The sequence below is a fragment of the Dendrobates tinctorius genome, unplaced genomic scaffold (genome assembly GCF_039654945.1).
Source record: "Dendrobates tinctorius isolate UK_male_01 unplaced genomic scaffold, ASM3965494v1 ptg000020l, whole genome shotgun sequence".
NCBI classification, from domain to species: Eukaryota; Metazoa; Chordata; class Amphibia; order Anura; family Dendrobatidae; genus Dendrobates; species Dendrobates tinctorius.
This window is the reverse complement of record NW_027361688.1, coordinates 57,004,360-57,076,448: the sequence shown is the minus strand read 5'-3', so window position 1 is coordinate 57,076,448 and position 72,089 is coordinate 57,004,360. Positions and strand designations below refer to the sequence as shown.

Genomic DNA, 72,089 nt, shown 5'->3' with positions numbered 1-72,089 from the left:
GGAAGCAGAACTGAGCTTACTACAGAGATATGGAAGCAGAACCGAGCTTACTAGAGAGATATGGGAGCAGAACCAAGCTTACTAGAGTGATATGGGAACATAACCAACCTTACTAAGGATCTGTGGGAGCAGAAACAAGCTTACTACAGAGCTATGGGAGCAGAGCCGAGCTTACTACAGAGCTATGGGAGCAGAACCGACTTACTGCAGAGATATGGGAGCAGAACCGAGCTTACTACAGACATATGGAAGCAGACCTGAGCTTATTACCGAGATATGGGAGCAGAACCAAGCTTACTAGAGAGATTTGGGGGAAGAACCAAGCTTACTACAGAGCAGAACCGAGCTTGCTACAGTGATATCAGACCAGAACCCAGCTTACTACAGAGATATCAGTCCAGAACTGAGCTTATGGAGTGCCCACCAGGGCCGTGGGGAACTCAGTACCAGGCAGTTCTTAAAGGGGAAGTGTCACAATAGCGGTGACCCGGTCCGTGGCCCTGGGCATCCAATGAAAATGTTCAATAAAGTTTATAGTGGATGATTTAAAAGGAAATTAGTTCATGATGCTACCTGTGGTATTCGGCAAATAAGGTGTTAGCCGACCCTGCTTCAGAGTCCGCTGGGGCTGATGGTGATGCAGCAGAGTTGTTACAGCTCTCCACAGGTAGAGCTAGGCCCCAGGGTAATTGTATGTGTAAGTGATGAGATGATGGTGGTTGTAGTGCAGGGCAGATGGTATAGCAAACAAATCTGAGGACACATCAGGGTTGTATTTCATTTACCTTTACTGAATTTATAGAGGTGCCGATGGGAGCACTGGTTACAGGTGTCAATGAAGGTCCAGGCAGCCCGAAGCAACTTAGGATCCACTCAGCCAGGTGGCTTGGAGGCCTCCTTACTGCACTGCTCTATTTGAGGTCCTTGCTGCCTAAAGCTCTGCTCAGTCCTCTGTTCCTCTCACTGTCTTTTAGAAAACGTTACCCGCATGACAGGCAGCTTGCGCTTTTCACAGGAGTCGCTCCTCGTGGCATCTCCGGGCTCTATCCTGCTGCTGTGCCTTCAGGTGTGTGATAGGGGCCAGAAGACCTGCAATCTGTCCTCCGGATTTAGCTGATGAGACTGTAGTGCTCTGCAGCCACAGACTCTGGTGTCCAGTTCTAGCACTGAGCTCGGGGATGAGCGTGGTCACAACTCCTCTTCCCAAGCTTCCCTATACTTTTATCTTCCTCTCTGACTCAGAATGCACTCTAGTCTGGGGACAAGCTTCTCACTCGTCCAGTTCCCAGCACTGACTGATTGAAACTCTAACTAACTTCCTCCTCCTGACCAGAGAGAGCAGCTCCCCTCAAGTCAGGTTCAGAGTTCCCCCTGCTGGCCTAGAGCAGGATCTGTGCTGCATGCTGTGTATACCTGGCCAGGGGATCCCTCCTTGCTTCAGGCCTGACATTATCCCCTGTGAGGAAGGCAATGCCCTTGTGGCAACCGGACTCCTGTGGTGCCACACTTACAACAGAGATAAGGGAGCAGAGCCAAGCTTACTACAGAGATAAGGGAGCAGAACGGAGCTTACTAGGTCTACTACATAGATACGGGAACAGAACCAAGCATACAGCATATACAGTCATATCTAAAAGTTTGGGCACCCCTATTAATGTTAACCTTTTTTCTTTATAACAATTTTGGTTTTTGCAACAGGTATTTCAGTTTCATATATCTAATAACTGATGGACTCAGTTATATTTCTGGATTCAAATGAGGTTTATTGTACTAACAGAAAATGTGCAATCTGCATTTAAACAAAATTTGACCGGTGCAAAAGTATGGGCACCCTTATCATTTTCTTGATTTGAACACTCCTAACTACTTTTTACTGACTTCCTGAAGCACTAAATTGGTTTTGCAACCTCATTGAGCTTTGAACTTCATAGCCAGGTGTATCAAATCATGAGAAAAGGTATTTAAAGTGGCCACTTGCAAGTAGTTCTCCTATTTGATTCTCCTATGAAGAGTGGCATCATTGGCTCCTCAAAACAACTCTCAAATGATCTGAAAACAAAGATTATTCAACATAGCTTTTCAGGGGAAGGATACAAAAAGTTGTCTCAGAGATTTAACCAGTCAGTTTCCACTGTGAGGAACATAGTAAGGAAATGGAAGAACATAGGTACAGTTCTTGTTAAGCCCAGAAGTGGCAGGCCAAGAAAAATATCAGAAAGGCAGAGAAGAAGAATGGTGAGAACAGTCAAGGACAATCCACAGACCACCTCCAAAGACCTGCAGCATCATCTTGCTGCAGATGGTGTCACTGTGCATCGGTCAACAATACAGCGCACTTTGCACAAGGAGAAGCTGTATGGGAGAGTGATGCGAAAGAAGCCGTTTCTGCAAGCACGCCACAAACAGAGTCGCCTGAGGTATGCAAAAGCACATTTGGACAAGCCAGTTACATTTTGGAAGAAGGTCCTGTGAACTGATGAAACAAAGATTGAGTTGTTTGGTCATACAAAAAGGCGTTATGCATGCGCTGTATTGTTGACTGATGCACAGTGACACCATCTGCAGCAAGATGATGCTGCAGGTCTTTGGAGGTGGTCTGTGGATTGTCCTTGACTGTTCTCACCATTCTTCTTCTCTGCCTTTCTGATATTTTTCTTGGCCTGCCACTTCTGGGCTTAACAAGAACTGTACCTGTGTTCTTCCATTTCCTTACTATGTTCCTCACAGTGGAAACTGACTGGTTAAATCTCTGAGACAACTTTTTGTATCCTTCCCCTGAAAAGCTATGTTGAATAATCTTTGTTTTCAGATCATTTGAGAGTTGTTTTGAGGAGCCCATGATGCCACTCTTCATAGGAGAATCAAATAGGAGAACTACTTGCAAGTGGCCACTTTAAATACCTTTTCTCATGATTTGATACACCTGGCTATGAAGTTCAAAGCTCAATGAGGTTACAAAACCAATTTAGTGCTTCAGGAAGTCAGTAAAAAGTAGTTCAAATCAAGAAAATGATAAGGGTGCCCATACTTTTGCACCGGTCAAATTTTGTTTAAATGCAGATTGCACATTTTCTGTTAATACAATAAACCTCATTTGAATCCAGAAATATAACTGAGTCCATCAGTTATTAGATATATGAAACTGAAATACCTGTTGCAAAAACCAAAATAGTTATAAAGAAAAAAGGTTAACATTAATAGGGGTGCCCAAACTTTTACATATGACTGTATATGGTGCCTGAATCTAGATTACTACATCGATAGAGTACGAGAACCAAGCTTACTAGAGAGATAATGGGAGCAGAACCAAGCTTACTAGAGAGCTATGGTGGAAGAACTGAGCTTACTACAGAGATAAGGGAACAGAATCAAGCTTGCTACAGAGATATCAGACCAGAACCAACTAGGTCTGGTATATAGATACGGGAACAGAACCAAGTTTACAGCATAGATATGGTTTCAGAATCTAGATTACTACATTGATAGAGTCCCTGTTCCCACCATATGTATAGTATGATGGCCCCAGTTCCTCCATATATATAGTAGGATGGCCCCAGTTCCCCATATATATAGTAGGATAGCCCCAGTTCCTCCGTATAGCTAGTAGGATGGCCCCAGTTCTCCCCATATATATAGTATCATAGCCCCAGTTCTCCCCATATATAAATTATGATCGCCCCAGTTCCCCCTATATACAGTTGCTTCTCACAAAATTAGAATATCATCAAAAGGTTAATTAATTTCAGTGAAACACATATTATATAGAGTCATTACAAACATAGTAATCTATTTCAAGTGTTTGTTTCTGTTAATGTTGATGATTATGGCTTACAGCCAATTAAAACCCAAAAGTCATTATCTCAGTAAATTAGAATACTTTATAACACCAGCTTGAAAAATTATCTTAAAATCCAAAATGTTGGCCTACTAAAATGTATGTTCACTAAATGCACTCAATACTTGGTCAGGGCTCCTTTTGCATCTGCATTGTTGGGTCTGGTGTCTCTCATCTTTCACTTGACAATACCCTTTAGATTCTCTATGGGTTCAAGGTCAGGCGAGTTTGCTGGCCATTCAAGCACAGTGATACTGTAGTTTTTAAACCAGGTATTGGTACTTTTGGCAGTGTAGACAGGTGCCAAGTTATGCTGGAGAATGAAATTTCCATCTCCAAAACCTTGTCGGCACAGGGAAGCATGAAGTGGACCTACACCAGCTGGCGGCATGGCTCCCCAAAACATCACTGATTGTGGAAACTTCACACTGGACCTCAAGCAGCTTGGATTGTGTGCCTCTCCACTCTTCCTCCAGACTCTGGGACCCTGATTTTCAAATGAAATGCAAAATTTACTTTCATGTGAAATCAACACCTTGGACCATTGAGCAACAGTCCAGTTCTTTTTCTCCTTGGCCCAGGGAAGGCGCTTCTCGTCTTGTCTATTGTTCATGAGTGGCTTGACACAAGGAATGAGACACTTGTAGCCCATATCCTGGATACGTCTGTGTGTCCACAGCAGTCCACTCCTTGTGAATCTCCCCAAACTTTTAAATGGCCTTTTCTTAACAATCCTTTCAAGGCTGTGGTTATCTCAGTTGCTTGTGCACCGTTTTCTACCACACTTTTTCCTTCCATTCAACTTTCCATTAATATGCTTGGATACAGCACCCTGTGAAAAGCCACCTTCTTTAGCAATGACCTTTTGTGGCTTAGTATGTTGGTCACAGTTCCCCCCCATATATATAGTAGGATGGCCCCAGTTACTGTATATATAGTAAGATGGCCCCAATTCCCCCATATATATAGTATGATGGCCCCAGTTCCCCCCATGTATAGTATGATGCCCCAGTTCCCCTAAATATAGTAAGATGGCCCCAATTCCCCCATATATAAAGTAAGATGGCCCCAGTTCCCCATATATATAGTATGATGGCCCCAGTTCCCCCCACACATATATAATGATGGCCCCAGTTCATCCCATACATATAGTATGATGGCCACAGTATACCCCATATATATAATATGATAGGCCCAGTTCTCCGATATATATACTGTATATATATATATATATAGTATGATAGCCCCAGTTCTCCCATATATATGGTATGGTTGACCCAGTTCCCCTATATATACATACATAGTTGTGGCCAAAAGTATTGACACCCCTGCAATTCTGTCAGATAATACTCAGTTTCTTCCTGAAAATGATTGCAAACACAAATTCTTTGATATTATTATCTTCATTTAATTTGTCTTAAATGAATAAACACAAAAATAATTGTTCTAAAGCCACTCCCACTCCCTGCCGACTTTGCTTCCCCATTGACTTGCATTGGGTTTCGTGTTTCAGTTGGACCTCCGACTTTTCACTAAAATCGGCCGATTTCGTTCAACCCGACTTTTGCGAAAGTCGGGATTCATGAAACCCGACTTGACCCTAAAAAAGGCAAAGTCGCTCATCTCCATATTAAAAATTTTTTTTACAATTCTTTCCTTCTTTTGAGTACCCTAGAGTCTGCGGTTAGGCTGGTGATTCTATTATGAATGGGTCACTGAGGAGGATGGCAGGAACAGGCTAAACCACCAGAAGACCAGAGAGGTTGGTAACTAAGCGGATTGCAGACCCCTGATCCTATCCACATAACTAGCAGTAGCCATGGAGCGTTCCTACGATGCCCTAGATGCTTCGTCACAGCCGGAGAACTATCTAAGCCTAAAGACAGAAAGGTGAAATCTAAACTGCCCTGGAGCAGATCCCCAAATGAATACACAGCCCCCAAACATATATTGTCGGTGAGACAAGATGAGACACAAACACAGGCAGAGAACAGACTGAGCAAACGGGGGGGGCCAAGCTGTCTAGACAGGACAGGACAGAAAAGATACTGTCTGCAATCACGCACAAAACCCTAAAAAAGTCCAACACTTCTGATATACAAAAAACCTGAGGTCACATGACCTCACCCCCGCTAGATCAGCACTCTGGTATGAACTGGAAGCAAAGCAAAAAGATACTAACATGACAGGGGACTGAACAAGCTGCAACATATGAAGCAGGGCCCAGCGCTGCCTTCAGCAGGGAGCACGCTGAATCCTAGCAACAAAGCAGAAAGCAAAAAAAAGGCAAAACCAGATTAGATGCAAAGGATTAGCAAAAGAATCACTTAGCTGAACAATGCAGATCAGGCAGGGGACAAAAGAACTCCAAATGCACAGGGAGGAAATAACCAGCAACCTCAAAGAGCAGCCAGCTCAATTATATGCACCCAGCTAGTAATCCCAGGTTTCCAATTATCGTCGTCAGGTGGGGATCTTCCATCCACCTTGCCAGCTCCACTACTCTCAGTAACCACCAGAGGGAGCAGAGGGAGCTTCGGCTTAGAACTCCGATCAAGAGAATACACAACATCTTCTGCTATAAACTGCTAATGTATGACCATTTTATGTATATTTTATAAAAGATATTAACAGTCATATCTATACATGTAATATTAAATTCAATGCGCCATTATTTAGGAATGGAAGAATACTTATAAAAAGCTGGCATACAAATATGTAAAGGAATGTTGCTCTTCTACCAATTTAAAGTACTTACAACATTTGGGTGGCATTGTGAACGTGCCTACATGCACAATGTTTGTCTCAAAGACAAGAAAATTTAATGTCTGTACATTGTGCACAGGGGATTTAAGGTAACTTCAAATCATACTAGGTTCCAGTAACACACAGATAGACATAAATGTGCAAATAGATGGTGCAAGAGTGACAACAATAGATTGAAGCACGCATTACACTTTAACTTTAAATCAGAAAAATCTTATTTTTGCAGTATTAACAGTATGTTTTTCAGCTTAGTAAAAATCTTGCTAACACCCATGCTCTAGTTTCTTTTTCTCTTCCAGATTCATCAGAAACCGACACCTGTCATAATCTGAAGCCTGGTGATTTGGTAGTTGTGAAAAGGCATGTCAGAAAGCATGGACAAGAACCCTTGTATGACGGTCCCTATCAAGTCCTCCTCATCACCCAACAAGCCAATAGCAAATATAGGGGGCAAAATGTTTTGGTTTTCCGCATTTTCTGTATTATTATTGGTAGAAATTAAAGTTAAAGTTAGAAGATATTCAAAGGCTCAGAGATCAATATGATAAAGACAATGATCATAATAAGGACAGTTGGTGGTCTGACACCTTCTCCTTTCTCAATCCAGCCAATTGATTTAAGGGAATTGGGGGCTGGATAACTGGGATTTTTCAAAGCTTGATGTATATTGCTGCCTGTATCCTTGTTGTATATGTGATACTAAAACTTGTTCTTTGGTGTATTTCTGTATTTATTAGGAAATTCTGCACTAGGATAGCTAGCGATGATACCAAAGGCATTGTTGCCCCTGCTCTTCTCTATACCAATCTCAAAAGGCTACTTGATGAAGATGTTGAAGCAAAGCGCATGGCTACCTTCAAAAGATCTCCACCACCATCATCAAAAATTGTTATTTGTAAATTGTAGCATACGGGGAGATGGGTGCGCTGCAACAGCCATGACTGATAACATGGCATCAGCCATGTGAAGACCAGTACCCCTTGAGCTTATGGCTTGGGATAGCACCTCTGATGCTGCATATTAGTTAACAAAATTTATCTAGGGGGGATTGTGAAGTACAGTATTCAGTTGTACGGGACATCTTGTTCTCCAGACCTCCATTTTAGTGCTTGCGACGCCATTTTGTTGCTTACGAGTTAAATTTTGTAGTTAGGTGAAAGTTCGCGGTTGTTATGAAACCAGACTGTCCCAGTCCGAACAAGATATGATATATGAGACCCTGATGAATGTGCTATTGTTCTATTCTCTACGTCACGTAGCTAGGGACATATTCCGATTTTCTTGCAATACTATTGGCTTATAAAGTAAATGTGTCACGACGATGCTATTGGTAGCTGAGTACTTTGCATATTTAAGCAAAATACTATAAAAAGGTGACATAATAAACGGGGTTAGTGATCTGCCTTGATCCTCCCATACAGAGGCATACGTCTCCGTCTGGTCATTCCCAGTTGCTAGCAACGCCCTGTGGATTAATTTGGAAATCACTTGGACAACCGTGAGGGGTTAATTTAGCCCTCCCTCAATAGCTCCCTCATCACACGGTATTAAGAAATGGGGTATGTAAACTTTTGATCAGGGTCATTCGAATGTTTTGGGTTGTCATTATGATTTAAAAAGTGAAAACACATTGGTTTGACAATAAAAGGCTTCACACAACAACTAACCATGAGTGAAGAAAAAGTTTTGGTGTTATCATTCATATTCTCTGAAGAAAGGCCAAGAAAGTAAAAATTCTGCCGGGATATAAAAACTTTTGAGCACAACTGTATGTAAACTTCTGGTTTCAACTGTATGTGAGCTGAGTGCTCACAATAGTATCAAAGAGAAGAGACTAGCAGCTTACAAGAAACTGTAACCCTTTCAAAATAAACCTTTATTAGGAAATAATTAAAATCCATCAGACTAACGAAAAAATGATAATCATATATACCATGGATATATGATGTAATACAACATATAGATATAACAGCAGACTATACAAATTTGCACCATGTGCCCACAGGTAATCCTGTAGCCAGGTGAGCAATACTATACAATCTACAATGTTAATTGCCTGGGTAATGCCATATTATGCGCATTTTGCTTTTTGAGCTATACTACCAGAGGTCTACAGCAGCATTTAAGGAGCTACAAAAATTTCTGGCAAGTACTGGTTGTGTACTGCAAGTGACAACAATCTCATGTATTCTTCATAAGTATGGCCTGTGGGGTAGGGTGGCAAGTCGCAAGCCTTTTCTTACAAAGAAAAAACACAAACGTGGCTATCTATTGCCAAAACCTACATCAAGTCTGCCAAAATCAGGAGGGAAAATGCGTTGTGTAATGAGACCAAGATGTAACTTTGCACCAACCATATCGTTAACAATGTGTAGAGGAATTTCACTTTGTAGCACAACAGCGATCTTAAGAAGACCAAAGTTTTGAAAATAGCCCAGTTAGAGCCCAGACCTGTATAGAATTGAAAATTTGTGGGTTGACCTAAAGAGAGCTGTACACAAGTGATTCCCTTGCAATCTGACAAATTTGGAGCGCTATGCAAGGCAGAGTGAACAAAGATTGCAAATTCTAGGTGTGCCATGCTGAAATACTCCTACCCAACAACACTTAATGCTGTCATAAATTCAAAGGGTACATAAAAAAGTATTTGTTTAAGGCTAGTTTCACACTAGTGTATGGCTGAAGTGCGGAGGGATGCTGGCTTCCTCCGTGAAGCTGTGCCCCCGCACCTCAAGTTGACAGACGGCACAGAGAGGCTGCCGCATGCCGGCTCCCAGTATTCAATTGCACTCGCATCTTTCAGAGCGACTCTAGCAGCGTGATCAGGTCATGTGATTACGCTGCTGATGTCACTCCCTGAGGCACAATGGTGGTAAGTGCTTCACGCTAGTGGAGCTGAAGACACCTAAGATTGGATCTATCTATCACAATAAGTGACATCACACTTTCCCCTGTACCAGGAGTCTGCTGCCTCGGAGTAACCCCTGACTCCGCCCTGTCCTTCAAACTGCACATCCAAGCTCTCGCCACCTCCTGTCACCTCTAGCTAAAAAATATTTCCAGACTCCATTCTTTCCTCAACCCTCAATCTACTAAAATGCTTGTGCATGCCCTAATCATCTCCCACCTTGACTACTGCAACATTCTTCTCTGTGGCCTACATTCTAACCCTCTTGCACCTCTCTATTCTGTCCTTAAAAATGCTGCCAGACTAATTCATCTCTGTCCTCTCTACTTCCCTGCTTCCCCCCTTTGCAAATCCCTTCATTGGTTCCCAATTTCCCAGCACATCCTGTTCAAACTACTAACACTGACCTACAAAGCCATCCATAACCTTTCTCCTCTGTATTGTTCCGAACTAATCTCCCAATATCTTCCCTCACGTAATCTCCGGTTCTCCCAAGACCTCCTTCTCTCCTCCATGCTTACTCACTCCTCACCCAATCGCTTCCAAGACTTCTCCTGAATATCCCCCATCTTCTGGAACTGTGTGCCCCAACACATCTGATTAGCCACCACAATTGGATCATTCAAGCGGAACTTGAAAACCCATCTCTTCAAGAAAGCGTACAACCTGTAATGACCACGCTGCCACATCAACACCATCGGAGCTACTGCAACCCCCAACCTTCTGTCTCCTTCCCCATAATCCTGTAGAATGTAATCAGGCAAGAGGCAGGGACCTCTTCCCTCTGTACCAGTCTGTCATTGTTTCTTTGTCTATTGTGAGGCCTCGTTCACACGTACCGTTTTTTCGCGTTTCCGCGGCGGTATTTTCCACGCGTTTTTGCCGCGAAAACGTGAAAAATAAGCATCCCATGCATTCCTATGGGATTCCGCAATGCTGTGCTAACACTGCGGTTTTTACTGCTGCGGAATCGCTTCGTGGTAAAAAACGCAGCATGCTCATTAATTTCGCGGAATCGCGGCGATCCCACACCCATAGGAATGCATTGTTCTGCTTACTTTCCGCATGTGGCTGTGCACACCATGCGAAAAGTAAGCAGAACATTTGCGGATGGCACCCACGGTCCGGAGGAGAGGAGACTGTCCTCCGGGCTTTGGGTACCATATCCCTGTAAAAAATAGAATTCAAAATAAAAAATATTGTTATTATCACCTTCCGACATCCCGCGCAGCCTTCCCGCCTCTCTCCACGCTCCCGGTCCCAGTAAGCCTTTGCGAGCGATGACGTCCGTGCTCGCGGTCATTCGCACAACGTCATCGCGAATGACCGCGAGACGTCGCGGTAATTGTCGCAAATGATTACTGGGACCAGGAGCGTGGAGAGAGGCGGGAAGGCTGCGCGGGACATCGGAAGGTGAGAATAACAATTATTTTTTTTTTATTATTATTTTTTACATTCTGTCTTTTACTAATGATGCTGCATAGGCAGCCTCAATAGTAAAAAGTTGGTCACACTCGTCAAACACTATGTGTGACCAACCTGTCAATCAGTTCTCCAAGCGATGCTACAGATCGCTTGGAAAACGCTAGCAATTCTGCAAGCTAAATACGCTTGCAAAATGCTAGTTTTTCTGCGGGAAAATCGCGGGAATTTAAAATGCGATTTTCCCGCGGAATGGAATTCTGGAATTCTCGCGGTAATTTCCGCGAGAATTCCGCTACGTGTGAACCCAGCCTAAGTGATATTTGTGTTTTGACGTAACTCCTTCTCATGAACAGCACCATGGAATTAATGGTGCTATATAAATAAATAATAATTGGGGGGGTAGGTGATATTACTGTGTGTGTGGTATTTACTGTGTGTGGGGGGGTGGTATTACAGTGTGAGTGGGGAGTATTTAGTGTGAGTGGGTGTTACTATGTGTGGGGGGGTATTTTGTGTGGGGGCATAAGATAATGCTCACTGTATGGTTTGGGGTCACTCACTTGGCAACAGGATTAAGGCACACAGGAACGGTTTCTCACTTAAACAGACCATCCGGTTTATTTAGACACGGCATAAACCGGATAGACTACAGACCGTTTAGTTACATCCATGAACATAACAAGACACCAGTCTGCTCATGTAGCAGATATACCTCCCTGCCATTCTTACAACCCCCTTGTCTGAGGTTAGCTTCCAGGAGCTCAGCTCCACACGCTGTCTTTTTGTCAGTCCTGGCTTCCAGGGAAGCTGCCTAACTGGAATCCCTGTCCCGGGCGATGACTGGCTCAACAGGTCAAACCTGACAGTTCCAGACCCTCAGAAGGGCGAAGGTCGGTAGCTTCCCCAATGCAGTTAGCCATCACAGACTGCAGGTACATGGCCTCACCATGTGCTATTCAGGAATCCAGTCCTCTTGCAGGACCTTCCAACAAAGAGACCATGTAACTAAACCACAGTCTCATTATAACGTATGAGACCTACCCCTTGATTGGAGGCGTGTGATTAGCCAGATCCGCCCAGCTCTCTGGCTAACCCTGTAAGCCCAACGCCTTATAAGCTAAATAAGTCTCGTGGAAGTACAGGTCCCAGAGCAACAGGCTTAGAGCCCAGAGGACCTTCTCCTCTGCAACACATACCGTCCATTCACCACAACACCAATGCCTGTCTCACATACCCCCCCTCTGTTCAAACTTGTGGGGTTGAACACTTGCCATAAACCAGGGGCCTCGAGACAGGTCACGCATGTCACCATGCCCTACCTGTCGAGAGGGCCTTCTCAGTCCCGAAAACATAGTCCATCAGTCACTAAATTCTTGTCTGTGAACAATGCACTGTCGGACTTTGTCGCCTTACGTTTCTTAGTTATCAATTTGTTAGGCCTCCCCTGCCCCCAGAGGTCCGTATGTAGGCTTTGAGCTTCAGCCCTTGAGCCCTTGAGTCACAGTCTGTCTGTGTCACCAGACCCTTTTTAGTCACCACATTTCTCAAGTATGACCTACACCCGACCTTTCTCTCCATGACCGCTTCCAACGATTGGTGCAGTCACGAGACTCACTTACAGTCGAACCTACTGTCTGAGTCTGACCCATCTAGTATGTTACAGGGGCTATTGTCCAGGTCCTTCAGCTTTTCCCTGAGAGTAGATCTGCCATTTTCAGATTCTTGGCATCCTTGTTTTCCTGAACTTCCAAGGCTTCTTCTTTCTAGATGTCTTTGGCTGTCAGCAATTCCATTATTTGGAGGGCCCCTTCAGTTCCCATTACCTTGGGTTGAAGGCGGCAGCCATCATCCACCAATGTGGCAAAGCTGTCCTGTAAGGAGCAATCTTTCAAGCCTTAACTGCTCTATCTCCTTTAGATACACCATTCGATACTCCAGCAGAGTATAGCTCCGAGACTCTCCATCGTACCCAAGACGAAGAATCGAATCATACCCTTTTCTCTGGGTTTCTGGTCTTCATGTTCACCTGGAATTCTTAATCTCACCACTCCAGACTTATCCGCCATCTCTTGCATGGCTCGACCATTTCTTCCAATGACTTTTTCCACCATAGGAATAGGCAGAAGACTCCGAGCTTTCCTCATATGCTCCAGCCACCTAGCAGCGTCTTCATTCCTCAATCGAAACATCCACGTTGCACGCACACATCTCCACTCAGGATAGCTACTCTCCTCGCTGTGACACCATTTGTTAACAGTACCACTAACTGTTTAGCTTCTGGGGGCCAGTACACCTTACACGCCCCCACAGCCTTCTTGAATTCTTCATGCACAGACTGCCTGGCACATGCCTCTCTCAGGTCCTCGGGTACCTCAACAACTCACTTGAATTTCAAAGTCCTATTCTCTTCACGGACGGACGGCTCCTGTTTTGCCTAGGACATTTCCATCAAGACATCTGCCATGACTGGCTGATTGTCTTGTCCAGCTCTTAGCGCAAACTCTCCCTGAGCTTTACCCTCTTCAAGACCCTTTGCCAAGATGGGCCTTTACAGCTTTGCCTCATTACCACTCTGGCACTGCCGCTGTAAGTCTGCGACCACCAACTCCTTCTCTTGTAGAAGTCCTCCTAATGCTTCTCTGAGCACCTCCATATCTTCCAATGTGGCCTTGTTCACGGTTTGACACTTTGACAGGTGACCTCTGAGCTCAGAGACTTCCTTCTCCAGCTCATCCACTCTGTGCTCAGGACCCTTTCTCGTTCGACATGCTCTTTTACTGTCTCTTTAAGCATCTTTATTTCATGATCCTGTTCTCTTTTGGCCAGCATGTGTCGCACCATAACGTCTTTAATTATATTTTCAGATGGGCCAGCTTGCCCACCCACACTCTGCTGCTTGAGAGTTCTATCTGTTCCTTCATCACCAGGTTTAGCTTTCTCTTGGGTCTTCCATCCATTACCTTCGACTGCCTCTAGGGTCTCTGCTGGGCTCTCTGAAGAATCACTGTTCTTGCTACCAGACTCCAAAGCTGAGTTTTTGTCAGATTTTTGTTCCTTCAAATGCTTTAGTTCGGCTTGTAAATCTGTCACTTTTTCCTACTTCCGAGACAACTCTTTGGCGAGGTCCTGGAACTCCTGCACTTTGTTCCAGCAGGTCATTTCCAGCTGAGACACGTTTTCTGCGTTCTCCTGCCAAGCAGAGCACAGCTTCTCCTCGGTGGAGTGGAGGGTATGGAGCAGCTTCTGCTCCTGCGCATCCTTCTCTCTAAACTGAGCCTTGACTACCGAGAGCTCGTACTCCAGGTGACGCACCTGATCCAGCTGCGTGGAGTTGGCAGCTTTCATACTCGACACCTTCAACCTCTCTTGAGGCTCTGCCCAGTCACCCTTAGGTACCTTTCTACTCTCTAGAACTTAAGAGAACTCCACACTCTCCAGCTCTTCAGCATCAGGTTCACTGGAGGCTTCACCATACTCAGCCATCTCACCCCTTTGTCACCACAGACGTGGGTCTACTACAGGTCTCCGTGACCTTCGTAGATTCTCGCTTAACCAGCACTCTCCAGGTTCTCTTCTCCTTCAGTGCCACCAACTGACCGACCATTAGCTGTTTGTCCAGACACCGAAGAGGTCAGCCATACTATCTTCTTGGCTGGCTCCTTCATCCTGACTTCACCTTGTGGAGCACTGTCATTCCACTGTGTCAATGCTTCTTACAGCACAACATCATACTCAGCCCTAGCGGTTACTACTGGCAATGACACGTCATCTTCCTTCCCAACCTTTTCAGTGTCTGGAAGAGTACTGACATCTTGAGTAAAAGAACAAGTCCCTACATTTCCTTTATTTATATCCTCAAAGCGTGCAACTTGTTCAGTCTCTTTGCGCCCTTTACGTCTCTGGCGACAGGAGGAAGACTTGCCATTTGTACCGGGTCAACTTTATTGCACTCTTTTCCCCTTGTGTCACCGTCTGAATGGGAGTCACCCCTACTCAATCTTTCATCCTGGAACCAGCAGTCCCCACTTAAACAGGTGTTGGACCCCTCTCCTGGAGATGCCCCCCTTCTACTTTCTGGTCATACTTTCCGGTCATACTTTCTGGTATTGTTTCCACCGTCGTGTCGCTAAGTTGTGCCTGTCCCAGGCCCGGATTTGGGGGGGCCCAATGGGCCCGGGCCCTGGGCCACCCACCAAGCGGAGGCCTCCCACCAATATAGGGATAAATATCTCAAAACATGTAAAATACACGTCTCTTTGCTGTGAACCGTTTCTAATGATAAGGAACAGTTAACAAAAGAGAAACTATTGAAAGTGTAGGGACCTGGCTACGGTCCTTCATCTCAGTGGCTGGCACAGAGCGGCAGAGTCATGGCACCTGACCTGCGTCAGCATCCACTGACCTGGCTAGCCAGACTTCCTTAGTACCCTGTACGTAGTGCTTAGCTTATGGCATGTCGCAGCCTTCTCCGACCCCAACAGAAGCTTCTAGGTGCTACCTATTCAGCTATATGATCGCTCCCTTGGATTAGATCAGATGAGAGTTTGTTCAGCTACCTTCGAGGAAGGAGGCGGAGCCACAATGTCGGCACGAGAAGAGGATTCTCCGCCGCGGAGTGCGGCAGGACTTCACTCTGGAATGGAACTTCAGTCACTGAAGATCCAGAGGTGAAGTGGTTCAGTCTTCACAGTGTCGCAGTGGATGAGTATGATTTCTGTATGTCTGTGTGTGTGTGTCTGTCTGTCTGTGTGTCTGTCTGTGTATCTTTCTTGCAGCTCCTGTCCTACACAGTACCATACTGTATATACAGGTCCAGAAGCCTTTCATACATATACAGCCCAGCAGCAGCCTCTGACATATAGAGCCCTGCAGCAGTGTTTGATATAGACAGCCCAAATTTCTACAATATACATATGCAAATTGCTTCTTTATGTCACTCTCCACAAGGAGAAACCTTACCCGTTAGACTACAATATACATACATACATATGTGCATATTTTAATCTTTAATTCCCTTTCAGGACTTCAAGGGTTGACAAGGTCATTTTGTTACTTTTGGATTACCATGATGGACAATCGTGAAGGAGATAGGCACAGACATCACACAAGAATTTGAGAGTCTGGGGCTTCTAAAAGACGTAAGGCAAAAGAAGCAACAATGAAATCAACAGAAGAGATAGCGAAGACAAGAAAATTGTGCAAGTTCTTCACTGTTCAAGGCAAGTGTCGGAATGGAGTAATGACTTTGTAGAATCTGATCAACCTGACAATGCTTCAGTGGAAATGGTTGTTGATCCTGGCAAAGAAAAGGCTGAAGTAGTAACGTGTACAACTGAAGAACACAAAGAAAAGGAGATTGATAGTGGCACATCTTATGAAGAAGGTGAAGTTGAGGGACCACCAGGGGGCGATGACAATGGACTTTCACCATCCATTATTTCGGAACAGATGGGAGATTACTGGCTGAAAAGGGGTGTATCAACAATCCAGCACTGTGATGAAAGTTTGTTCATTGCACACTCGGTTCAGCAACCTAGAAAGGACCTCAATATTTCAAGAATGTGCACACTTGGGCTTTTCCGTTGTCAAAATCATAACGGAGAAGTCATAATGAGGAATTGGTTATGCTTCTCCCCCTCTAAAGGCCGCATTTATTGCTTCACATGCAGATTGATGATGTGCTTTATTACAGCATCTGAGTCTTCTCAGCTTTCGTCTAATGTGGAAACATTCCCAAGAACGTATAAAAAGTCATGAGCAGTCAGCGGAACATCTGAACTCTACAATTGCTTTCAATATGAGGTAAAAGCGATTGGGCGAATTGATACGGAGCTAACACAACAGGTCGAGGCTCGGGAGCATTATTGGTGGTCAGTGTTGAAACGAGTAGTAAATGTTATTCAGTTTATCAGTTTAGGTTGGATCACCTAGAAATGGAAACTTTCTGGGCATTCTTGAGCTCATCGCCCAGTACGATGACTTTCTTCCACAGCATATCAAAACTCAAGCCAATCGTGGCAAGGGTCATAAAAACTACCTGTCATCTACAATTATGGGTGAAATTATCAATGTAATGGGTGAACAAGTCCTCAGAGAAATTATTTCTTGATTTAACCAATCAAAATACTACTCCATCTCTTTGGACTCCACACCCGATGCAGCTCATGTTGACCAACTAACCCTTGTATTGAGGTATATGGAGAAAGATGGCCCTGTGGAATGCTTTGTAACATTCATGGCAAACAAAGGCTATGGTGCTCAAGACATGTTCAATGCCTTGTTGGAATTTTTGAAGAGACATGACCTAGACCTGGGAAATTGCCACAGTCAAAGTTATGACAATGCATCTGCAATGAGTGTCAAATACAATGGCCTGCAAGCCAAAGTAAGAGAGAAGAACAATCTTGCATCCTTGTATGGCACACTCTTTAAATCTTGTTGCTAAAAATGCTGTAGAAAGCTGCTCAAGTACTGTACATTATTTTTACTTCCTTGAAAAGCTGTTCCTCTTCTTCACAGTTTCAACGCATCGGCATCAGCTCCTGACTGAGGCTTTGAAAAATATTGACTCAGCAACACCATTGACTCTCAAACGTGTCACAACAAAGCGTTGTTCCTGCAGAGCTGACGCTACTAATGGCCCCGTTACACATAACGATGTCCCAGCGATCCCACCAATGATCCGATCCGACATGATGGGATCGCTGGGACATCGTTAAGCTGATCGCTGATGAGCTGTCACAAGAAAGCCCCTCCAGCGACCAGGACCAGCGATGCTGATCCCGTGGCTCCTGGATATCCGCTGTTTACATTGGAAACTGGCGTACACGCGATCTCGCTGGCAAGATAGCTGTGGCGTCGCTGGCGAGATCGCTGTGTGTGACGAGGCCTTAAGGCCCTTAAGCATGACTATCAGCAGATTAAAGATGTACTTAAACAGATTGCTGATGACTTTGAAGAAAAAAGCTGTGTACGGTGTTAAGCAGAAGGACTGTTAAGACAAATGCATCAGCTTGAAATTGGTATTAACACCACCTTCTGGAATGATATCCTGCAAAGAACAGATGCTACTAGTAAAAATCTACAACACGCAAAACTAGATCTAAACACTGCTGTGGTGTCACTGACTGTTAGGCGTCGGGTTCCGGGCACTGCACAGCAGGAATCCCAAGCCTTGCCATATTCGGTCTCCCATTCATCTCCGGCCGCAGTGGAGTCTGCTCAGCAGACTTCACAATCCCGGCGTTCAGCCCACACCAACATTGTGGGTTCAGTTGCTACTGCCACCTCTGGTTCAGTTATGGCAATGCAGCCTGGCCAGCAGCAAAAGCCTCCAGAGGCTAAGTCCTTCCTTCGGCCCACTGAGCATGCTCATGAGACGATCTCCCATTGGGGATCGGGAGTCACATGCTCAGGTCCTTCTCCTGTTCTGATTGGTCTATCTTGAGCATCAGGAAGGTCCCAGAAGCGAATGGCTATAAAAGGTCCACATGGCCGCTCAGCCATGCGCTAGTATAGACTCTAGTTGCTATATGTGTGGATGATGACGGAGGCATGCACCTGGTGAATGCCTCATTAAAATTCCCCTCCCTTTGATATTACGTATGTGGTTAGGGAATTAGTTGCAGAGTCAGTGTCAGCCAGTGGCTAGCCATAGGACACAAGTGCTCGTCACTTCCCAGCACTAGAGTCCGATGGCGTCGCCTGCCATAGGGCACCATCGTACCATAGCAGGCACTGTCGCTTCGTGGCAGTCGGTTTCTGTTAGTGGCGTTCACAGCTGCGACGCCACATGCTCGGTAGGTCTAGAGGGATGCTGGTCCTATGTCCTGGGGCCAGAGTCCTGTGACCATATACTGTTGTGAGTTCATTTTCCCCTTCACCGTCGATGTCTGATGAACTCCCTCTTCTGGTGAAGGAAGGTAGTGAGGCTGATTACCAAACACCTGATCTGGTAGATGATGACTGGGTAACAGGAAATTCTGACTGGATATAAGGCAGCCGACGCCCTTCTGAGTCGCTGGTGATTTCTCTGCTGGATTCTTGGAGACCAGTCTGATTCTTGCTTCCCAAAGATAAGTTTTTGCTCTGCTATTGAACTTATTAGTTTTGTTTACCTTGTTTTTTGGAGTTCAGCCATCCCCGGTCGGGGGTGTGCTGTGTTCCATTTTTGTCTCTGATCAGTTTGTCTCTTTGCTCTGTCTTCAGAATTTACCTGAGTGCTGATATAGTCTTTTTGAAGTCCTAGCGACTTCAGGGCCTGTTTTTCCTATCAGACGGTTGGGACATTTTTTGGTAGGGTTTTTTGCGGATTGCAGACAGCAGCTTTCCTATCCTGTCCTTTTTAGTTAGCTTGGGCCCCATCGTTTGCTCAGCCTATCTTTCTATCTGTGTTAGTGTTTTCATCTTGCTTCACCGTCATTATATGTTGGGGGCTGCCTATTGCTTTGGGGTCTGCTCTGGGGCAGTTTAGATTTCCCCTTTCTTTCTTTAGGCCTATTTAATTCTCTGGCTGTGATCGAGGGGTCTAGGGCATCGTAGGAACCCCCCATGGCTACTGTTAGTTGTTGTGGATAGGATCAGGGGTCTGCAATCCAATAGCTACCAACCTCTCCGGTTTTCTGGACTTAGCTTGTATTTTTATTTTTTCCTCCTTCGGTGACTCATTCATAACAGAATCACCAGCCATACCACAGATCCTAGGGTACTCAATAGCAAGAAAGAATTGTAAAAAAAAAAAGAAAAAGAGTTTGTCAGAATTTTTTTTTTTTTTTTTTTGTGTATATTTTTTCCTCTATGTCTCTGAGGCCGTAGGGGGAATTTTTTTTCTTTCTCAATGGAGATGAAGCAATTGTCTGATCGTGTGGAGCAGCTCACTAAAATATAACTTTTAACCATGCCAAAGGAGTTGAAAAGAAAAGTATTGAGTGAGGAAAAGAAGGGCTCAATTCTGGCTTTACTAGCAGAGGGATACAGCGTGCGTCATGTTGCCTCCATCCTTAAAATTTCTAAGATGGCAGTCCATTACAACAAGGTCAAGCAGCAGACATTGGGGACAACAAAGCTACAGACCGGCAGAGGGCGAAAACGACTCTCCGCTGACTGGGATGACCGTCATCTTATTCAAATGTCACTCAGCAACCACAGGATGACATCAAGTGACCTACAAAAGGAATGACAAATGGCAGCTGGAGTGAAGTGCACGGCAAGAACAGTTCATAACAGGCCCCTACAGGCAGGGCTCAAGCCATGTAAAGGTCATGTAAAGGTAGAAATAAGCCTTTCATCAATGAGAAGCAAAAGAGAGACAAGCTGAAGTTTGCCAACGACCATAAGGATTGGACCATAGAGGACTGGCGTAAGGTAATCTTCTCTGATGAGTCTAATTTTCAGCTTTGCCCAACACATGGTCGTCTAATGGTTAGACGGAGACCTGGAGAGGCATACAAGCCACAGTGTCTTGCACCCACTGTGAAATTTGGTGGAGGATCGGTGAAGATCTGGGGATGCTTCAGAAAGGCTGGAATTGGGCAGGATAATCTTTGCAAAGGACGTATGAATCAAGCCGCATACAAGGTTATCCTGGAAAAACAGTTGATTCTTTCTGCTCAGGCAATGTTCCCCAACTCTGAGGACTGGTTTTTCCAGCAGGCAGGACAATGCACCATGCCACACAGCTAGGTCAATCAATGTGTGGATGAAGGACCACCACATCAAATGTCTATCATGGCCAGCCCAATCTCCAAACCTGAACCCCATTGAAAACCTCTGGAATGTAATCAAGAGGAAGATGGATAGTCACAAGCCATCAAACAAAGAAGAACTGCCTAAATTTTTGCACCAGGAGTGGCATAAGGTCACCCAAAAGCAGTGTGAAAGACTGGTGGAAAGCATGCCAAGACACATGAAAGCTGTGACTAAAAATAATGGTTATTCCACAAAATATTGATTTCTGAACGCTTCCCGAGTTAAAACATTAGTATTGTTGCTTCTAAATGATTGTGAACTTGTTTTCTTAGCATTATTTGAGGTCTGCAAGCACTGCATTTTTTTTTTTGCTATTTTGACCATTTCTCATTTTCTGAAAATAAATACAAAATATAGTGCTTGGAAATTCGGAGACATGTTGTCAGTAGTTTATAGAATAAAAGAGCAATTTACATTTTACTCTAAAATATACCTATAAAGAGAAAAATCAGACAAACTGAAAATTTTGCAGTGGTCTCTTAGTTTTTGCCAGAACTGTATGTGTACAGTATGTCTGCTGGCAAATGCAAGAAGTCATGCAAATATATTGAATGAATTAGAGACTCTTATGTCAGTTACTATGTGGGGGGCATTGCAGAAACCTGGCTGGACTAAAGCCATGACTGGGTCACAAAAGTAGAGGGTTATACTACATTTAGAAAGGACAGGAAAGACAAAAACATTGGAGAGGTGAGTATTTTCATTACATCCATCAGTATGGGTAAATGTACATAAGGATATGGCAATAATGAAAAACTGCTAATTGGAGTTTGCTACAAACCTCCTAAAATAGCTGAACAGGAAGAGGATGTAATGCTGCAACAAATTAAAAAGGCAGAAAATAATAACAGAGTCCTCATTATGGGGGATTTTAATTATCCACCCATACAATGGGGTATAAAATCTCCTGGTTGTGCTAAAAGCTGCAAGTTCTTATCCGCAGTACAGGACAATTACCTCCCTCAGTTGGTATATGAACCAACCAGGGGAGATAACCTGCTGTATCTGAATTCTGTGAAATAGACCAGACACAATTTCAGATCTACAGGTGTGGGAGCATTTGGGATGCAGCGACCATAATATGGTCAGTTTCAATGTAATATTCAATAAAACATTTCAAAGTGGAAATGTAAAAACCTTGAGCTTTAGGAAAGCTGATTTGAACAAATTAAGGGAAGAGCTTAATCGTGTAGACTGGGACTGTGATGACAGCATTTAATTTTAATTATCCAGATGTGTATTTTCAGTTGGTTTAGAACCATAAACTGTTGTCATATGAGTCTGAAACATTGATTTTTTTTATATGAAAATAGAGGGGGAAGCCAGCACTGCTTAAGGTTAGAACGCATAAATTGGAGTGCATATGCACATAATGACTAACTGTATTCAAAAATGAGATATTTAGCAAAAAAATTGATCAATTCAATTGAGCCACCCCGCCGCGCCAAGGCAATCTCATATGGGGGGTCCTACTCTATATATTTTTAATAAATGCTGTGCCATTACGGCCTCCTAAATACATTTAGAGCATGACCACATCAAGTGCAATCTGTACCTGAACATTGCTGGATCGCTCCCATGAAGCCAGATGAAGCAAGTGCAGATGAAGGCCAACCAGGTCTGAACACAGACATATCAGGAATGGCCTCCACACATTGCCTGACCCGCAAACATAGATGAAGGGCGATGTTGGTCCAGACACAGGTGCACAATTAAATAAAGCTTGGGGCGGGGTGGGGCTGCCGTGTGTGTGCACAGCAGCCTAATCCATCACAATGAACACAGAAAAATTATGGCGGACATAACCAAGCGTGCACGGCAACAGTGGTGGTGAGCCACAAACCAACAACAAGAAAATAGAGGGGGAAGCCAGCACTGCTTAAGGTTAGAACGCATAAATTGGAGTGCATATGCACATAATGACTAACTGTATTCAAAAATGAGATATTTAGCAAAAAAATTGATCAATTCAATTGAGCCACCCCGCCGCGCCAAGGCAATCTCATATGGGGGGTCCTACTCTATATATTTTTAATAAATGCTGTGCCATTACGGCCTCCTAAATACATTTAGAGCATGACCACATCAAGTGCAATCTGTACCTGAACATTGCTGGATCGCTCCCATGAAGCCAGATGAAGCAAGTGCAGATGAAGGCCAACCAGGTCTGAACACAGACATATCAGGAATGGCCTCCACACATTGCCTGACCAGCAAACATAGATGAAGGGCGATGTTGGTCCAGACACAGGTGCACAATTAGGCTGCTGTGCACACACACGGCAGCCCCACCCTGCTCCAAGCTTTATTTAATTGTGCACCTGTGTCTGGACCAACATCGCCCTTCATCTATGTTTGCTGGTCGGGCAATGTGTGGAGGCCATTCCTGATATGTCTGTGTTCAGACCTGGTTGGCCTTCATCTGCACTTGCTTCATCTGGCTTCATGGGAGCGATCCAGTAATGTTCAGGTACAGATTGCACTTGATGTGGTCATGCTCTAAGTGTATTTAGGAGGCCGTAATGGCACAGCATTTATTAAAAATATATAGAGTAGGACCCCCCATATGAGATTGCCTTGGCGCGGCGGGGTGGCTCAATTGAATTGATCAATTTTTTTGCTAAATATCTCATTTTTGAATACAGCTAGACATTATGTGCATATGCACTCCAATTTATGCGTCCTAACCTTAAGCAGTGCTGGCTTCCCCCTTATTTTCTTGTTGTTGGTTTGTGGCTCACCACCACTGTTGCCGTGCACGCTTGGTTATGTCCGCCATAAAAAATTTTTGTGTTCATTGTGATGGATTAGGCTGCTGTGCACACACACGGCAGCCCCACCCTGCCCCAAGCTTTATTTAATTGTGCACCTGTGTCTGGACCAACATCGCCCTTCATCTATGTTTGCTGGTCGGGCAATGTGTGGAGGCCATTCCTGATATGTCTGTGTTCAGACCTGGTTGGCCTTCATCTGCACTTGCTTCATCTGGCTTCATGGGAGCGATCCAGTAATGTTCAGGTACAGATTGCACTTGATGTGGTCATGCTCTAAGTGTATTTAGGAGGCTGTAATGGCACAGCATTTATTAAAAATATATAGAGTAGGACCCCCCATATGAGATTGCCTTGGCGCGGCGGGGTGGCTCAATTGAATTGATCAATTTTTTTGCTAAATATCTCATTTTTGAATACAGCTAGACATTATGTGCATATGCACTCCAATTTATGCGTCCTAACCTTAAGCAGTGCTGGCTTCCCCCTTATTTTCTCATTTTTTTTATATGTTTGCATGTCTGTTGTTTGCCACTTATATCTGCTCCTACAGCTTATTGTCTGCTATCTTTGCAAGACAGGGATGCAGGATCATTGAGCAATGGATGTTTGATAATATGTTGATTGACCATTGTGTGGGAACCTGTGTCTTGTTGACTTGCAAAACACAGGAGTAAAAATTATGCAAAGTGATTAAATACACAAACAATGTGAGTTAATCTCATTACATCTTCCTCTTGACCTCTGGATGATAGCTTAGAGGAGTCGGACAACAGTGGTGAACTATATAAGGTGGATATTTGCCATCCTTAGGGATAGGTACACCTATAAGATTTTACAATCAGACCACTCTATTGTATACAAGGAGCAGCTGTGTGGCATCTTGGAGACAGCAAGAGGTTTGTGACAGATGACTAGAGTTGAGCGATACCGTCCGATACTTCAAAGTATCGGATCGGAATGGATCGGCCGATCTTAAAAAAAAGTATCGGTATCGCCGATTCCGATACCGGAAGTCCCATTCAAGTCTATGGGACTTCCGGTATCGGAATAAGAAAAATCCTGTTTTTCCCTTGTACAGCCTCTCTGGGGTCTGTACGGGCCTTTCGGGGGGCTGTGCCGGCCTGCCAGGGTGTCTGTGCAGGCTCCGGTGGTCTGTGCAGGCCTGCTGGGGGGCTGTGCCGGCCTGCCGGGGGGCTTTGCAGGCTCCGGTGGTCTGTGCCGGCCTGCCGGGGGGCTGTGCAGGCTCCGGTGGGCTGTGCCGGCCTGCCGGGGGGCTGTGCCGGCCTGCCGGGGGGCTGTGCAGGCTTCGGGGGTCTGTGCAGGCATCGTCCGATGGGACTACAAGTCCCATCGGGCGATGCCTGCTACCATGACAGTGATTGACACATTAGCCAATGATGGGACAGAAGTAGTCCCATCATCCGGCTAATGTGTTGAATGTAAAAAAAAAAAAAAAAAAAAATTACATGCTACATACATACAACATGCATACTACATACATGCTACATTCATACTACATACTACATACATGCTACATTCATACTACATATATACTACATGCAACATACATACTACATATATACTACATGCAACATACATACTACATATATACTACATGCATGCAACATGCATACTACATATATACTATATGCTACATACATACTACATATATGCTACATACATACTACATATATACTACATGCATGCTACATACATACTGCATGCTACATACATACTACATGCTACATACATACTACATATATGCTACATACATACTACATATATACTACATGCATGCTACATACATACTGCATGCTACATACATACTACATGCTACATACATACCACATATATACTACATACTACATGCATGCTACATGCTACATACATACCACATACATACTACATACATACTACATGCTACATACATACTACATATATACTACATGCATGCTACATACATACTACATGCTACATACATACCACATATATACTACATACATACTACATGCTACATACATACCACATATATACTACATACATACTGCATGCTACATACATACTACATGCTACATACATACCATATAAATACTACATACATACTACATGCTACATACATACTACATATATACTACATGCATGCTACATACATACTGCATGCTACATGCATGCTACATACATACTACATACATACTACATGCTACATACATACCACATATATACTACATACATACTACATACAATACATTCATATAATACATACATAGACATACAGTACATATAACATAGAGTAACATACTTACCAATACTTGTCACATTGTTCCCCGAAGCCATTGTCTTTTACGGAATAAATATTAACATAACAAACCACAAAAATACTCACCCACGATCCGAAGCAGTCCACGAGTGTGTCCCACGACGATCTTGGGTAGAGAACTGCAGCATCAGCTGTTGCTGCCGTTCTCTACGGGCTGCAGGAATCCAATGACGGAAGGTAGGTATCCTTCCGCACTGTATTCCTCCGCCACTTAAAAAAAAAAAGTCCCTAGTCTCACTTTATGCCATTGCTGTGTGGGAAATTCCCACGCAGCAATGGCATAAAGTGAGACTAGGGACTTTTTTTTTAAGTGGCGGAGGAATAGAGTGCGGAAGGATACCTACCTTCCGTCATTGGATTCCTGCAGCCCGTAGAGAACGGCAGCAACAGCTGATGCTGCAGTTCTCTACCCAAGATCGTCGTGGGACACACTCGTGGACTGCTTCGGATCGTGGGTGAGTATTTTTGTGGTTTGTTATGTTAATATTTATTCCGTAAAAGACAATGGCTTCGGGGAACAATGTGACAAGTATTGGTAAGTATGTTACTCTATGTTATATGTACTGTATGTCTATGTATGTATTGTATGAATGTATTGTATGTAGTATGTATGTAGTATATATGTGGTATGTATGTAGCATGTAGTATGTATGTAGTATGTATGTAGCATGCATGTAGCATGCAGTATGTATGTAGCATGCATGTAGTATATATGTAGTATGTATGTAGCATGTAGTATGTATGTAGCATGTAGTATGTATGTAGTATGTATGTAGTATGTATGTAGCATGTAGTATGTATGTAGCATGCATGTAGTATATATGTGTTATGTATGTAGCATGCATGTAGTATGTATGTAGTATGTATGTGGTATGTATGTAGCATGCATGTAGTATGTATGTAGTATGTATGTAGTATGTATGTAGTATGTATGTAGCATGCAGTATGTATGTAGCATGTATGTAGCATGTATGTAGTATATATGTAGTATGTATGTAGCATGCAGTATGTATGTAGCATGTATGTAGCATGTATGTAGTATGTATGTAGTATATATGTAGTATGTATGTAGCATGTAGTATGTATGTAGCATACATGTAGTATATATGTAGTATGTATGTAGCATGTAGTATGTATGTAGTATGTAGTATGTATGTAGCATGTAGTATGTATGTAGCATGCATGTAGCATGCATGTAGTATGTATGTAGTATGTATGTAGCATGCATGTAGTATGTATGTAGTATTTTTTTTTTTTTTTTTTAACATTTAACACATTAGCCGGATGATGGGACTACTACTGTCCCATCATTGGCTAATGTGTCAATCACTGTCATGGTAGCAGGCATCGCCAGATGGGACTTGTAGTCCCATCGGACGATGCTTGCACAGACCCCCGGACATCAGCACAGCCCCCCGGCAGGCCGGCACAGCCCCCCGGCAGGCCGGTACAGACCCCCACAGGGTGCACAGACCACCGGCAGGCCGGCACAGCCCCCCGGCAGGCCGGTACAGACCCCCACAGGGTGCACAGACCACCGGCAGGCCGGCACAGCCCCCCGGCAGGCCGGTACAGACCCCGGGCAGTCCACACAGCCCCCCGGCAGGCCGGCACAGCCCCCCGGCAGGCCGGCAGAGACCCCCGGAAGGCCCGAAATGACGGCGCATCATGATGCGCACACACCGCGCATCATGATGACGTCAGGCTGTCAATCAACTTTGAACTTCCGATTCCGATGCCGACTTCCGATATTGAAAAAATATCGGAAGTCGGTATCGGAATTCCGATACAGCAAGTATCGGCCGATACCCGATACTTGCGGTATCGGAATGCTCAACACTACAGATGACCAAAAATGAACATGATTTTTTGTTACCAGTGCATCCACTACTGGCCATGTTTTACACTTTACCCAAAGTGCACAAAGGGCTAAACCCTATTAAAGACACCCTATCCTCTCAGGGTATGACTTCCTGGTCCAGAATTGTGGGGTCTACATTGATGAAATTCTCTGTCCCTTTGTGTTAGCTTTAACCACCTACATTAGTGATACCTCTGATCTCCTTCTGAAACTGGAGGGCATCCATGTCGTTGAGGGTTCCTTCTTTGTCTCCATAGACGTTGAGTCTCTTAATAGCAATATCCCACATGAGTTCGGCCTTGTAGGCGTTAAACACTTTCTGAGGTCAAGATCAGTGCAATGTGAGGATCACAATCAATTTGTTCTCATTTTCCTCAAATTTACACTCACTCATAACTTTTTCATTTTTGACAGGAAGTACTTTCAGCAGCTCAGGGGCACAGCGATGGGGAGCCTCTGTGTCCCATCGTATGCCAACTTGTTCCTGGGATGGCGGGAGGAAACCACTGTCTTGAACGATGAGCCTAGATGGTGGCACCTCCATATTGCGGTGTGGTATAGGTTCATCCATGATATTTTTGTTATTTCTCAGGGCACCAGAGATAATTTTTTTGGATTTCATCATGGACCTTAATAGTAACACCATAGGTTTAAAATTCACCTCAGAACTGGAGACTGATACCTTGCCCTTTTTGGATGTTCTCATAGAAACACTGATGGTTTATTGAGTCCACAAATTTACCACAAGCCCACCAGTAGAGTTTACTTAGAAGGGATAGTCATCACCCACAAGCACTCAAATGAGGCATCCCTAAGAGACAGTTCTTGAGGTTGAGGAGGAACTGCTCTGACATGGATGACTTTTTCAAGCAATCAGTTGACATAAAAAGGAGATTCTTGGAAAAGGGGTACCACAGACACACTATTGATGCAGCATACACTCACGTCTTATCATTTGATAGAGGGCAACTGCTTCAATCTCGCATAGAACTAACACGGGAAGGCCATGACTACACCCGCATCATTGGCACCTTTGACTGCCAAAACAGACGGGTTGTACAGGCCTTAAGAGAACACTGAGACATTCTGATCGCAGACCCTGATCTGGAGGGGGTGGTGGTTGCCTCACCGATAGTCACCTTTAGGAAAGTGTGTTTCATTAGAGACATCCTGGTACACAGCTTCTATAAGAGATCGGCCCCAGTGGGTACTTGATTGGATCTCAAGATCTGTGGTTTCTTTAGGTGTGGCGACTGTGTAAACTGTAGGTGGATGAAGCCTTGTAAATACTTCTGCAGTTCCTCCTCGGGAAAGAGGTTTTACCAGAGAAATTTCTGTAACTGTAAAACCATGGGCCTCATTTACCTGGCCACCTGTACATGGCCCATGGATTACATTGGTAAAACCAAGAGATAATTTAGGAGGAGGGTTGGCGAGCACATTGGGGACGTGAGACATAAGTGCAATACCCCATTGGCAAGACACATGAATGATGTGCATCAGGATAACCTTAAAAAAGTATCTTTTAAGTGATATAAAGGTAGTCAGACCTAACCCTAGAGAGGGAAATTTTGATAAAATGTTGCTACAGAAAGAATATGGATGAATCTTCCGGATGGACACTGTGGCTCCATCAGAGCTGAATGAGGTGATGTCATATGCCTGTTTCTTGTGATTATTACCTATTTATACATGTCACTACGCCAAATGCCTGTTCTTTGTGTCCACAACCTACTAGGTTTGACCCGTTACTCGTTATAATATTTCACTGCCATGACTTTGGATTACACCCTGGTTCTTGGGATGCACATATTCATGTGGTTACTGATGTTTCTCAGTCCTTTACTGTAATCTTGATTGCTTTTTATTGATTATCTTGCATGTGTGCTCATATATGTGGGTATTTATTTGCATATCTATAGTGATCCTCTCTGAATCATGATCTGCCCCTTGACCTCTATCCCCTCACACAGGATTTTAGGTCGTGGGATGCAGACCTTTGTATATCTCCTTGTTCCCTATCTAAAGGATATAGTAGAGTTATTGTTAAAAATGTACTTCTTCTTGATGATCCTTTGGGGGCTGACCTATATATACTGTGTATGTATCTATATATATATATATATACTAGCTGAAGAGCCCTGCGCTGCCCGGGCATAGTAACTAACTGTGGTTAGTTGTAACAAATTATAATTATCCTCCATCCCATCCATCACATAGTCCCGTGCCCATATACCCATAATACATATCCTCCATCCCATAGTCCCGTGCCCATGTACCCATCATACATATCCTCCATCCCATAGTCCCGTGCCCATATACCCATCATACATATCCACCATCCCATAGGCCCGTGCCCATATACTCATCATACATATCCTCCATCCCATAGTCGAGTTCCCATATACCCATCATACATATCCACCATACCATAGGTCCGTGCCCATATACCCATCATACATATCCTCCATCCCATAGTCGAGTGCCCATATACCCATCACACATCCTCCATCCCATAGTCCCGTGCCCATATACCCATCATACATATCCACCATCCCATAGGCCCGTGCCCATATACCCATCATACATATCCTCCATCCCATAGTAGAGTGCCCATATACCCATCATACATATCCAGGGCCGCCATCAGGGCATGACAGCCTTTACTGCTGTATGGGGCCCGGTGAACAGCAGTACAGAAGGGGGCCCGCAGATCAGGGGCCCCGCTCCTGTGCTTCTAGTCATTGGGCCCCAAGTGCTGTGCGTCATCGGGCGCTGCGGTGGGGCCCCAAGTGTGCACTGTGGCCGGGCCCGCAGAGCACACATCAGCAGAGCCGCCACAGCGGCCGACATCCAAAAGCTAGAGAAGTGCTGAAGGATCTGTGGTGATGTCATCATTATCACAGGCCTTCAGCATTGATCAGCTCCGCCCCCTGATCACATGATGATGATGTCACCACAGGTCCTTTCAGCTCACACAGCAGCAGCTCCATTTTCACCACAGGAGCACGGTCAGTTAAGAAGAAAGTTTTTATTTTATTTTATTATTGAAAGGGGTAATATGTTTCCCTGGCAGGATGGAGACACACAGAGGCAGAATGGAGACTCGGGGGGCAGGATTGGAGACACACAGGGGCAAATATGTAGACATGGGGCAGAATACAGGACATGGGGGGCAGAATGCAAGACACGGGGGGCAGAATGCAAGACACGGGGGGCAGAATGCAAGACACGGAGGGCAGAATGCAAGACACAGAGGGCAGAATGCAAGACATGGAGGGCAGAATGCAAGACATGGAGGCAGAATGCAAGACATGGGGGGCAGAATGTGACAGTGAGACACAGGAGGGGGCAGAATGCAAGACATGGGGTAGAATGTGACCGTAAGACACAGAAGGGGCAGAATGCGAGACATGGGGCAGAATGGACATGGGGCAGAATTTGAGACACGAGGCAGAATGTGAGACATGGGGGCAGAATACAAGACATGGGGGCAGAATGCAAGACATGGGGGCAGAACGCAGACATGGGGGCAGAATGTGACAGTAAGACACAGGAGGGGGCAGAATGTGACAGTGAGACACAGGAGGGGGCAGAATGCGAGACACGGGGGCAGAATCACCATGGGGGCAGAATGTGAGACAAGGGATCAGAATGGACATGGGGCGTAATGTGACAGTAAGACACAGGAGGGGGCAGAATGTGTCAGTGAGACACAAGAGGGGGCAGAATGTGACAGTGAGACACAGGAGGGGGCAGAATGTGACTGTGAGACACAGGAAGGGGCAGAATGTGAGGCACGGGGTCAGAATGTGACAGAGAAGGGGGCAGAATGTGACAGTGAGACACAGGAGGGGGCAGAATGTGAGACACAGGGGGCAGGATGGGAGACACATGGTGCAGGATCATGGGGCAGGATGGATATGATGTAGACAGATGGGGCAGGATCTGGAGATCATATGGGGGCAGGATGGATACTCATGAGGTCAGTATGAGAGAAAATATGGCTGGAGCCAGGAATGAGACACACGGGGGCCAGGATGGGGGATATTATTACCATAGGGGCTAATTAAGGGATATTATTACTGCAGTGATGTATTTATTTTATTTTTTTGAGGATACTGTTTTAAATGGGGGGAAGTTCTGTTACTGTGCAGAGCGACACTATGTCTCCTTTTTTTCTTCATCTGGTGTAGTGTAGAAGTTGGGAAAAAAATTAAGTAATGTGTTCTGCAAGTGGAGCTCTAGATAACTGTGTTATTTCCTGCAGAGACGAGCCCTGCCTGGAAGACGTGATGGCGGTCTGTGCTGGATGAAAGATTAAAAGCAAGGATGAAGGACTATACCTAGAGAAGTCATTGGTGAGTCAGTGTGTTACCTGTACAATGACACTATACACTATATACAGAGTTCCTTTGTGCAATGTCACCAGTGATCACTGTATTACCTGTGCACTGACACTATATACAGAAGTCCTGTGCATAATGTAACCGGTGATCACTCTATTACCTGTACACAGACACTGCATACTAAGTACAGATCTCCTGTGTATAATGGCACTTATGGTGATAGTATTATTTTTTTTATTAATGATCAGTATTGTAGTATCCAGTCACCATGTGCTGATAATATGTGGTCTGGGCATGGTGCGGTGGTAGGTGGTATTTGTCCCTTGTATGTGCTATTATTCTGTCACTGGTGGTAATATGTGGTCTGGTCATGGTGTGGCTGTATTTGTTCCTTGTATGTGGTATTATTGGTCACCATGTGGTGGTAATATGGTGTCTGGGCATGGTGTGGTGGTATTTGTCCCTTATATGTGCTTTTATTCAGTCTCTGTGGTGGTAATATGTGGTCTGGTAATGGTGTGGCTGTATTTGTTCCTTGTATGTGGTATTATAAGTCACTATGTTGTGGTAATATGTGGTCTGGTCATGGTGCAGCGGTATTTGTCCCTTTGGATGTGATATTATTGGTCATTTTAAAAATTGAAAAATAAATAAAAGATATACCTAAATTGTATTGGTTATTTTAGTAAATGTTTAATAGGTTAGAGTAGAGTAGGGCCCAGCCAAAAGAGTCTACCTTGTGATGGCAGATTTAAAAAAATCTTTTGGCCAAAACAAGAGCTGCTGGCTATGTGTGTGATCTGGAGATTGGAACTGTTAATGTGTGATTGGTGAGAAGTGGAGTTTTTCAAAGGGAGAGCGGTGGGGCTGTGGACAGTTCGAGGGGTGGAGTCTCAAGGGGGCCCCGAAAATTTTGCCAGTATGGGGCTCCGATATTCCTAGTGGCAGCCCTGTACATATCCTCATCCCATAGTCCCGTGCCCATATACCCATAATACATATCCTCCATCCCATAGCCCCATGCCCATATACCCATTATACATCCTCCATCCCATAGTCCCGTGCTCAAATTTCTACCATTTGTGGGATACCTGTGGGTATACGGCACTTTAATATCACAATGGTATATATGGCTACGTTGAGGTAGCTTTATTTATATGATGCTGACTCACATGTCACTTTAATAAATCAAGAATTGTAATTTATTAGGGTAATTATAGTTTTCTTCTGTAAATGTGTAATTTGTGCACAATATTTGTCACTTATGCAATAAATCACATTTTACATAGTTTTTCTATTGCACAATTGTTCATTTTTTCCTCGTTATTTATGATTTATATTAAATCAGTCTTTCAGCACAGGCACTCTTTGGTGATCTTCTTTTTTCTTCACGTTATTAGCGTGAATGCGCAGGCGCACTTGAATTTTGTTAAGGAGTGGGTTACTTCTCATTCTGAGGACATCTGGAGCTAGTGCGCATGCGTTATGGTCAACGCTCCAAACACTTCCGACGGCGCTGCTATGGTAACGTGCGTGAGTCACACCACGCTATTTACTTTAGCGCATGTCAGGAAGTGTGGTTTAATGGCAATGGAGCTGTCATGGTTAGGACATGGTTAATGTCCTGTTCTGACAGGGTTAACATTGCCGGCCTCTCTTTGGATCTGGGAGTGGTATTTATGCTCACTCCATACTGGCATTCTCTGTCAGTTATACTGCTATTCTGGTGTGTCTGACCCCTGGTGTGTGTGTGTACTCTGCATTGTTTGTTTGCTTCCCGTGTATGACCCGGCTTGTTCCTTCACTCTGTACTCCGTCTCTCGTTTTTGGTACCATTGTCTTTTCTGGTTCTGACCTCCTGGCTTGGCTATCGTTACTCCGTTACAGTTTACCCCTATTGTACCGTCTAATACCTGTTCTGGTTTTCTGATCTATTGCTACGTCCTGACTATTCTTTCTGTCTAAGCCCTTTGGTACTGCCCTGCTATCTCGTGCTTTGACCCGGCTTGATCTGGTGTCTGTCTCTGTCTATGCTCCTTGGTAACATTGTCCTGTAGTTACCCTTCTAGGAGTTTCCCTGCAGCTCCTAGCTCTGTGGAGCTTAGGCCACGCCCCCAGCAGTCACGTGATTCAGGTCCTGGAGCATGCATTGTCACCACTGCTGCTCGCTCCGCAGGTATCTTTGTGCACAGTCTTTGTACTCAGGACACGCGCCCTGGCTCAGTGAGCAAGTGCAGTGCGGTGTTCCTGACAGGAACTGTATGATCGACGCATGCGCCGTTTAAAGCCCTGGATGACTCATCACTTTATCAGCACCCTCATTGGTCCTTGTCTGTACAAAAACACCTCCCCAACTCTTTGGGTCATGCCCCTGGAAGAAGCAAGCGGGCAAAAGGCGCGTCGGGGCACGGGGACAGCATCACAAACGGCACATATCCTTGCTTATATTTTAAGTAAGTACACCATTATATTAGGGTATACTCATGCATATAGCACTTATCTATTGGGCATGGATCAGGATAATTGGAGGTATATGACATTGGGGTACATAGTGAGTATGCTTGTTTGTGACTCGGTTTAATTGGATTCCTTTTTGCCATCCTCTTATTATACACTTATTATTACTATAATTGGTGTGCTTATAATATTGTGCTCATATATTTTTTATGTTTATTGAGCGATATTATTATACAAAGACTATATTGTAAATCTATATATGCTATAGTTGATGCTGCCCCCCAGGGGTATATGTTTGGTTGAAAATAATTGGTAGCTCTTTTAAATATTTTTACTGTTTAATAAACAAAATTGTTTGTCATATTTATGGTTCTCTTCTCTTTTTTGGGTGTCAGTTTGAACAGCTGCCTCCACTGTTTTTTGGGATGGAGGATATGTATGACGGGTATATGGGCACGGGACTATGGGATGGCGGATATGTATGATGGGTATATGGGCACGGGACTATGGGATGGCGGATATGTATGATGGGTATATGGGCACGGGACTATGGGATGGCGGATATGTATGATGGGTATATGGGCACGGGACTATGGGATGGCGGATATGTATGATGGGTATATGGGCACGGGGCTATGGGATGGAGGATATGTATGATGGGTATATGGGCACTGGACTATGGGATGGCGGATATGTATGATGGGTATATGGGCACGGGGCTATGGGATGGAGGATATGTATGATGGGCATATGGGCACTGGACTATGAGATGAAGGATGTGTGATGGGTATATGGGCACTTGACTATGAGATGGCGAATATGTATGATGGGTATATGGGCATGGGACTATGGGATGGAGGATATGTATGATGGGTATATGGGCACGGGGCTATGGGATGGAGGATATGTATGATGGGCATATGGGCACTGGACTATGAGATGAAGGATGTGTGATGGGTATATGGGCACTTGACTATGAGATGGCGAATATGTATGATGGGTATATGGGCATGGGACTATGGGATGGAGGATGTGTGATGGGTATATGGGCATGGGACTATGGGATGGAGGATGTGTGATGAGTATATGGGCACTCGACTAAGGGATGGAGGATATGTATGATGGTTATATGGGCACGGGCCTATGGGATCGTGGATATGTATGATGGGTATATGGGCACGGGACTATGGGATGGAGGATAATTATAATATGCTATAACTAACCACAGTTAGTTACTATGCCCGGGCAGCGCCGGGCTCTTCAGCTAGTACTGTATATATACTGTATATAAAGCTGTCTATGTGTATGAGTGTGTGTATCAAGCTCCGCCTGCATTATGATGTCATAATGGTTGCCATGGCGGCGCTGATGTCATAATGGGTTGCAATGGTGACGGTTAGGTCATAACGGTTGCCATGGTGACAATGATGTCATAATAGGTTGCCATGGTGAAGGTGATGTCATAATGGATATATGGGCATGGGACTATGGGATGGCGGATATGTATGACTAGCTGAAGAGTCCGGTGTTGCCCAGGCATAGTAAATAACTGTGGTTAGTTATAACAAATTATAATTATCCTCCATCCCATAGTCCAGTGCCCCGTCCCGCATTATGGTGTCATAATGGCTGCCATGGCGACGCTGATGTCATAATTGGTTGCCATGGCGAAGATGATGTCATAATGGGTATATGGGTATGGAACTATGGGATGGAGGATGTTTGATGGGTATATGGCCACGGGACTATGGGATGGTGGATATGTATGATGGGTATATGGGCACGGGACTATGGGATGGAGGATGTGTGATGGGAATATGGGCACGGGACTATGGGATGGAGGATATGTATGATGGGTGTATGGGCACGGGACTATGGGATGGAGGATGTGTGATGGGAATATGGGCACGGGACTATGAGATGGCGGATACGTATGATGGGTATATGGGCACTCGACTATGGGATGGAGGATATGTATGATGGGTATATGGCCACGGGACTATGGGATGGTGGATGTGTATGATGGGTATATGGGCACTGGACTGTGGGATGGAGGATATGTATGATGGGTATATGGGCACGGGACTATGGGATGGAGGATATGTATGATGGGTGTATGGGCACGGGACTATGGGATGGAGGATGTGTGATGGGAATATGGGCACGGGACTATGAGATGGCGGATACGTATGATGGGTATATGGGCACTCGACTATGGGATGGAGGATATGTATGATGGGTATATGGCCACGGGACTATGGGATGGTGGATGTGTATGATGGGTATATGGGCACTGGACTGTGGGATGGAGGATATGTATGATGGGTATATGGGCACGGGACTATGGGATGGCGGATATGTATGATGGGTATATGGCCACGGGACTATGGGATGGCGGATATGTATGATGGGAATATGGGCACGGGACTATGGGATGGAGGATATGTATGATGGGTATATGGGCACTTGACTGTGGGATGAAGGATGTGTGATGGGTATATGGGCACTTGACTATGGGATGGTGGATATGTATGATGGGTATATGGCCACGGGACTATGGGATGGCAGATATGTATGATGGGAATAAGGGCACGGGACTATGGGATGAAGGATATGTATGATGGGTATATGGGCACTGGACTATGGGATGGAGGATAATCATTATAATATAATAATTATTATATATATATAATTGGTGTATATGCACTCACACACAAAAAATATACACTCACGTAAAATATTAAAACAAAAAAGAGTGACAATATGCAGATATTTATTATAGGCTATCTTAAAATTTGATTCAATAAATTATGATATTTACATGATAAATGAATACTCAAGGAATACAAAAATATAAATTCAATAAAAATCAATTCTAAAAATATATTGAAAATAATGGCACAAGAGATGATCAATCGTTACAAAGCTAGGACACCACCATTATTTACGACATTCTGACAATTAAGAACATTCTGTCATAAAGCATTAAAGTTACTATTGAAAGAGAATTTTAAGCTAAACCAACATTCTGAGGCATTTGTACAGTCTTATATAAAAATAGCCTAGATACAGATCCCATGTTGGTCTACTTTTACAATCAGTTTTTATTTTGTTAATAAAAGCTCTAAATAAGAAAAAAATGAAACAAATTTGCAGGTTAAAGAGAACCTGTCAGAAACGTTAACACCTCTTTTAGATATATATATATATATATATATATACTAGCTAAGAGTCCGGCGATGCCCGGGCATAGTAACTAACTGTGGATAGTTATAACAAATTATAATTATCCTCCATCCCATAGTCCCGTGCCCATATACCCAACATACCTATCCTCCATCCCATAGTCCCATGCCCATATACCCATCATACCTATCCTCCATCCCATAGTCCCGTGCCCATATACCCATCATACCTATCCTCCATCCCATAGTCCCGTGCCCATATACCCATCACACATCCTCCATCCCATAGTCCCATGCCCATATACCCATCATACATATTCTCCATCCCATAGTCCCATGCCCATATACCCATCATACATATTCACCATCCCATAGTCGAGTGCCCATATACCCATCACACATCCTTCCTCTCATAGTCCCATGCCCACATACCCATCATACATATCCTCCATCCCATAGTCCCGTGCCCATATACCCATCATACATATTCGCCATCCCATAGTCGAGTGCCCATATACCTATCACACATCCTTCATCTCATAGTCCCATGCCCATATACCCATCATACATATCCGCCATCCCATAGTCCCGTGCCCATATACCCGTCATACATATCCTCCATCCCATAGTCCAGTGCCCATATACCCATCACACATCCTCCATCCCATAGTCAACCATTATGACATCATAATGAGCGGCGGGGCTTGCAATCTATGATGACATCAGCGTCGCCATGGCAACCAATATGACATCATAATGAGGGGCGGGGCTTGATACACACACACTTTTTCCCCATTATGTAAATAGGGGCAAAATTGTTTGGTGAATTGGAACACGCGGGGTTAAAATTTCGCCTCACAACATAGCCTAGGACGCTCTCGGGGTCCAGACGTGTGACTGTGCCAAATTTTGTGGCAGTAGCTGCGACGGTGCGGATGCCAATCCCGGACATACACACATACATACATACACACACTTTGAGCTTTATATATTAGATATATATATATATATATATATATATAACTTTTTCAAATATAAACCAATGAGTCAGTGGAGAGTGCTGCTAGTCCTGCTGCTAGCAGGAGGCTGAGAAGCTGTAAGTGCATCTTCCCTCCCCAATGGACTTGCAGATACATGAATACACAACTTCAAAATGGGATTTTTCAATGCTGAAGCAGCACTTTGGGTTCATAGAGGGCTTGACTGACTTATCATTTAAAGGGCTACACAATCATATCATTGGTTGGCAGGGGGGGCTGACAGGTTCCATTTAAAAGCAGTGGTATTATAAAATTATAAAAACTATCCTGCCATGTTATGTCTAAAGCTACTATACAGACCCACATGTCACATGCTTAACCATATTCATTGCAATGAGAGTGAGTGAGAGAGAATCAATGTGCAATCACCTCTCCACTCGCAGTCACTGCTGCAACAGGCAGGACTAAGGTTTGAGATGAGAATACACTAATAAACACTGATGTTGTTTCTGGATTCCTACACATGTATTCCCAGTTACACGCTATTTGAATTTCCAGCATCCATGCAATGAGATCTTGTTTTGTTACTTCGGCAAATTTTAACAAAGCAAATGACAACAGACACACACAATATTAATATTACAGCACATATGACACCAGTCAGGAGTTGTGTGTGACAGTCAAACATCAAATGATTGACATCGTTGATCAGCTTACCATTAAACGTTTCAGGAGAGTCACATACGTATCCATCTGGCCACCCCTGAACCGTCAGGTTAGACATTGAAATTGCTTTCATTTCTTTTATAAAAGAGCAAGAACAGGTATATGGGATGTTGTCACCTTTAAAGCTTCTCAAATTCTTGAATGCTTGTACCTGACTAACTTGTAGCATCTTTATCGGATTCCCGTCTACAGCAAGAATATTTAAAAGAGGCATATGGCCCATGGAGGAAAGAGTAGAAAGCCTAGTGAAGGACAAATACAACTCTCTGAGTTTGGGCGCAGAAATATTTAAAAATTCAATTCTGTTGTGGCTTAGATCTAATACCTCGCAATTTGGTGGTAGACTGATACCCTCTTGTTCCAAACCTGTATTAGATAGATTTAGATGACTTAAAGATGGCTGCCACTCACATAAAGAATTTGACGTCTTGGAAAAGTCATTGAGACTTAAGTCTAAGTATCTGAGTTGGTCGTACCTGCTCAATGCTTGGCACAATGTCTCATAATTACTAAAATTGTTGCTTCTTAGTATTAATGTTTGGAGATTAGGATATGCACCATTACAAAATATGGAGGAGACGTTGTCATCCGAGAAGAGATTTTCCGACAGATCTAAAGTTGATAAGGACTCAAAGAGTAAAGTGATGTCACAAGGAACTCCTCTTAATCGTGACTCTTTTACGGTTAGGTTCTTCAAAATGGACATCCAGTTTCCAAACCTATAGAAGGCAGTATCTCTCTGGATTAATGGGCTTGAAGAGACATTTATGAACTCTAGAGCTAATATATGAGGAGGCGATTCCTTTAAATCAAATCCAACAGATTGTCTGACGAAGGTTGCGTTTTCAAACGATAGTAAGTCAACAGGAACCTGGAATATTACGCTTATAAAAGCAGCCAAGAAGTCCTCTGACAACATAACATTGACAAAGCTGATCTTGGTCAAGGAAACACCTGTTATTTCCCAAACCATTTTTATGTCCAGTAAAGAAAAATCTTGAGTGTTGATGAAAGTCCCTCCATTAAATTCAAAACTTGTGGCTGCGGCACATCGAAGGATGGACATAATATTGTTCAACTCAGGAAGTGAACAGGAGCAATGTCTGAGGTACTTATCATACAGACAGTCTCCATGAACCTTCTGAGCAAACAGTAGTGTGAGAATAAATGAATAGTAGATCTTCATCTGTAAAAGAAATAATGACACAATTAAACTCTGAGACATACTAAACATAATCAGTGTAATGTACAGATCTGTAATGCGGAGCTTATAGTTTGCTTCAGACTATGTTGTACCACCGTGTGCCTCAAGCTTTAAATAATCATGTCATGGATTCATATTAAATTTATGAGGAAAAAAATGAGGGAATGTACTAATCCATGCTATATTATTATACTTCGGAGCCATGAGAAGGGATAGGCTGGAAGCTAACTGGTTAAGGCGAAGCCAGGCATTAGGTGGAGGGTGCGGGCACAATTCTATTAAGGTGTACCTGTCGTTTCAGGTAACTTTTCACAATAAGGTGTGTTGTGTGTGTACATGAAGATTAACCATGATGGATTTGAACTGTTTTTAGAATGGATGGTAACTTCAGAAGGCAGGTAAGAAGGGGAAGTGGTAGATTTCTCGGATAAGATATTTTACAAAATGTCTTAAATTTGTTTGTACTATTAATTTATACAAACGTTTTTGAAACGTCAGTGACCATTTAAAAATTCTGGAGCTGCTTTGTCAGCTATCATAGTAAGGGGTCATGCGATGCAAAGTTGTAGGCTACAAACACTGCCCCCTTACTCAGTAGAACACCACTGACCAACGCTATGAAAAAATCCATTGATAAAGGAGACCCAACTCAATGCTCTACACTTCTGGTTCTTTTCACTACACTGGGTGGTGACACTGAGGTCTGGGTTAAAGTGAACCAGACAGTTGATGCTTATTGCCGAATTCAAGGGCAGCATATGTCAGCCACTGGCTGTATGATCTCAGCCAGGTATGTTTGACTCTGAAATGCTGTGGCATTTTAGAGAAAAACTTACTTTAAAAGCTGCAGGGGATAGTAGAAAATATAGAAATTGGTCACTGAAACTGAAATATGAAGAAAGAGAGGTGCAAAAAGAAAGTCATGACACCAGCTGAAAACTATCAATAACTAGAAAGCAATCCTGCCACTTAGTGAAAAATAATATCATCTGGTTCAGCTGATGGCCTATAAAAAGGTGTACCATTATCAATGTTTCACACAAGAAATATCTCATGATGGGTAAAACCAGTGAGTTGTCTCAAGACCTTCACAACATTATTGTTGCAAACATACTGATGGTGTCATGATCCAGATTGGGTTTTGAATGCTGTTTTCCCTTTTTCCCGGTCTGGTCATATAGGGGCTAACCTTTCTCAGCCTCAGTCTGGGTTCAGGTTTGCTATTTATTGCCGCTGCTTCCTGCAGGCGATGTCAGTTATAGTTTTGCCTAGGGCTGCTGTAGCTGACACCGATTGCTCTGATTTGTCCTGTTGTGTTTGCTGTCAGAACCTGTGTCTCTGTTTTCCCTTATTCTCGTTCTGACTCAGTGTTTCCCTTTAGTGTACTGACTCCCTGGTTTTGACTTGGATTGTATTCTGACCTGCTTATGTCTTTGTCTTATCTGCTTCTGATCGTTGCTGATTCCCTGGCTTGTCTCTGACCATGAGTTTTCTTATTCCTTTGGTACTGCGCTACAATTTAGGATTTGACCCGGCTTGCTTGACTATTCTGCTGCCACCTGTGGTAGCATTACTGCTGCAATGCAGGCCAGCTCTGTTTAGGTGCAGTCCTGCTTCCACTCTACTACCATCTTGTGGAGCCTGCACCTACCTGCAATGCAGCAGCATGATAGATGGCATCAGTTACAGAAGAATTTCTAAACCTCTGAAGGTTCCAATGAGCACTGTTGTGGCTATAATTTAGAAGAGGAAAGAACATCATTTCGCCATTAACTGGCCATGACCACAACCAGTCCAGTGGCAATTAAAGTATGTTTTTCCCTGAAACTCTGGGTTGTTTCAAATTTGAACATAGCTGGCTGGCTGAGATCAAACAGCCAGTGCCTGATTCATGCTGCTCGTGGTCACGATAGCATGTACTGTATTATCTGTCAGGTTAAGTTTGGAGTATGGGATTTGAATTATTCTGGAAGCAGGGTTATGGATGCTGTGTGATGTATGGGTACTATCTCACCCATAGCTCTGTAGGATAATGTGAAGATAATCATCTTTTCCATGTATTTGTTGCCACTAATCTTAAGGAAGCTACAGCATCAAAATAGTATTGGATGAGATAAAAAATGCTCCTCGTTTTAGGACAGTGAAGCTCTCTTCGTCAATTCACAGGATCCACTTGCAAATATCTCATGAGATAATTATGTTTATGTTATTATTGGCTAACCTATGAGACGAATAAACATATATGGTGTTTGTATTTGTGCCAACTCTTGTAAGATTTTGAAAATGAAATCATTGTGCCAACTTTTATTTCATTGTTTGGCTCTACTAGGATATGGAAGTTACATTATTGCCTAATTTCCTGTTCTCGGGATGTTTAGATACAAAGAGGAACTTGGTTGAAAAACACGTTTAGTTATGGTGTCCTTTTATCTAGATAATGCTGTCATTTTTTCCATGCACTTCACACTTAATTAAACCATGTTCAAACATGGTCTTTAAGGCCTGTTTCACACATCCGTTTGTGTCCATCAGTCAAAATCCGACGTTTTGCAAAAAAACGGATCCGCCATTTTTCTTGGCGGATCCGTTTTTTTTCCCATTGAGTTGCATTACCGGCGGATCTTGACGGATGGCCATCCGTTGGATCCGTTTTTTTGCGGATCCGCCAAAATTTTGAGGCCGCCGACATGCCTGAACGGACCATGCAACGTTTTTTCAGGCGTCCGGATCCGCATTTCTCACTGCGCATGCCCGAAAGACTTCACTCAGCCGCAAATTTAACCCTAAACTCTGTTCTGGTGGCTGAAAAATTCTCTTCTCACACCAGAGCCTCTCTCTCTCTCCTTCCCCAGGCAGCGGTTCCTTTAAAATTCTTCCTTTGACGGATCCGTGAAAATAACGGTCCGGTGCCAAACGTTGTGGTCAGTACAGGAACGGATCCGTTATCTGCCATTTTAGCGGATTTTGACTGACCAAAAAAACTGATGTGTGATACAGGCCTAAGGGTGTGTTCCAAATCTAGAAATTATTTTCATCCAAAGGAAAGGTGATGCCTTTCTGATTGATGGGGTTTGACTGCCCGGATACCCACCGATCCTGAGCCTCATCTAAATGGAGGGTGGGCATCTGCATATCATCTAAATGGAGGGTGGGCATCTGCATATCTGCTCCATTTATTCTCAATTAGAGGGTATAGCATATTTGCCCAGATACCTCTGGAATCTACACTAAGGACGGGCTCACACATGCGAGAAACTTGGACGAGTCTCACACCTTAATACCTGGCACTGCTGCCGGCACTCGGGAGCGGAGTGTGCGGCTGCATGTATTGCTATGCGGCTGAGCACTCCACTCCCGAGTGCTGGCGGCAGTGTCGGGTACTAAGATGCAAGGCTCATCCGAGTTTCTCACATGTGTGATCCCGGCCTTAAAAGAAGGGTCAACAGACAGCTGGCATATCCTGCTGTCTCTGGAACCTCCTTTTGGTGCAGATTCCCGAGACATCTGGATATCTATGGCACTTACAGTAATTAGCGGCATGCTCGACTGCTTCTCTGTTCTGGAGTTACATGTGGGTTCCAGAGGCATAGCCAACATCTATCAGATGTTCAAATAATGTGAATATGCCAGAAATGTATATAATATATTAACAATATTTCTTTACTTTTTGAGATGGAAAATAGAAATAATAACAATTCCATCATAGTTTTCTTTGCACTGTATACACTGTCCGCTGTGTAAATGACTTTACTTTTATTTTCTACCAGTCAATAGGATTACAGTGATACTATATATGTATAGTTTGTATGCATTTATATATTAACATTTAGGCAACTATTTGTGGGGGAAAAGAAACAGAACTTTTTGGGTATAATATTATTACCATGTGCGGTATAAAAAGTATCTTACCTTTACTCTACTTCTGGTTTAAATGGCTTCCCATTTCTTGTGTATCTATGTTCGGGACCCGGTTCTGCACAACTCTTTTTAACACTGCCGTCACTATGACGCATGGCAAGGTTTTAATACTAGAGGTTAGGACCATTCCGAATTTAGGTACACCTTGATGCTGGTGAGATGGCTTTCACGCTTTTTTTTTTTAAATCATGATTAATTTACAAAGTATCCAATGTTATTTATATACACTATTGCTTTTACTTATTTACTTACAGCAGGGTATATGTTCATTTTGTTTCTGTCTTAAGTTTTGTTTGTTTAACCCCTTCGCCTCGAAGCCTGTTTTCACCTTCCTAACCGGGCCAATTTTTACAGTTCTGACAACTTTCACTTTATGAGGCCATAACTCTGGAACGTGTCAATGGATCCTATTGATTCTGAGATTGTCTTCTCATGACATATTGTACATCATGATAGTGGTAAAATTTCCTTGATATAACTTGCATTTATTTGTGAAAACAAATGGAAATTTGTCGAAAAATGTAAAAATTTTGCAATTTTCAAACTTTTAAAGTTGCCCTTAAAGCAGAGAGTCATATCGCACAAAATAGTTAATAAATAACATTTCCCACATGTTTACTTTACATCAGCACAATTTTTGAAACATAATTCTTTTTTGTTAGGAAGTTATAAGGGTTAAAAGTTGACCAGCAATTTCTCATTTTTACAACAAAATTTGCAAAACCTTTTTTTAGGGACCACAGCACATTTGAGGTGACTTTGAGGGGTCTTTATGACATAAAATACCCAAAAGTGACACCAATTTGAAAACTGCGCCCCTCAAGGTGCTGAAAAACCACATTCAAGAAGTTTATTAACCCTTCAGGTGCTTCACAGGAATTATTGGAATGTGGAAGAAAAAATAAACATTTACTTTTCTTTCACAAAAATTTTCCTTTAGGCCTAATATTTTTTACTTTTGCAAGGGTTAGGTTGGAGTCACACACAACCATTAAAAAAACGGTCCCATTTTAACGGTCCGAAATCGCACAAAGGTATCTTAACCATTGATCCGTTTTTTATGCGATTTTTCTTAATTGATGCGATTTTAATCGCATGTAAGGATCCGTTTGACATCCGTCTGGCGAGATTTTCTCGCAGGATAGCTAAATGGACATATAAGGGAGCCCAATGACAGGTTTCCCCACACAAAGAATGAATAGATCTAGACACATATATACACATATATATATATATTTTATACATGTCATAGAGACACATTTATATATATATTACAAATTCATACAGTTCTTCATAGCAGAATAGCCGCAGAAACATTTGCCGGCTTTTGTATAATTATTCTCCTGCCCGACATGAAATGACACATGGTTTACATATAGTTAACCATTTCATTTCATGTTTTTTTTGTTATGTCTATCACAATTAATTAGATGAGGGTTTGTGGTTAAAATTTTGGACTTGTAGGGGTTAATTTAAGGGGTTAATTTGTTGTATTAAATTGCATGGACTCCTGCTGACGTCACTGAGGTGTCATTGCATGTCGGGCAGGAGAATAATTATACAAAAGCTGGCAAATGTGTCTGCGGCTATTCTGCTATGATGAACTGTATGAATTTGTAATAAATATATTAATGTGTCTCTATGACATGTATAAAATATATATATATAATGTGTCTAGATCTATTCATTCTTTATTTAACCGGTCTCTGATTTTACTGTATTGGAAGAATTGCTGGCTTTTGCTAAAGGACAGCGGGTGCAATTTTATCGCAAGTCACACATCTTGTCCGTTTTTAGTCCCATTTTTTCTCGCCCCCATAGACTTGTATTGTCGAATCCGATCCGAAAATCGGTGACAATCGCAGCATGCTGCGATTGTCTCGGTCCGAGGATCGGATCTGATCAAAAATCGCATGATGGGAGCTGCCCCATAGAATAACATTGGGACGAATGCAATGCGATTTTTTATCACATTGCTTTCGTCCGATTTAATTGCCAGTGTGACCCCGGCCTAAAAGGAGAAAATGGATCAGAAAATGTGTTGTGCAATTTCTCCTGAGAATGCTGATACCCCATATGTGAGGGAAATCTACTGTTTGGGCGCACAGCAGAGCTCGGAAGGGAAGGAGCGCCATTTCACTTTCTGAATGTAAAATTTGCTGGCATAATTAGTGGACAACCATATCATGTTTGGAGAGCCCCTGATGTGCATAAACTGTGGAAACCCCTAACAAGTGACACCATTTTGGAAACTAGACCCCTTAGGGAACTTCTCTATATTTTTGAGCACCTTGAACACACAGGTGCTTCACAGAAGTTTATAACATAGAGCCGTGAAAATAAAAAAAATCACATGTCATGTAGACCCGTCCTGTGTGACACGACCCGCAGGCCGGTAACTAAAACAACAAGACACGGCACGTGTAACTGTCCTGTGTGACACGACCCGCAGGCCGGTAACTAAAACAACAAGACACAGGGAAAGGAGAAACAGTTACAACGGTGGGCCCTGCGATAGGGTACGGGGACGTGGAGACCTCCTGCACTCCCCTGTGTCAGTGTCCCTCACATTCCTAACATTCCCTATACAGGCTGCTCACCTGTCGCTGAGCCGGAACCTGTCACCCTAGCACACCCTACACCTATCCCTTGCTAGGGAGCTGGGTGGTGCATGCACTGGCCCCACCGCTGTACTAATACACACCAGGGAAAAATACAAACAGGGATAACACCACTTAGCGTTGCTCTGTTGCTATTGCTCCCAGCAACAGAGTCCACCACCAGAATGCAGCTTTCCTCCAGAATAGCTGCTACTTCTCCAAGCTTTGTCAGAGCTGCAAGGAACACCTCTCTGTAATTCCTTCCTTCACCAGACTTTACACCAGAGCTCCCCTGAGCTGCTCTCTGTAGTTCCTTCCTTCACCAGTCTTGGTTGGAAATGAGCAATATCACCAACAGTGATTGCAACCACCTGACACTCTTTTATAGGTAAGAGCCAGCAAGCACACATGCTTCATAATCACGTGCACTAAACTAAAGTAACCAGAGTGCAATGACCCTAACGGCCACCGGGGGCAAAACTAGAACTGAAACCACACAGTGCAATGACCCTAATGGCCACCGGGGGCAAAAACTAACTTTAAGCACAAGCTTAAGGAAAAAAAAGGTTACTAGTTTGCTTTTATCTGTCATGATCCAGCATGGATCATGACATCACATTTTTCCCAGATAAATAATTTTACCTCCAAATTTTGCATTTTCATAAGGGTAAAAGGAGAAATTGCTCTATACAATTTGTTGTGCAATTTCTCCTGAGTACGCAGATACCCAATATGTGTCGGAAAACAACTGTTTGTGTGCACGGCAGGGCTTGAAAGGGAAGGAGCGCCATTTTACCTTTTCAATGCAAAATTTGCTGGAATAATTTGCGGACGCTTTGTCTCGTTTGGGGAGACCCTGATGGGCCTGAACAGTGGAAACCCCCCCACAAGTGACACCATTTTGGAAACTAGACCCCCTTTGGGGACTTATCTAGATGTGTATTGAACACCTTGAACCCCCAGGTGCTTTACAGAAGGTTATAATGTTAAGTCGTGAAAATTTTTTAGCTCTAAATTTTGTAGATTCACAAGGGTAACAGGAGAAAATGGACCCTAAAATTTGTTTTGCAATGTTTCCTGACTTCATCAATACCCCATATGTGGTTGAAAACTACCTTTGAGGCACAGTGCAAATCTCAGAAGGGAATAGCGCCATATTACAGTGCAGATTTTGCTGCACTGGTTTGAGGGTGCCATGTCACATTGGTAGAGCCCCTGAGGTGCCAGAACAGCAGTGACCCCATTTTACAAACTAAACGTCTCAATGAATTCATCTAGGGGTGCAGTGATTATATTGACACCACAGGCGTGTCACAGAATTTTATACCATTGGGCAGAAAAAATAATTTACATTTTTACCACCAAAATTGTGTTAGCACAAAATTTTACATTTTCATACAGGGAAAATGGTAAAAATGGCACCAAATTTGGTCCCACAATTTCTGATGAATGTAGAAATACCCCATATATGGCTGTTCAGTACTGCTTAGCCATACGAAGAAAGCCAAATAAAAGTAGCGGTCACCAGGGAGCGTAGGGAAGGTGGTGAAGAAGGAATATTAAACGGGGTGGTCCAATGCAGCTCCAACCGTAGACCTCCAATGATGAAGATGGACTGCCGTAGAAACGCGTTGTGGGCTAAAGAATCCTTTGTTTTGTCCTTGTGTCCTTAGCGCTCCTCTGACCATACACTCACACTGTCCTAGCCATATGGAGAGACTCGGGAGGGAAGGCGTGCCATTTGCCGCCTGGAATTCAGATTTTCCTAGAATAGTTGTGGACTCTATATACAGAATCCATAAGCTCTAGAAAAGCAGAATTCCCCCTCAAGTGACCCCATTTTGGAAACTATACTACTTTGGGAATTTATCTACAGGTTTAGTGACGATTTTGTCTCCATGGGTGTTTTCCAGAAACAAGCAGTTGCTGAGTGAAAATTGCAAACTGCTGCTTTAGTGACCATTATGCTGTAGGGACCAGTAGGTTATACTCAGCTCATGCTTCTGGAGACACGCACCCATAAATTAGGCCGGCTCTCATCACTACAGAAATGCCAAACATGTGGACACTGTATGTGGTTTAGGTACACTGTGGGGCTCAGAAGGAAGTGGGGCATTTTGATTTTAGAGCGCAGAATTACAGGTCCTATGGCATCCACAGTGCCTCCACGTGCCTCATTATAGGGAATTTTCCACCAGGATTCTGTCTGAATCACGTATTTCAGAGATTTACATAGAAACTCCAGTGTAAGCACTCAGCGCAGAGCGCACGATAGATGTGCACCGAGCCTTACTGCGATCTTTGGGAGGCAGAATGAAAAAATCCACCAAAGGTGAAGAATTGGTTTTATTTATTTTTTATGTTGTTCCTCGTGCGGTATAAGCATAGCTCCCAACCGTCCTGATTCTCGCGGGACAGTCCCGTTTTTGACACCCCTCACCCAAGTCCCGCCTGGGATGCTATTTTTCCTGCATTGCACTGAGCCGCCACGCCCCCCCATGCACCAACCCTATCCTCGCCCTCCCAGAGACCCACCGCAACCTGCAATGATGTGGCTGCACTGTTCTGTGGCTGTGCGCACAGGACCTCTGAAGAGGTCACAGGAGGGGAGGAGTCAGGGGTCACATGATCAGGGGCCTCTGTTTGCAGGACTCTGCTGTGCTGGTTGTCATGGTGCTGGATGAGGTGAAGTTTCTGTGTTTCAGGAGGGGTTTACAGGGTGGGTGTAGCAGAGCTGTGTGTGTACGAGGTGTACGGAGCAGAGCCGTGTGTGTACGAGGTGTATGGAGCGGAGCCGTGTGTGTACGAGGTGTATAGAGCAGAGCCGTGTGTGTACGATGTGTATGGAGCAGAGCCGCGCCGCGCGTGTACGGGGTGTATGGAGCAGAGCCGTGTGTGTACAAGGTGTACGGAGAAGAGCCGCACATGTACGAGGTGTATGGAGCAGAGCTGTGTGTACGAGGTGTATGGAGCGGAGCCAGGCGTTTAAGAGGTGTACGGAGCAGAGCTGCGCGTGTACGAGGTGTATGGAGCAGAGCCGCGTTTGTACGTGGTGAGCGGAGCCGTGTGTACGAGGTGTACGGAGCGGAGCCGCATGTGTATGGAGTATGCGGAGCGGAGCCGTGTGTGTACGGAGTGGAGCCATGTGTGCACAGGATGTACGGAGCGGAGCCAAGTGTGTACGAGGCATACAATGCGGGGTTTTCCCACGGACACAGGAGTACACGGCGGAGCCCCGAGAAGCACTTTAAAACTCACACATGACGGTCCACCGGAAGTCATGTGCTGGAAGCTGACCGAAAATGAGGTAATTTCATGAGGAGATTGTGACGGAACCATGGAGGCACTTCAGGGAATGCTTCAGATCCATCACCGTGTCCTCCTCCGACAACACGGACAGCGGGATCGTCTTGTGAGTGGATCATGATATATCCTGCAGTGGGAGGCTCAGGTGGGCATTACAATGGGAGCCAGGCTGCTATAGTATGTTTATAGAATCTTTCTTTATTTCTTTCTTTCTATCTCTCTGTTTCATTCTTTCTCTGTTCTTTCTTTCTCTCTGTTTCTTTCTCATTCTCTGTTCTGTCTTTCCTTCTCTTTTTCTTTCTCTCTGTCTGTTCTTTCTCTCTCTAATCTTTTTTTTCTTTCTCTCTCTGTTCTTTCTTTCCCCTCTTTCTTTCTTTCTTTCTTTCTTTTTCATTCTTCTCTTTCTTTCGCTCTGTTCTTTCTCTTTCTTTCTTTACTTCTTTCTCTCTCTGTTCTTTTTCTGTCTCTCTCTGTTCTTTCTTTCTATCCTCCTCTTTCTTTCTCTCTGTTCTTTCTTTATTTCTCTTTCTTTCTCTCTCTGTTCTTTCTTTCCCCTATTTATTTGTCTCTATCGCTCTGTTCTTTCTTTCTTCCCCTCTTTCTTTCTTTCTTTCTTTCTCTTTCTTTCTTTCTTTCTTTTTTCTCTTTCTTTCTGTTCTTTCTTTCTTTCCCCTCTTTCTTTCTTTCTTTCTTTTGCTCTCCCTCTGTTCTTTTTTTCTGTCCCCTCTTTCTTTCTCTCTCTCTTTTTTCTTTCCCCTCTTTCTCTCTCTGTTCTTTCTTTCCCCACTTTCTTTCTTTCTCTTTCTTTCTCTCTCTATTCTTTCTTTCTCTCTCACTCTGTTCTTCTTCCTGCCCCTCTTTCTTTCTCTCTGTTCTTTCTTTCTTTCTCTTTCTTTCTTTTTGTCTGTTCCCCTTTATTTTTCTCTGTTCTTTCTTTCCTTCCTTTCACTCTCTGTTCTTTCTTTCTTTTCTTCCCCTCTTTCTTTCTCTTTCTCTGTTCTTTCTTTTGCTCCCTGTTCTTTCTTTCCCTTTTCTTTCGCTCTCTGTTCTTTCTTCTTTCTCTCTCTGTTCTTTCTCTCTCTGTTCTTCCTCTCTCTCTCACTCTCCTTTTCTTTCTTTCTCTCTCTTTGTATTCTTTTTTCTCTCTCTGTTTTCTTTCTTTCTTTTCCTCAGTACGAGTCATTGTGCCCACAGTACCAGCCACTGTGACAATAATGCCAGCCACTGTGCCCTCAGTACCAGTCAGTGTGATCAGCAGTGCTAAATGGGTGCGGTTGTGCGTGGACATTAGTGTGACTAGTTGTGAAATGGGTGTGGTCGGGGGTGTAGCCTAAGATTTCCAGCGGCACGCTGCGTGCGCTGCAGTCTTTGTCCCTCTTTCCCTTCTTCAAAAGTTGGGAGGTATGTATAAGTGATTAGGCGACTTTATTCTTCTGGTCGGAGCTATTACAGCAATACCAGATTTATAACTGGTTTTATGTTTGGCTGCTGTCACACACTAAAAAAATGCTTTTTATCCATATTCTATTCTAAAATCTCAAAAGAGACCTGACCCTGAAAATTTTCTGGGTCAGGTCTCTTTTGAGACTTTAGAATAAAATATGGATTATTATATCTGTATATTTATATATTGATTTATACTCCTTGGGTCAGACGTCTTTTTTGTCTAAAGGCACATTTGTGCAACTGGTTGCACCCCTGTTCACCGTCTCTGTTGTATGTATGGTCTTATATGTCTAATAAAGATTAACTTTTTATTAATTATGAATGGACCTTTGGTCGTATTTGTGGTTTTTCAAAAACCTCCCTCCTTATCATCCGTAGCTGTCGGAGGCAATGTCTCAGGACCTTCTTCCTCTTCACAGTCTACTACTTCTGGCCGGGGTACCTCAGGGGCATTGTGCAATTCTTCCAATGGATGAGGGTCCCTTGAGCTGGCATTCGGCAAACTTTCCACTTCAGAGGATGAGACTAGAGGCTCTTGGTTCTCATAAATGGGAACTGTAGGAGCGGGCGCCTCAGGAACACTTGTCACCTTCTCTCCTCTGTCAGGTTCTTGTGGTGGGCAAGGTAGCGATTTACTCCAGTGGACCACTCGGGCAGATGTTCCTTCTTCTCCTGTGAGATTCAACGGGACCTTCAGATCCAGGTTGGAGTTACACCACACTCGCCTCCATGCGCCTGGACAGTGCAGACTTCTCACCATGGACAGTCCACGCCTTCTCCATCTCTTCTCGGCGTCCGTTGTCGTGGCTCTGTCTGGCTCTAGGTGCGGCTCCTCTCCTCTTGCCATACCATTTCTCCAAGGGGCGACATTCTCTCCAATTATCAGTACCTTTGGAGAGATGAGTAAATCTTCGCCGTTGGCTGTCTTGGGTCAGGCAACTTCTGGACGGGTGTCCCAGTTTTCCACATGTCCAACACCTTCTTCTGCACCTGTCTGGTAGGCACTTCAGTCTGGTTCATCGGCCTCTACGGGAAGTGTATCCCATCTGCGATCGTTCTTCATGACCTGGAAGAAAATTTTGTGGCGATTGCTGGGGTACATCTGATGCTTCGCACCTCTCCTTTAACATCCTTTATTTTTTTCTGCAAGTTGCCTTGGGGTATGATGCTGAGCTCCAAGGACAGCAGCAATGGTTTTATTCAGGCCTTCGACTTCTTGCCAAATTTTTTCCATTCTTTGCCATAATTCACGGGACCACTTCGGCTCTTCCTCGATCGGGGTGGGTACTCCGCAACACTGGACCTTTCCCTGTCAAGGCTGCAACCCCCTGCTCTCGTATACGCGCTTCGCTCCCCACTTCAGTAAACATCATGTGCGGGTATGTCTGCAAGCGCTCCCACAAAGCCTGCTTTAACAGCACGTCTCGTAAGCCTGTCACCAACTGGTCTCACAGCACTAGGTCAGGGGGTTCTACGCCTGCGTTGTCTTTCGTAATAATGGCAGTGTGGATTTTCCTGTAATACGTTCATATACTGTGTCACAATCTCCCCCTCTGTTTGAATATGCCTAAATAAATGCATGAATAACTCCCCTATGTCCGTGGGGTCACCATGTGTCTACTCTAGTATCTGCAACACCTTGTCAAACATGTCTCATTCGCTAGGGGTCGTACCATGACGGAGTTCCTTGCTTCTCCAACCAGAGCCATCATGGCAACCTCCGCCTCTAATGCGGGAGTCATGGGGTCATCATCCCCTTGACCCGCTCAGTCAGGGCCGGACTGGGACTAAAATTCAGCTCTGGCATTTGAAGTTACACAGGCCCACTAGTCACATGGTGACTATATAATATCTTTGTACACTTGTAGGTTACAAGAAGTGAGAGGGGATTAACACGACTATATAACATGTAGTCAGAGCTGTGCCCAGTATTTCAGCTGAGTCCTATTTATTGCTTTTCGGTACAGTACTCCTCCCAAAGCTCTGTCCCCTTTTGTACGCACAGTGACAGAATTCCTGGCAGAACTGCTATCCATTGGGCAACCAGACCACCTGGTCACAGCCGCCCCTATCATACCTCCCAACTTTTGAAGAAGGGAAAGAGGGAGAAAGACAGCAAATTTTAGGTCACGCCCCGGCCAGATCCATTTCGCAACTATTCACACCCATGTCCACGTCCAACCGCACCCATTTAGCACTGCTGATCACACTGACTGGTACTGAGGGCACAGTGGCTGGCACTAAGGAAGAGAGAAAACAGAGAGAGAGAGAGAGAAAAAAGAAAACAGAGAGAAAGAAAGGAGAGCGAGAGAGAGAATAGAGAGAGAAAGAAAGAGGGGAAAGAAAGAAAGAACAGAGAGAGACAGAGAAAGAACAGAGAGAGAAAGAAAGAAGTAAAGAAAAGAAAGAAAGAACAGAGAGAAAGAAAGAGATGAAAGAAAAAGAAAGAAAGAGGGGAAAGAAAGAACAGAGAGAGAAAGAAAAAAGAAAGATTAGAGAGAGCGAGAAAGAAAGAACAGAGAGAGAGAGAAAGAAAATGAGGGAAAGACAGAACAGAGAATGAGAAAGAAAGAAAGATTCTATAAAGATACAATAGCAGCCCGGCTCCCATTGTAGTGCCCACTTGAGCCTCCCGATGCAGGACATATCATGATCCGCTCACATGGCCGGCATCCCCGATTCCAAGGCGATCCTGCTGTGTGCGCTGTCGGAGGAGGACATGGTGATGGAACTGAAGCATTCCTAGTTCCATCACAATCTCCTCATGAAATTATCTCATTTCCGGTCAGCTTCCAGCATATCACTTCCGGTGGAATGTCATGTGTGAGTTTTAAAATGCTCCTCGGGGCTCCGCCGTGTACTCCTGTGTCCGTGGGAGAAGCCCGCTTTGCATGCTTCGTACACACTTGGCTCCGTTCCGTATATCCCCTACACATATGGCTCCACTCCGTACACACGCGGCTCCGCTCCGTACACCAAGTACACACACGGCTCCAGTCCGTACAGCTCGTACACGCACGGCTCCTCTCCGTACACCCCGTACACACGCGGCTCCTCTCCATACACCCCGTACACGTGCGGCTCCTCTCCGTACACCCACGACTCCTCTCCGTACACCCCGTACACGCACGGCTCCGCTCTGTACACCTCGTACATGCGCGGCTCCTCTCCGTACACCTCGTACACGCATGGCTCCTCTCCGTACACCTCGTACACATCCAGCTCCTCTCCATACACACACGGCTCCGCTCCGTACACCTCGTACACGCGCGGCTCCTCTGCATACACCTCGTACACGCGGCTCCGGTCTGTACACCTCATACACACACGGCTCCTCTCCGCACAACTCGTACACATCCAGCTCTGCTGCATCTACCCTGTAAACCCCTCCTGACCCCACCCCTACACATCCAGCTCCACTCCGTACACCTCGTATACACACGCGGCTCCACTCCGTACACCTCGTACACACACTGCTCCGCTCCGTACACCTCGTACACACACTGCTCCGCTCCGTACACCTTGTACACACACGGCTCCACTCCGTACACCTCATACACACACAGCTCTGCTGCATCTACCCTGTAAACCCCTCCTGACTCCACACATACTTACCTCATTCAGCACCATGACAACCAGCACAGCAGAGTCCGGCAGACACCAAGAGGCAGCGCTGTGCGCACAGGACCTGTGATGGGGTCACAGGAGGGGCGGAGTCAGGGGTCACATGATCAGGGGTCTGGACAAAGGCTCCTGATCATGTGACCCCTGACTCCTCCCCTCCTGTGACCTCATCACAGGTCCTGTGTATAGCAAAGAGAGCAGGCAAGCGACGTTGTGAGTGGCTGAGAGGGGGGGTCTCAAGCTAGGGCGAGGATGGGGTGCATGGCCGCTTATCTCCCTGCAGTGTGTGCAGAGGGCCGGCGGCAGGAACAACAGCCAGGCCAGTGGCCGCATCAGCTGGCAAGCGGCCAGATGAGCTGGCGCTGCCGCCCACGGCCCACATGACAGCGCCCCACATGACAGCGGCCCAGCGGGAAAATGCCCGTTTGGGCATATAACCAATCCGGGCCTGCGCTCAGTCCAACTCCATAACAGAACATTGTTCCCTGTAAACTTGGGAAGATTACTCAAAATTGTCCCCAGCGGTATACTGGCCCCTAGAGCTCCCCCAACCTCTTGGTCTGCCACCTTGGCATCCGCAGACTGCATCCTGCCGACTACGCCAAGTGTAGAAATCGCAGTGATGAACGGGAGGCAGAGCAAGGGTTGTCAGGTTTATTTACAGGGGAATACTCCACGCAGGGGGGTAAAGAGTTAAACAGTATGAATGGCAAAGTGAAGTACAACGGTACAAATAACGACACTTCGGTAGCAAGCGTATCAGGAAGTCCTAACACTGCAGCTCCTGCTGCGAACTCAATAGCCGCTAGCAACGGCGGGCGCAGTGCCTTTTCCAGAATGATACTGTAGTCATTGGTCCGTCTTCTGGCGGCAGTGGTCAGTCTCCGGTACCTTCCACTGCCCCTTGTCCATATAGTGATGTGGCTAACAAAAGCACGGGCCACAGTCCTGTGTGAGCCCAACGTGGCTCCTTAACTATCTTAACTAGTGTAGTCAGTTAACAAGGGTCAGAACAACTATTCTCTGCCAACGTCAGGGCACAAATGTCAGACTTCTATGTAATTCCTCGTGGGCAGCGCGTGTGCGCTACTCATGGTCACGTAGTATACGCTGGTGCTCCTGGCCGAAGCATTACTCTCTGTGGCTGCTGCAACACCCTGCTCGGCTCTGCTCTGTGTACACGGCTCTGCTCTGCACGGCTCTGCTCTGTGTACACAGCTCTACTCGGCTCTGCTCTGCACGGCTCTCTCTGGATTACTGCTGGGCACACTGCTTCCCTTAGCACAGCAGTCCCTGCCCTTTTGGTCGACTGCAGCCCGCTCTGTCGCAACATCAGTACTCTGTGTTGGGATGGGGAGTGGGGCACACCTCTCTCCTGACTGCGTGCTGCTCTGCCCTGGCGCCAAACTGCCTTCCTTCGCGTGCTTCTTTTTTCACCTCTTCTGCCCCCTCTGACAGCAGGAAGGCCCTCCTCTCTAGAGCTTCCCCCAGGCAACAGGGGAAGATACGCCTCACTCAGGCTTCCCCGTGGGAACAGTGGATGCAGCCTCTCTAGTTCTGGACCTAGCACACAGGTACCCTCTGCCTCGTTGACCCCCCTACAGGAGCACTCAGGGAGCCCCCTTCCTGTGTGCAATCGCCTCGATGTCGCTGTCACTATTGACAGTGGCATCAGAGGGGTTAAACGCCCGCGATCGGTGTTCACACAGAGCTGACACCCACACCCGATCGCCGCGGCACTCAGTGTGAGGTCGCGCGATTGGTGCGCCGTACATATACTGCAGTTTGTGGGAGCGCAGTTCCCGCAGAGCAGTACTAGTACGGAGCAGGTCAGGAAGGGGTTAATGGCCAATGAGAACTTGCTCCATTTTGCATGTATACCAACATATAATCCAGTTCATTTTTTTGGTTTGGTTAAATTGTAGCAGTACCATATATATGTTTTTTATTCGTAGAATTTTTTTCTAAATAATACCTGGTATTGAAAATTTAATTACCTATAGGTACAATGTGAACCCAGCTGCAAATCACTTATGTGAGAGCAAAATTTATTTATCTATCTTGACTCAATTTTTGTTTTTCTATCTGTATCTCCTCTTCTGTGACATGGAGACTGAGTATGTGTGCATGTGTTGAGATAAGGTGTATCTCAGGAGTTTTCTTTGTCTAACTGGATTTAGCGATAGCACACAGCAAAGTTAAAGTAAAGAAGAAATAGAGCCACATGTAAACTCTTCAGCTGGATGTAGACAATATTAACTTTAGCCACTGAGATGTTTGTATGATAATGCCAGCACATATGCAAAGATAAGCCGAGCCAATTATATTGCTACAATGATTGTCTAGAAAATGTCTATATAATCACTTACCTATGATATAATAAAGAGAGATCTGCTTTGATGCTCAGTGTGTCAGTGTGGCTCTTACGTGCATGTATTTGGATTTAAGTATTTAATTTGGAGCAGGCAGAACATCTCAGAACATCAACACAACGTGGCAATGACACCTACAACACATCCACCTAGAGCCTGAAGCACACCACTAACTTAAAGGGAACCTTTCAGCAGGATTGTGTGAAGCGATGGCCGGGGACCACCACAAGGCAGGGAGACTACGGTACACAAGATGAGGTGCAAACAACAAAGGGTTAATTTATTTACAGGCAAGGAATGCAGTGTTAGGAAAGTGTAACCAGGGGTATGCAATGACATAAAACAATTTACAAAAGTGATATTCTCTAGCTGGGCCGTACAAATGGCACGGAGCACCAACTATTACAGATCAGTGTATTTTTCAGAAGGCAAAACAATACAATAATATAATAATAATAATAATAATAATAATCTTTATTTATATAGCGCCAACATATTCCGCAGCGCTTTACAGTTGAACAGTTTCAAACACAACAGTCATAAGTAACAACGTTAACAATACAATAATTAAAGCGAAATAAGACGACCCTGCTCGTGGAGCTTACAATCTACAATGAGGTGGGGGGGATACAAAGCACAGGTTTGTATTTACAATGATGTATTTACAATGACGGTCCAGCCATCTTCAGGGGGTGGGGGTTAGATGGAGATAGTGAATGGGCTACACACACACAAACATGACTTTGATTACTGAATGTGATAGGCCGCTCTGAACAAATGTGTTTTGAGCGAGCGCCTAAAACTATGCAAATTGTGGATGGTCCTAATATTTTGGGGTAGAGCATTCCAGAGGATTGGCGCAGCACGGGAGAAGTCTTGGAGTCGGGAGTGGGAGGTACGGATTAGGGCAGAGGTTAGTCGAAAGTCATTTGCAGAGCGCAGCGGTCGGTTAGGCCGATAGACAGAAATGAGGGAGGAGATGTAAGGGGGTGCCGCACTGTGGAGAGCTTTGTGGGTGAGAACAAGTACTTTGAATTGTACCCTGTAATGAATTGGCAGCCAGTGTAACGACTGGCGAAGAGCGGACGCGTCTGAGAAACGATTAGCCAGATGGACAACCCTGGCTGCTGCATTAAGGATAGACTGGAGAGGGGAGAGTCGAGTGAGAGGGAGGCCAATTAATAGAGCATTACAGTAGTCTAGGCGGGAGTGGATCAGGGCGACAGTGAGAGTTTTTGTTGTTTCCATGGTGAGAAAAGGGCGGATTCTAGAGATGTTCTTTAGGTGTAAGCGGCATGAGCGGGCAAGAGATTGTATATGGGAGGTGAAGGAGAGATCGGAGTCGAACATAACACCCAGACAGCGCACCTGCTGTCGGGGTGTTATTATGGTGCCACCCACAGAGAGGGAAATGTCAGATTTAGGGAGGTTAGTAGATGGTGGGAGCAGAAGAAGTTCAGTTTTGGAGAGGTTGAGTTTCAGATAGAGAGCAGACATGATGTTGGAGACTGCAGACAGACAGTCAGTGGCGTTCTGTAGTACAGCGGAGGTAAGGTCAGGGGATGATGTGTACAGTTGTGTGTCATCAGCATAAAGATGGTACTGAAAGCCAAATCTGCTTATGGTCTGTCCAATTGGGGCTGTATAGAGAGAGAAGAGAAGGGGGCCAAGGACTGAGCCCTGAGGTACCCCAACAGTGAGAGGAAGAGGAGATGAAGTGGAGCCAGAAAACAGAACACTGAAGGAGCGGTCGGAAAGATAGGAGGAGAACCAGGAAAGAGCAGTGTCCTTAATGCCTAGTGACTGGAGCCTAGAGAGTAGGAGAGGATGGTCAACAGTGTCGAAAGCTGCAGAAAGGTCGAGAAGAATGAGCAGAGAATGGTCACCATTACGTTTTGCTGTCAGAAGGTCATTGGTCACTTTGATGAGTGCAGTTTCTGTCGAATGTAGGGGGCGGAAACCGGACTGTGAAGGGTCTAGGAGGGAGTGAGTGGACAGTACAGTATGCAGCTACTCTAACTATAGCTTATCTGGCCGCTGCACGGCTACCGTGCTCTGTCTATTGCAGCCTATCCTAAGCCCTAAACATGTGCGCACATGGGGTTAACACTCAAGGTGAAGTTGGAGTTGCAGTTCCTTTCTGGGGGCCCCCTGCAGTTCTCTGGAAGATGATGCGACGTCCTCCCTGGAAGCTCTGTGCAATGTGGTCCTTGTGTGAAGATCCCGAGCCTGTTCCTTCCTTGTATATCTTCGTGGCTCCTCGCAGTAACACAGGAAAAACCACCTTTGTTATCCCCGGAAGGGTACACAATCCCACAGGTTCAGTCAGTTCTAAGCTGCACGTTTTTCTCCACACAGAATCCAGCACGCCATTTTCCTTCAGACTCCAAGCTCAGACCACTCCCTGGAAACACAGCCCCTCCCAGTCCCCTCTCCTAGCAGGCAGAACAAATCAAAAACAGTCTTATTGCAGGGGAGATCGGAATGTCCAATTGCTCTAGCTGTAGGTAGGTGAGCTGACTGGGGGGTGGTCCTCTTACCGCCGCGAACAGACTGAGACAGAGACTATAGTGCATCCAACAGGTCCTCTTTATTGGCTGTCCTCTCGACGACCGCAGCACCACACAGCAGCTGCTCGACTCCACAGCACCACACAGCAGCTGCTCGACTCCTGTGCGGTTTTGTAGCCCTGTTCAGTCCTTTTCTCACAACTCTCTACTGCCATCTTGTGGCCAAACTTTAGTATTGCCAGTATTACACTCATCTCCACTATCTCCAGCTGTTTCACATCTATAAATACAACAGTCCACCTAAAGCACACTATATCTTACCCTCCTTCTGCAGACAGGTCCGTATGTCAGCCCACTTCTCCTACACTCACCCTTCCTTTGACCATTGTCACCCTCGACAATCTCGTTCCCCTCTTTTTCGTTCTGAAACTTCCCCACCTTCTTTTGTCAGACTGGTTGTTGAGCCAGGCCCGCGATACGTGGGAGGCTGAACTAAACCGGGAGCAACCATGCTCCGAGTAGCTTACGGCTACCCGCCGGCGCGTACGCCACTATGACAATTCCGTCTGGTTGGGCTAAGACCACCCGGATTCCTCTACGGGTGCATACTCCCCACTTTTCTCCCGTCCTGTGACATTTTGCAAATTTGGAGCGCAATGACCGTGGCCCTAACCTACCAGGTCATCGTCAGCGTCCTCCTCTCCTTTTGGGGTGTTCGTGGTACTCGGGCCTGACCTATGAATCGCTGTCTGTTACAATTCCGTCTATAATTGTAATGGAAATGGTTGAGAAGGTAAAAGTGGCTGGGACCCTAGGAGGTAGCGACCATGCAATTTTAGAATTTTGGATAAGTAGAGGAGGAAGACCTGTGAAGACTCAGATGTCAAGGTTAGACTTCAGAAAGGCAGATTTTAAGGGATTCAGAAAGAGAATTGGAGGGATCCAATGGCTGGATATCCTTAAGGAGAAAAATGTCCAGGAAGGATGGGAAATCTTCAAAAAAATGAAATTCTCAAAGCACAATTGTTAACAATTCCGAAAAGAGGGAAGAATAGGAAGCATTTAAGGAAACCCGGATGGATGAACACAGAGCTTAAGCACATGCTAAAAAGGAAGAAAGAAATGTTTATGAAATGGAAAGAGGGAGGCATATCTAAAGAAGAATATAATGCTGTCTGCAGAACTTGCAGGGCACAAACCAGATTATCTAAAGCTGACAATGAATTGAGGCTTGCAAGAGACATCAAAAGCAATAATAAAGGATTTCGGGGATATGTCAAAAGTAAAAGAAAAGTCAAAGATGCTATAGGATTTTTACAGGATGAAAATGATGAAATGGTAAGACAGGGTGTTGAGAAGGCCGAACTTTTAAATTCCTATTTTGCATCTGTTTTCTCTCAGAAAGGAAATGTAACATCAGCTGTTCTTCACTGTCCTATTAAGGGAATAGAAGAATCAAGGATATCTAAAAATAGAGATATAGTGAGGAAACACTTAGCTAACCTAAATGAATTCAAGTCTCCAGGTCCAGATGAATTACACCCCAGAGTACTGAAGGAGATAGCAGAAGAAATTTTTGAACCCTTCTCCATAATCTTTGAAAATTCTTGGAAAACAGAAGACCCAGAAGACTGGAGAAGAGCAAATGTAGTTCCTATCTTCAAAAAGGGGAAGAAGGTGGACCCAGGCAACTATAGGCCAGTGAGTCTGACTTCTATACCAGGAAAGATCTTTGAACAAATTATTAAACAACATGTATGCAAGTACCTGGATAAGAATGAAGTGATTAAACAGTCAGCATGGGTTTGTAACTAATAAGTCATGTCAGACTAACTTAATTTCCTTCTATGACAGAATCACTGATTGGGTGGATCAGGGAAATGCTGTAGATATAGTATATCTTGACTTCAACAAAGCATTTGACAAAGTATCTCACACAATCCTTACTGAAAAAATGGCTAATTATGGAATGGACAAGGCAACTGTTAGGTGGATTCATAACTGGCTTAGTGATCGGACCCAAAGAGTGGTCATAAATGGCTGCTCATCCAGTTGGAAGAATGTCTCAAGTGGGGTACCACAGGGCTCTGTCCTGGGCTCTGTATTGTTCAACATCTTTATCAACAATTTAGATGAAGGAATTGAGGGTAAACTGATTAAATTTGCTGATGACACAAAGCTAGGAGGGATAGCTAATACTAGAGAAGAGAGAGAATTCAAAAATATATAAATAAACTGGAGCAGTGGGCAGCAACTAACAGAATGGTTTTTAACAGGGAAAAATGCAAAGTACTACATCTGGGCAATAAAAATGAAAAAAGCATATACAGAATGGGAGGAATAGGGCTAAGCAACAGCACATGTGAAAAAGACTTGGGTATACTAATAGATCACAGACTGAATATGAGTCAACAGTGTGGTGCAGCAGCAAAAAAAGGCAAATGCAATTCTAGGATGTATTAACAGAAGCATACAGTCTAGATCACGTGAAGTCATTACTGCCCTCTACTTCTCTTTGGTCAGACCTCATCTGGAATACTGTGTCCAGTTTTGGGCAACACATTTTAAAAATCAACAAACTGGAGCAAGTTCAGAAAAGAGCGACCAGAATGGTGACCGGTCTGCAAACCCTGTCTTATGAGGAAAGGTTACAGGATTTGGTAATGTTTAGCTTGCAGAAGAGAAGATTGAGAGGAGACTTAATAGCTGTCTACAAATATCTCAAGGGTTGTCACATTGTAGAAGGATCATATTTATTCTCATTTGCACAAGGAAAGGCTAGAAGCAATGGGATGAAACAGAATGGGAGGAGACACAGATTAGATATTAGAAAAAACTTTTTGACAGAGTGATCAATGAGTGGAACAGGCTGCCACGAGAGGTGGTGAGTTCTCCTTCAATAGAAGTCTTTAAACAGAGGCTGGACAAACATCTGTCTGGGATGATTTAGCGAATCCTGCTTTTGAGCAGGGGGTTGGACCAGATGGCCCAGGAAGTCCCTTCCAACTCTACGATTCTATGTTTCTATGATTCTGTCTCTTTGTCCTGTCAAATTGAATAGTCATGGTCGGCGTTTTTCCTCTGTACCCTTAGTACCCGGGACCTGTTGAACATTCTTATTTTTAGATGCAAATAACATTTCAAATCAACTATTATATATTATACATAGTTTTTAACTATACTATGTTTTAATACTACCGCCTTTAACTTCTCCTTTACTTTCAGCATTTTCAAGTAAGACAAAACATTTTTTTTTAAAACAAAACATGAACATTGGTGCTCCCCCTTCCTTTAAGGAGAGCACTTCCCCTCCCATGCATCCCTGCCTCTTCAGGAGTGGGCATATTTTCCTGCTTCGAGGACATCGAACTGTCCCCATGCTATGCAACAGCTCACAGCAGTCCCGGCAGTCCATTTTGAAGGATACTCCGGGCCACCTCCTGGCGGCCGATGTTTTGCCAATCAGCAGGGAATTCCACAGCCGTGAAGTCCCCGGATGCTTGAACTGTTCTGGGCCTCGAGTGTCCCTGATGCCCAAGACCCAGGAGTCCTCTTCACTTTTATGGGGGCTCATACCCCTCGGGATATGCAATGACTGTCACCGCATAGTAGCCGCGGGGGCAGTACTCCTTGTAACAGGAGACCAGGTCTCCCTCCCGCAGAGCCCGCCCGTGCTTAATAGAAGCCATGTTGAGATAGACTTTGTGGCCGGTTGCGAGGTCCCGAATAAACCCGTAACCTTTTACAGTGTTGGTGTCCAAGAGCCGGCCATATGATCGAGGGGTAGACATGGCTGCCTCCCCCTTCTAGTGCAGCAGTGCCCACACCTCCCGCTCTTTGGCCTTCTTTTGCTAAATGACCTCCGCAACCCAGGCGGAGGGTCCGGTGTAGGCCACAGAGCCCAGCGAACGGGCCGGGGTCGGCAGCGGGGCACAGGCGGCCGCAGATGTCACCACATAGGCCGCAGCGGGGACCTGGCGTGGGGCAGAGATGGCCGTGGCCGTCAGCGGGTAGGCCGCGACCGACACTATGAGTGGAGCCGGAGCGGCCACGGAGTAGGCCGCGGCTGTCAGCAAGGAGGCCGCGGAGGCTGGCGGCCCGGCCTCCGTGGCGGACTGGAGCGGGATCGTGGCAGCGGCAGGCCGAGATGGGTAGGCCGCCGCCGGGGTGTGGAGCACGGCAGGAGTCGCCGTGGGTCTGTTCCGCACCGGAGACGCGGGACTGAGCACCGCCGGATGGGGCGGCTCGGGGTCGTGGACGGGAACGGTGGTCGGCCCCGCCAGGGCCACGAAGTCATCCAGAGCCGAGGTCGCGGGAGGGCAGGAGGCCGAGCGGAGAGGCCGGGAGCCGATGGCAGGGCCTGGCTTGTGCACGAGACGGGGGAACGGGAGCTGCCTGCGGAGCCGGGGGAACGCTCACCTTCCCTGGCGCCGTGGCTTCCGACAGAGCATCCTGCAGCTCCTCCAGCAGCCGACGATCTTCACCCTGTCATCAGGCAGGGCCAGCCTTCAGGCCCGGTGGTTCCGCGGGGAGACTCCTTGGTGGTTCTTCCAGCGACCATTTCAGCAGGGTCCGGGGTCGCTCCTCTTCCTTGATAGGCGTCCGGGGTACCGACAGTGGCTCCCAGGGGCAGCTCTCCTGACGGGACTTGATCTCCTGACGCCACTTCCATTCCACGCGTCCGAGGCCACAGCAGCTGCAGTGACGCATCTCGTCCGATGTGCAGAAGCTTAATGGCACCAAGCAGCCACACCCAGCCTCTCCACCTGGGTCACTCCCATTCTCGGGTGGGGTGTTGGTTGGCCTCTCCACCCATCTTCCAGGGTCCAGCATGAGGAGGCGGCTGTCTCCAGATGTACGCCGCTCCCCCCCAGGGGCGGGTGCAACATAGTCCCAGATTGTCCAATGTAGCTGCAAACTCCTGTGCTTCTTTCTGCCGCTGGAGCGCCACAGCCATTCTGTCAAGCCCTTTTCCGCTCCGGATCCGCCTGATGAAAACCGACAATCCTGGTCACAGTCCAATTTTGTAATCCACAAAGAAATTCTTCAACCCGTTCAGCTTAGGTCCTTTGGATCTTCGGTGCAGGCTTACTGCAGAAGATGGTGTATTAGCGGTGATGATCCTGCCGACTACGCGAAATGTAGGTACGTGAGTCGATTGGGGGTGGTCCTCTTTACCGCCGCAAACAGACTGAGACAGAGACTGTAGTGCGTCCAACAGGTCCTCTTTATTGGCTGTCCTCTCAACGACCCGCAGTACCACACAACAGCTGCTCGACTCCGCAGCACAACACAGCAGCTGCTCGACTCCGCAGCATTACACAGCAGCTGCTCGACTCTGCACACAGGCCCGGGTACCTTCACTTCCTTCCTTTCCTGTTTGATGTCCCTCGCAGCTCTTTCACTGTGGCTGCCCTAGGCCTACCACCAAAGCGCTTCACCCGTTCGAGTCCATCCGTCTTGTGGTACCCCAGGCTCTCTCTCCGTCTGTGGCTTCACCCGTCAGGGCCACCCCCCTGACTGTTGCCAGTCCTTTCCGGAGCTTCTTCTTTGTCCACCTCTCCCTTTGGTCTTCTCTCCTCCTGAGCTCTTCTCTCTGGACTGACCACTTCTAGAACTTTCGGTCTTCCTTTTATCCCCCTCCTTGGGAATTCCCCCTAGAGTCCTTGTAACCCCGTCCCCCATGACTGTGCGGTTCCGTAGCCCTAAGCTGATGTTCAGTCCTTTTCTCACAACTCTCTACTGCCATCTTGTGGCCAAACTTCAGTATTACCAGTATTACACCCATCTCCACTATCTCCAGCTGTTTCCCATCTATAAATACAACAGTCCACCTAAAGCACACTATACCTTACCCTCCTTCTGCAGACAGTTCCATATGTCAGCCCACTTCCCCTACATAGCCAAGGGGGTTCTTTCTCTTAAAGTGGCAGTTTGTCTCTACTGTCCATAGAAATGCCACCCCCTTACATGTGCACAGTAACCTACACACAGTGTCAGGTTGGCGCCATTATGCTGATTAAAATGATACAGTACCTTTGTTGATGAAATCCGTCTTGTGGTTGTTGTTTAATCTTTATTTTCAGTTTTGAGTTAATGATATGCTCGTGCTGCAGAGCGGGACTGTGGGAGGGTCATCATGTGGTGCTCTGATTAGGTATAATGCAGACTGCTGACAGGTCACCACTGACCTGCCCCCTAGTTTACATAATGAATATATGTACACACTGCAAAAAAACCCTCTGCAGGGAAGTGCCAGCCGCAGCATAATCGCATGTGTACTGTGTTGTTAATAAATGTTAGGGTATCCTGAGTAGTATAAAAAAAAAAAAATCAATTTTAAAATGGTGCCCGCTGCGCCTGCGCAGTAGTAGCTATCGGTGTGTATAGAGATCTGATAGCTGCTATTGCACAGGCGCCGGCGGCACCATCTTGCTAGAGAAGAAAAAAAAATATCCTCCTAAAAGATGGAACACGCAGCACGCCAATATAGCTAAGCCAGAGCTGCACAGCATGCGGATCCCTGGGCTGAGATGCATTCACGTCTCTAAACGTGGTGGCATTATTATGTTGAGCAGTAAGAGGAGCTCTGTTTTTGTACCACGCAATGGCTCAGTATTGGGGTATCAATAGGATTAGGAGTTTGTGCAGGTTGGGTATAGATGAGGACTGGGAATGTGAGAAGTCAAATGTGTTTTTGTTGTAGCCTCTGCAGACGAGTCATAGGTGGAAGAAGTTGTCATGTTGGTCGGTGCCAGATGGAAAAGGCGGGAAAATGAACTACTCCACCAGAAAGAACATCAGCTGTAAGTCACCATCTATAACTGTACCCCCCCAGCTGAACCCCCAGCTACGCCTCTACAGGAATTTATACAAACCAGTTACAGTAGGTTTTCCCCCTCTGTGTCTGACGTCACTGATGCAGCGGGCATGATTACGTCACAACATGGAGCCTGCTGTGCTGAGATGTGCGGGAGCCCTGAGCAGCAGGGGAACGAGGAGAGGTGAGTATTGTTTTTTTATGGAGCTTGCATCATACTCTATGGAGTGCATTATAATATATATATAGGCCTATGGTGAGTATAGTATACAGTACTACTGTATATAGAGGCCTATAGGGAGTGTATTATACTATACAGAGGCCTATAGGAAATGCATTATACCATATGGAGGCGTATGGGGAGTGCATTATACTAAATAGAGGCCTATGGGGAGTGCATTTTACTATATAGAGACCTAAGAAAAGTGCATTATACTATGTGAAGGCTTATGAGAAGTCCATTATACTATATGAAGGACTATGGGGAGTGCTTTTTACTATATAGAGACCTATGAGAAGTGCATTATACTATGTGAGGGCTTATGGCGAGTCCATTATACTATATGAAGGACTATGGGGAGTGCATTACACTGTCTAGAGGACTATGGGGTGCATTATACTATATGGAGGCTGTTTAGGGGACCATCAGTGAGGGGGGCATCATACAGTGTGAGGATTACAGTGAGGAGACCATCATTCAGTGTTGGAGCCATTAGACAGTTTGGGAGCTTCTAAGGGGTCAGTATACTGTGTGAGGGATACTATACAGTGAGGGGGCATTGTGATGCGTATAAGAGAGCATCCTGCTGTGTAGGGGAAGACTCAGGACATTATTAAAGTGGGCACTTATTGTTATAGGGGAACTCAGGTTATTGTGACTGTCAAAGGGGCACACACAGGGCATTATTACTTTCTAGGGGGCATAACGTCGGCACTGTTTTCTAGGGCACTTGCACCCAGCAGTACTATATTCTAGAGGTTTTTTTTACCATTTAGAGGGCACACAGTATCACATAGTAGGTGCAGTAATAGGGACACATATGGTAGAAGTGGCTCAGCATTGGGGTATCAGCAGGATGAGCAGTTTGTGCAAGTTGGGGATATATGGGGCCATTTTGGAAATGTGAGAAGTGAAATGTTTCTTTGTTGTAATCTCTGCAGCCGAGTCCTGGCTGGAAGAAATTGTCCTGTCGGTCTGGGCCACATGGAAAAGTGAAAGATTCCATCAGAAACAACATCAGCTGTAAGTTCCTATATATAACTGTACTGTAATATCCTACAATATATGTTCTACAGGACATGTATCTGTAAGGAGGTGGCAGGTCCGCTCAATTGCACCCTCTCCTCCTCTCCACCCCATGCACTTTATGTGTTGTAATGTAAATACGTTATATTACGGTGGGATGACACTGCTTTAAGTCTGTTCTACTGCATTTGTAACATGTGTTTTATGCTTTACACTGTTAAATGTGCTGTGTCTGCCAAGAGTAATTGTTGAGCTGTAGTTGAAATTTTAGAGGCAGGTACAGAAACTGTTGGGGGCTGGGCCAACAGCAGACAGACGGGAGGAAGCTGCTTTCCCAAGTCAGATGCTCAGGTACACTAGCCCAGAGCAGGCATGCTGAATAGACGAGGCACTGCCAGACTCCCGGAGGGGAGAGATCTGTTGCCCCGTACTGAGAACTAAAAAGGCCCTAAGGACTAAAGGAGGACTCAGGACTGCAAGACGGGCCCCAGGTCTCTGGAAGGGCCCTCGCTGAAGGGGTTTTAAGCGCCCAGATTCCAGCGCGTGGACTACTGGAAATCTTTGGCTGCTGCTGCTGTGGGTGCAGCTGTAGAGAGTGCAGGAAGAGATCAGGAAATCCAGTGTTGTACTCATTTCATTCTATTCCATCCCCATTCATTAAACGTTATTCCCTGTTGGACAACAGTTGCCTTATTGGACTCTATTTCGCCTGGACTACCGTGGCCGGAGAGAGAACAAAGTAAACCGTGGGAAAAGCTGTGTCGGTCTCGTCTATTTATATGCAAGGGGCCGGGGTGCCCACTGACCATTTGCTCAGTGGACTCTGTTTGTGAACTGTGCCTTTAAATAACTCAGCCACAACTACCCCCCCCCCCCCGGCTGCTCTTGTTACATATCTACCACTATATGGTCTTCATATGGCGGTAATATCAGTGTTAATCTTTGTAGAGAGATATTTTTTAGCAACAGCGCATTTATCTGCTGAGATTCTCCTACATCCACTATTAGGGGGCGCCACCATAGTTGTAATCAAGGTTACCTGGTTAGGCGGTTAGGCGACCACTTAGAAGTTTCGACCCTCCCCCCGAACCAAACCCCTAGCTACGCCTCTGTCACTTGGCTAATAATTCTGTGCACAGTGTAGTTATGCCACTGCTTCTTAGTCATAATCTTATATTGATAAAACAGTGAATTTATCAAAACTACAGAAAGAAGCCCAGTATGTGACACATGGCTGAAATCAGGTTCTCTTCCCTTACATTATGCTTCTCTCAGGTTAGGGATAAAAAAACTGATGACAGATTACCTGTCAAAATATTGTTAAAATGCAAAAAGGTGATATAAAAGTACACTATGACTTTGTTTTACATTCAAGTCTTCTCATTTACGTCTGTTTTACATCTGCTTCCGATTTTATGAAATTCCCGATCAGTTACCAGCTGTTTGCTAGAAACAAGTGCCTGACCATTCCAATCCGGCTAAAGATTCCTTCAAACGGTTTGGGAAAAAAATTCTTTTAGTACTATTGCTAATTGCTCTAGTAACATGCTACCTAAATAGTAGTTTTGGAAATAAACCAGAAAAACAAATTGCTCTGTAATGGACGGAGTCATTAGGTATAACAAAGAACACGCAGCTTAACATAAAACTTGAGAATGAGGAACTTACTTTCTGTCTGAGGCCCAGACTTCATCTATGTTGTCAAATTCTCTTCTTCTTTCCTTTTGCTGCTAGAAGTGAAGCAATTTATATCCCGACTCTCCGCCTTCCAGTAAAGTTTAACTCACAGAGAAAAAAGTGCTGGCATGAGAGAACAGACTTCCTTTTGAGATTCTCATATTGCGTAATAGTAATTCTGAATTTCATCTGTATTCGGGGCAGGATCACAGATGAAATATTATTTTAAGAATTTCTCCTAGCAGAGATGAGGTAATACCAGAAAATGATATCTCACACTTGTCCTGTACATCTATGAGCAATGTATACAATAAAGTAGGGGTATAAATTACCGGCACACAGACTCGGACTGACCCATAGGCGACCAGGGGAATCCCCAGGTGGGCCCCTGTGAAGATCTGGGCTACCAATCCCATTGTATGGGCAGTACTTGGCATAATTCACTTGATTCACTCTGTACAGAAAAAAGCAGCATCTCATTATTCATTAACCAAACTATCCAGTTTACTATTCTATAGAGATACTAGCTGAAGAGCCCAGCTCTGCCCGGGCATAGTAACTAACTACGGTTAGTTATAACAAATTATAATGATTATATCTATATATATATATAAAGCTCAATGTGTGTGTGTGTGTGTATGTATGCATGTATGTATGTGTGTATGTCCAGGATTGGCACGTTCACCGTCGCAGCTACAGCCACAAAATTTTGCACAGTCACACGTCTGGACCCCGAGAGCGTCATAGGCTATGTTGTGAGGCGAAATTTTAACCCTGCATGTTCCAATTCACCAAACAATTTTGCCCCTATCTACATAATGGGGAAAAAGTGTATGTATGTGTGTATGTCTGGGATTGGCATGTGCACCGTCGCAGCTACAGCCATAAAATTTTGCACAGTCACACGTCTGGACCCTGAGAGCGTCATAGACTATGTTGTGAGGTGAAATTTTAACCCCGCGCGTTCCAATTCACCAAACAATTTTGCCTATTATTCTTAGCATTTCTATGGTGTTATCGTCCTTCTGTAAAGCTGGAAATAACACAATTTATTACCGTCCCAACACAGACCACCCTCTGTCACAGACTGCAGGGGGAACCCAGTATCACACAGGATAGGATTAGATACACGGCTCAGCAGTCAGTATCACACAGGATAGGATTAGATACACAGCTCAGCAGTCAGTATCACACAGGAGAGGAATAGATACACGGCTCAGCAGACAGTATCACACAGGATAGGATTAGATACACAGCTCAGCAGTCAGTATCACACAGGATAGGAATAGATACACGGCTCAGCAGACAGTATCACACAGGATAGGATTAGATACACAGCTCAGAACACAGTATCACACAGAATAGTATTAGATAGACGGCTCAGCAGACAGTATCACACAGAATACGCCTCCAGTTTCCAGTTCAAACAGAATAGGATTAGATACATGGCTCAGCAGTCAGTATCACACAGGAGAGGAATAGATACACGGCTCAGCAGTCAGTATCACACAGGATAGGATTAGATACACAGCTCAGCAGTCAGTATCACACAGGATAGGAATAGATACACGGCTCAGCAGACAGTATCACACAGGATAGGATTAGATACACAGCTCAGCACACAGTTTCACACAGAATAGTATTAGATAGACGGCTCAGCAGACAGTATCACACAGAATACGCCTCCAGTTTCCAGTTCAAACAGAATAGGATTAGATACACGGCTCAGCAGTCAGTATCACACAGGATAGGATTAGATACACAGCTGAGCAGTCAGTAACACACATGACAAGAGTAGGTACACGGCTCAGCAGTCAGTATCACACAGGATAGGGTTAGATACACTGCTCAGCAGATGGTATCACACAGGATAGGATTAGATACACTGCTCAGCAGTCAGTATCACACAGGATTGAATTAGATACACGGCTGAGCAGTCTGTAACACATGATAGAGCCACCGGACTACTACCCCTAATATCCCACATCATCCCGTCAGCCTGGGGTCAAAACCAGAGTGCTAAGTGGAATGGTCCT

The 72,089-nt window shown here is 44.9% G+C and overlaps 1 protein-coding gene across 1 annotated transcript; it reads right to left on the bottom strand.

Moving 5' to 3' along the window:
- Positions 1 to 37,195: 37,195 nt before the first annotated feature.
- On the bottom strand, positions 37,196 to 70,268 carry CD14 (CD14 molecule). Its single transcript, XM_073568083.1, has 2 exons — positions 70,045 to 70,268; positions 37,196 to 40,516 (listed from the first exon to the last, which is right to left on the bottom strand). Exon 2 carries the CDS (start codon positions 40,514 to 40,516, stop codon positions 39,140 to 39,142), a length of 1,377 nt encoding a protein of 458 aa, XP_073424184.1. The 5' UTR covers positions 70,045 to 70,268; the 3' UTR covers positions 37,196 to 39,139.
- Between the last annotated feature and the right edge of the window lie 1,821 nt (positions 70,269 to 72,089).

Coding starts and splice junctions, on each gene's coding strand:
- CD14 (XM_073568083.1), bottom strand. CDS start 40,516: ATGAAGATCTACTATTCATTTATTCTCACACTACTGTTTGCTCAGAAG.